Here is a 72,089-nt window from a genome sequence, read left to right on the forward strand (position 1 = left end):
ATCCTGAATTCCCAATCTGTTCGATCTAATCGATCTCCACCTCGTCTGAAATGTCGGAGGATCATGTCATCGATCATCTCATTGTTGGATCCCACATCCTTTTGTGTGGTTTTTTGATTCACCGTCAACATTGTCCTGCGATCAACACGATTGCGAATTCCAGCACCTAACGGAGGCAGATCATCGGCATGAATGTGGATATGTCCCACAGTTTTCATCAAACGGTTAATCGCTGCCTGCAGCCCTTTGCATGGCTTGCTGATTCTCTTGATGCATCGCATTGAAAGCCATCACTGTTAAAGGATAATTCCCTGGAGCACCGTATATAGGATTGTGCCCGACCCGTCGTTGTAAGCCATCAATCCGAGAAAAAAGCCTCGCTTTGATACCAACTGATGTCGGCGACAATGTGATAAGGTCGATCACCGTCTTACTTACATGATAAACACCTTGAATCCACAAGAGAAAAATCTCGAATCCACGATAAGATATAGAGTTTTCTAATAAATTAAATTGATAGATTTATTTTGAAAAAAATGAGTTTAACATCCTTAATTAACCCTAAACAAACTCTAAAACATAATCGAAAGAGTCCTAATCAAATAAGGAAATAAAATTTGGAAAACGTGCAATTTTCTGTTGCCGATCGACCAGTCGAAATGGCTCAAAAATGTATAAAGACAAAAACTAGAATTTTTGTGAATTTTGACTTGTCAACCCAATCCGTCAACCTATCGAACAATATTTCGACCTGTTGAAATCTATCGACTTGTTTAAACTAGCGGAAATTAGCCAGCAAGCAATTTGAAAATTTTTGGCAAAATTTCAACCTACCGACCAGACTTGTCAACCAGTTGAATTATGTTGAATTTTGTCAATTTCTCTTCGAGCTTCTTATGGTCCATGCGTGTTAGGAAGGTGTTTGATCCACGTCCTACATCAGTTTGTCAGGGGCTTCGAGTTGGATTATGGTTGCAATTGAGTTGGGTTTAAGTGTAGCAATTTTAAGTTGAATTGGGAATAATCTTATGTAAATGTGTCATGTTAGGATGGACCAGGTTGGGTTAAGTCGATTTAGGGTTGAGCATAGAGGACTTTGGACCGGGGACTTCAAGTTGGAATATAAGTCGGGTTGGGTCCTCTTGAGGTAGGGATCCAACCCATCAAGTTCCACTTCTAATGGCATGAGGGACACGTGGAAAGAGGAAGGGAGAGAGAGAGAGAGAGAGAGAGAGAGAGAGAGAGAGAGAGAGAGATTGTGAAGGAATCACTTGTAAGGAAAGGGTGATGGCTACAAGCGTGAATGCATGATTAGAGTTATAAGAAGAGAGGGAGGTCGCGGCTACTTGTAAAGAGAGGTGAAGCACTACACCCTCAATAAATTTTGAACCATATGCTGCTAAGCAACCATTGAATGAAAGTTTTCACACTTAGTGAAAATGGGATCCCATGCGTTCGATGCCACCTGTGCTAGTTAACATTATCTCCATATTCTCTATGGTAGAAGACGACTGTGAAAGTTCGTTGAAAAGGAAAGAATGTCTCCATGGCTGAAACCATATTTTTATGACATCAATATACATCTCTACAACAAAAGCAGAATATCCTTTGTGGCAGAGACTTCCCCGACAAGTGTAGAGGTTCCCATGTAGTCACCGTTGAGAAAACCAAGGCCCATAGCATATAAATACCTTGACACTTATTTCGAGAAAAACGAGAAGATGAATATAGTCAAAGGTGTTATGCAGACAAGCCTTAGCGACGGGGAATTCAAGCCCAAACACTCACCAAGGTGATCCGTACTTGAAATTTTCACACTCCTTATTGGGAAGACCTTGCACTATGCACGTGATTTTTCTAGGGCGGTCACAGTGCTATGCGCTAGGCCTCTAAAGGGAGAATTTAGTGCTATGGTACAGATTTGTCATAGCATTGACAATATATCATGGGATTTATCTCTAACCCCCTCATCCAATGACCAAAGGTACACCATCCATCCTCTCTCATAACTTGTTCTTTGCGCCAATGTGTAAATCCACTGTAACATTTTGAAATTGGCGCAGAGGGACTTATTATTATTAACAAATGGGAGATGGTAATTCTCCTTTTATTTATGGCATTTTGGGCCCATTATAATACCATTGGACTAGGCACTCATGTGTAGCAAGGCCACTACGAGCTCCTTGATCGAGGATCATGATAATACGAAGATGAAGAGTCATAAATTAAGATAGATGACACCATCTTATAAAAGGAATTGCTTCCTTTGGTTTTACCTTTTAATCAATGATTTTTTCCAGGGATGTAATTAAATGTATGTGTCAAACCATAACTTGGAATGTAATCCGCTCCTCAGCACTAGCGTAGGTCACTCAACATGGTTTATTTCATGAGTGCACAGCATGCATGCCCTACTTATATTCATGAATAGAGTTAAAACACTTTAATTCAACAACTCAAGATGCTCTATGGACATTGGCTAGCTAATGCCTAGCTGGTTACATGACTATTTGATGCCTTGTTGACTATATGGCTATGCCTTGTGTTGGGAACCACGGAAGCACACAAAGTGAAATCAAGCAAAGCACATGCAATCGCACAAACAAACCCAAACAAGAACAATTCAATTTTTACATGGAAAAACTCTTGTGAGAAAAAACCACGGCACAAAGTGACGAGTAATGCACAATGGAAAGCAGAATTACAAGAGATAGATGATCTTACCGATTTGAATAAGACTCAAATCTCCTTTAGACCCTAGCTATGCCCTTGAACCCTTAGAAACGTTTTAGAAAGCCCCAATCCACCTTAATCCCTCTCTAATCTCGATTACACCCGATATATATACTATCACAACTGGATTAGGAAATAAATGTCGTACTTACGTAACTCTGCGTGCGCTCGATGGGATCTTCGATGGCATCGATTAGTCATCGAAGCCCCGTCGATGACATCGAAGATCTATCGATGCCATCGAGTATCAACTTCAAAAACCGTTCAGCAAATAAATAAGATTTTTTTGAATTTTCTCGATGGAATCGAGCGGATTGTCGATGGCATCGACATCTGCTTGATGGAATTGAGTGGCCTGTCAATGACATCAATAGACCCTATTATAGACAGATTTTAGACAGCAACAACACCTTGTTGACTACAAGGCTATTTGACGCCATTGCCTCTTTAGACAAGTTCATGACGCCCTTGGACTATATATGAGATGCTTTACGCTTATCAATTATATGAGACATGATGCTTGAAGGGTATACGAAGTGCTATGATGCGCTTAGTCAACCCTAATTAACAAAGACACATTTTGTTACTGGTAACAATATACCTCTGAATTACCGGAGTACCCGTTTCTTCAAATGGTCCATGTAATTTCAATATCCAAGCCCTCTTAAAATTAAATCAGGGGTAAAATTGTCCCCCACTCGTCTACTCGCATTATATGGACAAACTTCATATCTTTTTAGTAAAAAATAAAAATAAATCCATAAGCAAAATATTAAACAGAAGGATATAAAATGATGGTGGACATTTAATCGACGGTTGTGAAAAAACAATAGCGAATGGTTCGAATTCAACAGGCTAACGTCCAATCCTCCATTAATCACATATTGAGATTGGTTCTTTTCAGAATCCAGTATCAAATAACAACCCAAGGCCGAATGAGATAATGCTCTGCCTTCCTTCGTCTCTCTTCCCCGCCATGGCCTCAGCTACCGTCCCCAATTCCAAGTTAAAGCTGCTGGCATCAACGGCCCTCATCAGCCACAGGACCATCTCTGGAAGAAGAAGCCCCCCAGCTGCAATCCTAGCCGTCCAACTCGCGATCCACCGCTACCCACGCCTTGTAGTTTCCCGTGCCACCGACGATGGCGCTGGTTCCATAGGTGCAGACCAAGTGAGTGTGCGTACCACACTTCTCGAAATCTCATTGCTTTCTTTCTTCTCTCGTCGAACTGAAAATCTATGGAGTTCGTTTTACCTCCGTCGCGACTGAGGATCCCAGCATGCGTTGCCCCACATGCTGAGATGGTCCGATTATCTGAGCCGTCTGTGTTGCTGTGGTGAACTATGTAAATAAGCTATTGTCCAATAATCACACGTCGTTGATGATCTGGGCCTTTGATTCTTGAAGTTGAATGTAGGCCGTTGAAAATTTTCTTTTCGATGTTCTAAATCCATCTACAGACAATGATGGTCTAAATAAGGAGAGCTAATCACCAACAGGCAAGGATTACAAATCAGTCTTGCTATACCATGTCATCTATCACCGAAACTGGGCTTTACCGACACGTTTGGGCCGGCATCGCTCTGATACAGATGTACTATTGACGGCTGAAACCAGTTTGTATCGGGTGATACATTCCAGTTTCAGACAATACTTTAAACATGGAGCTTGTGGCGTTCCATCTTTCCCAGTAAGTTGCTACTTGTGCAGGACATTGGTGCCATGAAAATGGTAGGACCCACCGAAAAGCCTTCACTTCTTGAATTCATTAGGTCGGCCAAACCTGTACGTCGGGCCAGACCACCTGTTTTCCATTGATGCTGACAATGTGGACCTTCTGATTTTCATGCCAGGTAATGTACATGGTGAGGCCTACTGTTTTCATGGCGCTGATGTCCAGTACTGTCCTTGATCTCTTTAAGCTAATTCCCAACTATTGAATTTGGCATCGTTGGCGGGAAAGAAATGGAGCTGCGGCTTGGATTGCTGAATTTGGTGTCAGTGCGTGATTTTCTTTATGCTAATGACATTGGCCTTTTGGATTCTTGATGTATCTTGGGCTAATTTTATGTATTTGGTTTTTTTTTTTTTTTGGAGAGGTATGTATTTGGCTTGATTATCTACCGGAAAGGAAAAAGGGGGTCTTTAAAAAAGGCTTGTGTTACCTGATAAGCAGGCTTTTTTTAAAAATTAAATCCTATTGTTTGATTTTGTAACTATGTTCTTCTTCTTTTTTCCAAATGAGAATCCTCTTCTTGGAAGCTATCCTTTCTGGTTAGGGCCTGTTTGGATTGGTGGAATCCAAAGGATAGATTTGGAATGGAAAATGTCAAATCTAAGGAAAATCGGGGATTAGGAAATCCGAGGAAAAGAATCCTTAAAGGGTTTGTTTTAGTTTTCATCATATCCAGAGAATGCTCAAAAAATGAAATTTGTTTATGAAAAGGTGTGAAAATGAGGATTATTAAGTTTTTGGGAGGAAAGGGAAAAATGGTTTTTTTTTTTTTTGATATAGGAAAACCATGGAAAGGAAAACCATTTTCCGTAGGTTATTTTATTGTTCCAATCAGCGGAAAACGTTGCATTTGCAAAGTTTTTTTTTTTTCACATGGGTACCTTCTGGATTCCAACAATCCAAACAAGTCCTTTATAGTGAAACTTGGGAATTCTCCTTATTTACTAACTCAACCAATAGGTTAACAGCTGGAAGAACAAGTGGTAGTTCATCCTTCTTTTTGTGTGGGTTTTCTTGTCCATTGCCTTAATGGATGTTTTTATTCCTTGATTCTTATTTGCCTTTTCAATAAATTGTAGTTACTCATAAAGAAATGGAATACTCTCCATTTGCTAATTTGTTTATGATTCATGGCATCATCATCATCTTCTAAGCCTTATCCCAACTAATTGTGGTTGGCTACATGAATTCTTTTCCGCCATCCACTCTATCAAGGGCTATAACTTTAGTTAGATAGTTGATCATCAAGTCTTTCTTACTACCTTCATTGATGTCCTTTTGGGCCTTCCCATTGCCCTTTTAGAGCCAGTGTACTAGCTCACTACTTCTAACTGGTGTGATTCTTGGTCTCCATTACACATAACCATACCATCTAAATCCACTTTTCCTCATCTTGCTACGTATTGGTGTTACTCCTAAATTCCCTCGAGTGCATTCATTCCTAATTCTATCCTTCTTTGTCTTGCCACCCATCCATGTCAACACGCTCATTTTAGCTACACTCATCTTATGGACATGGTATTCCTTAACTACTCAACATTAAGCATGGCCGGTCTTATGGTGATCGTATAAATTTCCCTTTCAGTTTGAGTGGTACATAATGATCACATAAAACTCTAGAGGCACATCTCTATCTCTTCCACCCCCTTGAATTTTATGGGAAATACCCTTCTTAATCTCTCCACTCTCATGAATTATCGACCCAAGATTGAAAGTGGCCATTTTGGGAAACTTCTTTGTCAATAATCTTAACTAATTCCTTCGTTCCCACTCCTATTTTTACTAAAATTGCACTCCATATATTCTGTTTTAGCTTGAACAATTTTAAATCCTTTAGATTTTAAAGCACCTCTCTATGAATCTAGCTTTATGTTTACGCCCTCCTGCGTCTGGTCAATCAAAACTATGTCATTTACAGACAACATGCACTATGGGATATCTTCCTGCAAATGTCTCGTTAATTTATCCATAACTAATGTGAAAAGGTATGGGCTTAATGTGACCCCTAGTGCAAGCCTACTGTAATTGGGAACTCACTTGTTTCTCCACAAGTGGTCCTTGCATTTGTTATCCTCCCTCATACATATCCCCTTCTCTCGGGGGGTGTAGTCCTCCAGCCTAGTTAGATTTCAAACATCTTAGGTCATGCCTCGAGCCACTATTGATATGCTATTTTCGTGGCACGGAGGTGGCATCGATAAAGATCTCAAAGTTATCTAGCATGCAACTGTTATGCCAATTTTTTGGGCAATTTGGAAGGAAAGGAACAACGTTGCTTTCAAAATCTCTCCTCTTCAATTTCCAGTGTGGTGATCTCTCAACATGTTGTGGAGTGGTCGATCAATCTCCAAATCTCTTATCGTTGTATCATCACTTCTTTCTTCTGAAAGCACCGACCATTTTGAGACTTGCACATAAACCAAAAGATTGCCATCGCAACCATCCTCCAAATTGCTTTACGAGAATTACCCATGGCCACTCCTTGCCACACCACAAAAGATGGTCAACTGACTCCGGCATAACCCATGAGGTATGGAAAATAAGGAGGAAGTGGTCCCAAACTTTATGAGTGAAGGGGCAATGAATGAGATAAACTCGGCATTCCCCATACATATGAGACATATATTAGGAAGAATGAGAGATCTTCGTTGAAGACATACATTAGGATAAATTTTCAATCTTAAAAAGAAAAAGTCAATATATTCTCGTTAAACTCCTCTCCCTACACTCACCATATTCTCTCTAGGGACCCTGTTGTAAGCTTTCTCTAAGTCAATAAAGACCTTTCGGAGATCCTTCTCTCACTATATTTCTTTATCAATTGTCTATGTACTTAAATAACTTCAGCGGTAGACCTCTAAAGTATGAAACCAAATTGATTTTCAAATACATTCGCCTCATGCCTTAGTCTTTGCTAAATCACTCTTTACCAAAATTTCATAGTATGACTCATAAGTTTAGTCCCATGATAGTTAGTGCATCTCCGTATGTCTCCTTTATTCTTATAAATAGGTACCACAATACTTTTCCTCTATTCATTCGCATTTTTTTGATCTTACAATCTTGTTGAACAACTTTGTCAACCAAAATAACTCAGTATCTCTCATACATTTCCAAACTAGTTATGATTCATGGCAAAGGTACGAACATTCATGCCTAGCCAAACATGTTTTATTCATTAAATCACGTGGACAATTGTTAATTACTCCAACTTTTCCTCGAGCTGGAGCGTAATTCATTGGTATCTTGAATTACGTAGTCCTATCTTAGTGATTAGGGAAGTTGCTAAGACGAGATGCTTAAACTTACCATTGGGTGTTCGAACTCATGAGTCACAGCATGAAGCTTTGGGAGAGGTGTGGAATAAAGTCTTACAAAAGTGCCAGAAAACTAGTTCAGCTTCATCTTAGTAAAAGCAACAACCAAAGCGATCTTTCTACTTAAACAATTGATGGATAAATACAGAGACAAGAAAAAGACACATACTTTGTATAGATTAGCAAAAAGCATACGATAGAGTATCTAGGGATGTTATGAGGTTAGTGATGTGGAGGAAAGTGGTCCCAAGAGGACATATCAACATGATTAAAGACATGTTTGAGGGTTCCGTTACAAGAGCGAGAACGACTTATTGTGAGATTGATGAGCTACCAATAGCTGTGGGTCTTCATCAGGAGCTGGCATTAAGCCCATACATTTTTGCAATTGCTAAAATTGATTAATTGCTAGTCTAGGATGAGTTCCCTTGCTTTGTGTGTTTGCAACAAGGTTTAAAAAAACAGTTACATAATGGCTGTTACGTAACAGCAATGGTGGGAACTGTTACGTGTTGTGGGGCTGTAATGATTGTTAATGAAAAAATGGCCCTTAACAGCCTGTTACGGGGCCGGTGCAGTTTTATTTATTTATCTTTTAAGGCCATAACAGCCATTACGGCCTGTATCAAACAGTTATGGCCACTGTTGCTGTTATCGAATACCTTGGTTTGCAGATTGTATAGTGATGGTCAACCAGACTAGAGAGGGACAAATGTTAAAATAGAGGTTTGGAGGATATTTCTATAGTTTAGAGGTTTAAAAATTAGAACAACTAGGAGTATTTGGAATCAACTTCATTACAAATATTATAGTGGCAATGGATTGGTTAAGATTGGTGGACGAGAAATTCTACAAAGAGATTTTTCTTTGTTAGCTTTTCTTTGTGATTGAGAAGGATGGAGGGATTGATGAGGATGTTTCCAATAGAATCAGATGCGGGTGGATGAGGTGGAGATGTGGCTCTGGAATGTTATGTGATCTCTGCATGCCAATATAGCTTTCAGCGAAAATTTCATGTGGCAGCCATTTCACTGGCCATGCTGTATGGGGCCGAGTTTTGGGAAGTCAGAGGGCAACATGAGAAAGCTTGAGTGTTGCAAAGATGCGAATGTTGAGATTGATGTTTTGGAAGACTAGGAAGGATATAATCCAGAATGGGTCAACTGAGGCAGTCTATGAGAATGATGGAGAGCATATTGAGATGGTTTGATCAATGTGCACCAAAGACTAAAGTTGGCTTCCATGAAGTGGGGAGCATGTATTAAGGTTATGGTCCACATTTATATTTCTCTTCCATTCTTTTTAACTAACTGTCTTTTGTACCTCATATACCAATTATGTGTGCCCATCTTCCATTTAGATTCCCCATGTTTCTTTCACAACTTTTTGTGGGGCACATTGTGGATGGACTATCGCTTGACAACCACGCTGTGGAGTGGAGCAAGGCTGTCCCGGCATTGAGGAAATTACCCTGTGCTCTTTTCTCGATCCACTGGTTTGAGATGCTGTAGTGTAATCCAAGGTTGGATAAGCCTACTGAGGTTTAGTCCCTGCTGCCAGCTGTTTGAGGGCAAATTTTGATGGCTGTTCTTTCAGGCACCCAGGTTTTGCGGGTATGGGTGGTTGCATTCAGGGCCATAATGCGAACATCATCTTGGAATTGTCCCATCCAATTGGTATTCAAGATTCCAACTATGCTGTGGCAGTGGCCAATCTCCAGGTGACAAAGTTACTGCCGGAAAACAATTTGCTGTCTGCAAAGCTGGATTTCTGCAGGTTGAGGCCCTTAGAAAGTTGTGGAGATGATTGCAGAAGTCTTGGATCTATGTAGAGGCAAACCGATCCAGTTCAAGAAAATTAGCAGAGAAACTAACGAGGTTGCTGATTCACTTGCAAAAGCAGGAGTCTGGTCAAGGGATGAAGGTGTTTGACTACGAAATATGTAACGGCTCCTTTTTTGGGTTATGTTTGGGGTCAGATGCAACCTAGTTTTTATTCTGCAGCTTCTAAGGCTGCGTTGTTGTATTTCCATTCTGTTTTTCCTTTCCAAAAAAAAAAAAAAAAAAAACAAGAAGAAGAAGAAATGGAGACGGGTTCCAGCATTCTACTTTTTTCTCATATGATGGAATAAGGACTCCATCGAAGCCAGTATCGTTCCATGGTTTGTCAGTTCCCACACCCACCCCCTTATGAATGATGGGTCAGGTGTTCATGATCCATATAGGCTCTGGAATGTGTAGTAATGTATTATGTTTGAATAAATGTGCCCCAGCTAGTGTCTTTTCCAACGTCTGTTGTAAAGGACAGATGCCACTGCTTTGAGACCTGATCTCTCTCATTGAAATTCTTTAATGTTTCCTTAGTGTTCTCTCCAATTCTTGTGCATTATATTGATTGCGTAGAATCAAATGGTTTTAATAAAGCATCACTAACTTCAAAAAAATAAAAAAATAAAAAAAATAAATCAAATGGTTGGTCTTCTTTTTTTATCATGTTCTATTGAGAGTCTATGCTTTGTACTGGTCGCAAGAATTTTCTTTTTCTTGAGTTTCTTTTGATTACTTTTCAATTTTTGTTCCAGGATGCTGTCAAGCTTTTCATTGGTAGCCGACAAGTGCTAGTGTGTTTTTATTTCAGGGTATTGAAGCCTTCAAGAGCAGTGCTCCTGGAGCTGGTTATGTGGGGTTGTTTGTTCGCATGCTTGGGATAGATAATGACCCCCTTGACAGGGAACAAGCAATAATCGCACTCTGGAAATATTCACAAGGAGGAAAGACTTGTATTGATGAGATTATGCAATTTCGTGGTTGCATTACTCTAACCATTAACCTTCTAAAATCAGAATCCCTTTCTACCTGCGAAGCGGCTGCAGGCCTTTTACGAACAATATCCTCGGTCAACCCCTACAGAGACTCCATAGCCGGAAGCGGGGCAATAGAAGAAATAACGGGACTGCTGAGTAGATCCTTTCTGGCTGCAGAGGTATGAATGAGACCTATTATTCTGTTAGGGGGTGCGCTCCAGTGGTACATGTACCACCGTAAGCTTTTGGTGGTACAGGGAAGATGTAGGGCCCACATGATGCATTCACACTATCCAGATCGTTTATCAGCTGCATCACCTCAGATAACCTATGGAGCCAAAAATCACACCAATTCAAAACTCAGATAGGCCACGACACAGGAAACAATTGAGAAGGAACTGTCACCATTGATTAGAATGGAGGCTTAATGTGTTGTGTATATGTAATCAAGGCCATTCAGATCATTAATCCAATCCAAATGAAGGGTTTGGCCAAGATTCAGGCTGTTTTACAACTCGTGTGGGCCCCTGTGAAATTCAAGGGCGTGCATTTCCTCCCAACTTGTTCCCCTTGCTGTGGCCCACCTTAGTTTTGGGTGGTCCAGCTGAGTTTTGGGTTCTAGTGGTTGTCTGAGGTGACACATCTGATGGACAGTTTGGCTGTATGAATACATCATGTGGGCCCCACGTCTGCTGGTACCACAATAAGCTTACGGTGGTTACCAGTGCCAATGAAGGCAATCCTGTTAGAAATATCTGCATACCAAGCCATGACTGATTCTTAACTTATTTCCGCAGGTAAAGGAGCAAACCCTATGTACCTTGTGGAACTTATCTGTTGACGAGAAGCTTAGAGAGAAGATTGCAAGCACAGAGCTTCTTCCAGCGCTAATTAAGTTCCTTGATGATGAGGAAGTAAAAGTACAGGAGGCAGCAGGAGGGGTATTGGCAAATCTGGCTTTAAGCCACTCTAATCACAGCATCATGGTCGAAGCTGGTGTAATTCAAAAGCTGGTGAGGCCTGCTGTTCATTTCTTTTATTTGTAACAAGGATTTAAGAACTTGGTATTGAATGCTGAGGGGGCCAAGCCAAACACCTTGTCGAGTCATCGAGTCCAATGCGACTTTGATTAGTGAAATGTGATTGAGAAAGAAAAGAAAACAACAGAGAATTATGGACTATGGTGGAATCATGCAAGTTTAAAAGATTTGTTAAGCTCTTTTTTTTAGTAGAGCTTTGCTAAGCTCACACGCATGTGCAATAAAGCTCGTGTACGCGCCACCCATGCTAGAATGGCACATAGTTGTGAGATCTAGTCCATCCATCCGGCCAGTCAGATCTTGTAAATGTTTCCTAAAGATAATATCTAGTCCAATCAGCATGAGGGCCCCGATATTAGAAACCAGTGGCTGGGTCATAAAACTTCAGCCAAGCTTTTCAGAGCTGTGCATTTGTTTTGCAAACTGTGGCCGACCTGACCAGTGGATCAACCTGATTCTTGTTCTAGGGCATCAATATGGTGGTGCCATTTTGATGGACGATTGGATCTTGGACCTATTGTGCCATGCTGGCACATGTGTGGCATGTACCTGTGCTTTATTTCACACATGTGGGCTTAGCGAAGCTCATTTTAGTACATTAATGCCCAATGGTGCTTTGCGATTGTGGAATGTAGAATTGTAGATTACAAGTTCCTCACTATTTGATGGGAGAAAAGATAGTAAACAGCTAATGAACAATCATCAATCAACATTATCTAGAGTCTAGACCACTGTGTCACTTCATTAGTGATTTTTGAGTTGTGGAGACTTGAAGAACATAATTCAAAATGACTGCATTATACAATAGACTGATCAATCCATATTGCAGAATAGCTATAATTAGTTCATTACAAAGTAAAATGGTCTATAGGCATCTAAATGTCTGATGATGCCAATTAAAATGATACATGCCTTTAAGCTAAATAGAGGGATGGTGCAACTTGATTTTGTTATCATCTATACTGTATCAATATTTCAATCGGAGAAAAGTATAGGTCCCAAGATATTACTCATATCATATTCTAGAGGTGTCAGCTCCATGTTTAAAGTCTCTAAAGATATGATTATTTGATTCTCACTTCTCAGCCTCCTAGAGCCAAGTTGAACATTATAAGCTCTTTATAGTTGCTCTCATAATGTTTTCTTTTTTCTTTGTTTTTTTTAATAATAATTGAAATTTTGCTTTAAAGTGAAATAGAATATCAAGCACAAACATTCTTTTATGATACAAAAGCTGTTGTGTGACACCTCCTTCAGCTAAGGGAGTTGTACATGTCATTAGCTTTTCTCCTTGCAAAAGCAAATGAAATGCTTAGTATGTTGATCAAGGTGTTCCGTATCCGTTATGATACGGCCATAAAGGCTGATATGTATTGGTAACGGCTGTGACCGTTACACGATACGAGGTTGAAACATGGCAATTGGTTTTTTTGGGACCGTATTGATCGTTACGGCAGTCTTAATGGCCGTTATAGGGCATAACGAACGTTACCCCCATATCGGTCGAAAAAACGGCTACTTTTTTTAAATCCATTTTCTCATTTTTCCACTTTTCTTATTCTAAAAACTTTCCTGGATTATTCTACAACAAATTTCGACCATTCTTACTATAGCTTTTATGATTAAAACCGTAGATTGAAGTAATTTGGACGAATAAAAGCTTCGAGGGCAAGTTTTAAAAAAATCGAAAAAAGTGGTATTTATGCCTTTCTTTTCCTATTTCTAGGTCTAATGCGTGATTGTGATTTGTAAATATTAGAAACACATAGTCATGTTCATAAATTCACCAAATACAATACTCTCACCATAGACCTGACCGTTACACTACCACAAACATGGTCAAAACAAAAAATGAATACATATTTAGAATGTTTACATCATTCTGGATTTTCTAAATATTTTTTCAGGATTTTTCGGACAATTTTTTTTTCAACCATTATGGGGGTCGTAATGGTCATTACACCCCTGTATTGGCCGTAATGATCGTTGCAACAGATACCCGTATCGGTAACAGTGGTGACCATTATGGCCACTATTATTGATACGGAATACCTTGATGTTGATTCACTAATAAATTTCTCCAATGACACAGGAGAATTTCCAAGTTACATAGTACCTCATCAAAGCCCAAAAGATGACATTACTTAAATCTTCTTTGGTTAGTTTGCTTTCATCATCACACTATCTCTAAACACGACTTCAATGAGCACGACAATGATTTAGATGACTATCACCGCCGCCACCAACATCACCACCCTTTGAAACAGGTTAGGAATGCATGCATAATTGTTACCTTGATGTTGATGAATTTACTGTCTGTTAACCAATGTTGTGAAGACTAATTATGAGGGGAAAATGCCCAGAGCTATTGGTGTTATATTATGTAGAGATAGCGAGAAAATGAGAAGAGGGAGAGTCTGGGAAGTGCTTTCTTGTATAGGAAGTATTTTATATACTATGCATATTAGAATTTTGCTAAGTGCTTTGGTGAAGATTGATACATGAACAAAATGTTGTATTTAGGTAAATTGGGGTAAGAGCCATCAGATATTCAGATTGGGAGAATGATTGTTTACAGGCATACTGAGATGTTGGTTTGATGTAGAGTTTAGCTTATTTGAAGTTATAATCTTTGTATCTTCTCCTTGAACTGGAGCTCATCAGAGCATTGCAAAGTCATAATTTGTCATTTAAGTTGAGTTTACTAAAGTTGAGCTCATTAAAGTGTGTGTAGAAGTTGAGCTCATCAAAAATTTGCTCATTGAAGTGTTGAGTTTTGTACATTGAAACCTCTGGAGGTCATTGAAGTTTCAGTTGATTGGATTAATGCTTATTGATGTCTTGAGTTGAACTTATTGAAGATGCTGGTTTTCTTATGCATAAGCATTGGTTATAAGATTGTTTGTGTGTAAGGTGCTTGCATTTGACATTTTTTGGTTAATGAAATGACTGGCTAGTAAGACCAACAGCATTTGTCTTTCCTAGAATGTTACATGTCTTCGGGGGTTTTATGGAGACTTCTCATAAGGTTACAAAGACAGTGCATGGAAAGCACTCGCACTGTGAGGATTCAGTCCAGAAATACTACTATGTAGAATCAACTCAGTTAGTCTGCAATGCAATGGCATGGGTTATTGAAACTGACTCTGACTGCTATCTTGATCAATCATGGCCTCTTTCATAATCTACACCTACAATTTGATATGAATGACATTCATTAAAAAAGAAGAAGAAGAAAGGTGATAAATGACATCAAAGAGTGAAAAAGAACAAGAAGAGAGGAGAAGACCCGTCGTTTGGGGAAAGGAGACTTTCTTCAATACTTCAACAAATACATAATATGGAAACCCAACTTCTTCCAAAAGTTCCCATAAATCCTAAACCCACACTCATAATTGATGCAACAAAACTGCAGGAACTGTATAGAGAATGCTAGTGTATTGTATTTATTGTGTGTCCTTTTAGTGTAAGTGCATGTGTACACTTCCCTATTCTCCTGCAGTGTACTATATGCTTTTTCATAATAAAATATTATGTGTTAGGGCATGCAAGCCTAACACATCATCTCTCCCAAACTTTCCTCCTCCTTCTCTCTCAATATTCTCATCTCTTCTTCACATTATCCTCATCAAGTCTTTTTCTACTTGGTATCAGAGCAAGTTGAAGGCATTCCGCATCCAACAGGTTGACGTCAGCAGCCGTACGGCTGACGTCAGCGTTGTACGGACGCATGGGCTCTGTTTGAGCTAAAAGTTTAGAGGTTTGATAGATCTTGATTTTAGAAGATTTGTCATGATTTTTTCAGAATTTATTGGACCTCATTTCATGGTATTTTGGGTGAAATAGAGAAATTCGAAAATCGGTTACAGATTCCGTTTTTCTTCGATCTACCTCAAATCGGTAAGCTTTTCTTCGGTTTCTTTGCTCAAGATGGACCGAAATCTTCCTCCCAAGCTATCCATGGTGGATTTTTTTACTTAAGATCAATGTTTGAGAGGTTTTTAACCTCAAATGGGCGTGCGGCTGGGCCGTTTTTCACTCGGTCAGGCCCTATTTGACTGCGTTTCATGGTATTTTGGATGATTGATATTTGTTTGAGGTTTATCTCTTGTTATGTTGAAGGATTGAGTGAGATAGAGTTGTTTGAATCAATCTTTCTTGGCATAGGGGGTCTCTTGGCATAGGTTTATTTCTCTTGGACTCTATTATGGCTGACAAAGGGCCCTCATCTCTTGGCATAGGGTCTCTTGAATCTAACCCCTTGCAGATAACCTCCATTAAGTTGAATGGTGACAACTATCTTCAATGGGCACAATCTGTAAAAGTATTTTTAGGAGCCCGTGACAAGTTGTCGTATATTTTGGATGATTCCCCAAGCTCTACAGATGTTACCTACAAGTCTTGGACAAAGGAGAATTATTAGGCCGGACCTGATTTTCCTGACCCCCCGTGGGAGAATAATATATTAGTGAGGCATATTTGCTGCTCTCGAGATTCGAACAGAGGACCTTCCGCTCTGATACCATGTTAAACAACCATTTACTCCAAAAGCTTAAGCTGTCAGAGTGTGGTGTATCAATGTATATCAAGGGACTTTATTACTCTAACCAACTGTACTTATCAGATTTGGTATGTTCACCTATCTTTGGTGCTTCCCATGGATGATCTGGACCATCCATCCTCGCAAATTCGGGCGATTTCATGGGTGGGCCAAGGTATGGATGTTATCATCACTGGACCAAATTGACTTAAGTAGGAGTGGATTTTGTTCACTTGAGACCCATCACCCCTGGCTGATCCATGATGGCTCCCACATGGCTGCATGGTCAAATGATCATGACTGCCCTTCTTGTGGGCTCTATCCTGGAAAGGGTGATTGTACTAAAATCACACTGATGAGATGGTTCTTGGCGCTTTATTTTATGATTGGACCTTGACTATTTTATCTTTTAATTGCCATTTTGAAGGTGCTAATCATTGGACTGACGTGATGGGCACTGTTTGGATGCATGGTGGATGATCTGGACCTTGTGGGCCCCAATGTGGTGTGCTATTGTACAAAAATCATAGAGCTGTATGAAAGGGGAAAACGTGTCTTTTCTCTTGGGAAATTAAGGATATCTTGAACTTGTACAAAGACCAACTGAAACTTTTAATGGCACCATTCCTATTCTGATTTTGATGAACCTACTGTCCTTATGCACTCTGGAGCATACGTAAGTAGATTTTTGTTATACTTGAGAGCAGTACGATATTGAGATTTCTTCTCTTGCTTATATTTCATCACAAGACAAGATTGTGCGCTCCTGCTTCCGTTTCATAGCTGATTAGCAGTTTAAATTTGCTAGCATTCTGAGAGTTGCCGCTTCCCTTCACTGTTTGCGCAACTATATTATAGACTTGTTGGTAAGGATACTACAGAAAACCATCACAAATTCTTTAGTGCTGAACTGTTGCAGTTGACTATGCATCACCTTTCTGAGGGGAGAGTCAGATCAAGTATTTCATGTAGCCTTGTGCTGCTTTCTTGTTATCTGTAGAGTGGAGGGCTAGTTACATAGCTAATTTTGTTTGTTTTATGGTTGGACTAGTTGCTTGTAGAAAGCCCTTTCACATTCATTTAACTTCAAAATTCCCTAATGGGATATGTGACTAAGACTATTTTGCATTTTCAGATTTCCTTATGTCAGATGTTGACTAGATGTAGCTAACTAGTTGGACTAGTTAGTTGTAGGAAGAGTTATCTCATGCATTTAACCTCAAAACGAATCTTGCTAAGCCCACATGTGTGCAATAAAGCTCATGTATGCGCCACATATGTGCCAGATGGCACTATAGGTCCAAGATCTAATCCATCCTTCAGAATTGCACCACTTTGTTGATGCCCTAGATGAAGAATAAAGTTGATCGATCCACTGATCAGGTGTGCTACAGTTTGAAAATAAATGTACGGCACTGAAAAACTTGGCAGAAAATTTTCTAACACGTCCACCGGCTTTCAATGGTGGGGTCCGCATGCTGAGTGGACCAGATTTAATTTTGGGAAAACAGAAAAGGTTGGATGATTGGATCTCTCTGTGTGCCATGCTAGTACATGTCTGGCGTGTACATGAGCTTTATTGCACTCACGTGTGCACCTATCAAAGCTCCCTCAAAATTGCCTTTTTGGCATATGTTGAGTAGATGGGTTATTTTGCATTTTCAGTTTTCATTCTGTCAGATGTCATAAGGGCTTTAATCACTTTGGTGCATTGATAGTTGAATGCTAGATTCTATATACTCTATTCTTTTCGTCTTTTTTCTTAATCAATGAATAATGGCTGCAGGCAGAGATCTTAAAAAGCAGAGAAGGATCTAATGTCACTAGGAAAGAAGCGAAAAGTGTGCTGTTGGAAATGGCCAAAGACGAATACCATAGAATTCTTATCCTCGAAGAGGGTCTGCTCCTAGTCCCTATAATTGGTGCAGCTGCTTATAAATCCTTCAGGCCCGTTTCTCACTCATGGCCTTCTTTACCTGATGGAACCGAATTGGAGCGGAGTTCATCAAGCCCTTCAAGATTTGGTGCATCCGAACTACTACTTGGATTAAATATTAAAGATGAGGGCTTAAACATGGAAGAAGCTAAAATGAATGCTATAGTTGGACGTACGCAGCAGCAATTTCTTGCACGTATTGGAGCTATAGAATTGGAAAATGGAAGGAAACCTCAATTAGAATTGCCTCCCGACAATCAGCATACTCTTTTGCCATGGATGGATGGTGTTGCTCGGTTAGTTTTGATTCTTGGACTTGATGATCAATCAGCCATTGCAAGGGCTGCACAGTCTATCGCTGATGCAGCTATTAATGAACATATGCGGATCTCATTCAAGGAAGCTGGCGCTGTCCAGCATCTTGTTCAGCTACTAGGCCATGATAGTGATGCTGTTAGGGTTTCTGTTGCGCATGCTTTGGAGAGGCTAGCTTTCAGGTGATTTATTGATATTCTAAAATAGTTTCAGATCCTATGTATGTGCATCTTCAATAGGCGCACATTTGTGCTGATGAATTTCGCGGAGATGTATTCATAGGGGTGGCAATGGGCTAGGCCAAGCTAGGCCTAGGCCTAGCCTAACACTAAAGACCCAAGGCCCGAGCCTGGCCCAAGCTTGGCATGGCCTTGGCATAGCAGGCCCAAACCCGAGCCCAAAAAAATTGGTTGTGCCAGGGCCCAAACCAGCCCTAGAATTGATAAAATCCTTATTTTCTACTTGAATATCGCTAATCTATCCATCGATAAAGTGGGCCACATGCACAAAGAAATAGGGGAATGAAACCCGCACTATTTTCATGATGGATGAGGGTTTGAATGACATATTTGTATGATATAACACGTGTACATACAAAAACAGTCGGGCTGGGTCAGGCTAAAATGATGAGCGCAAATTGATGCGGGCCATGCATGCAAGGCCCAAGCTTGGCCCACAGACCAAGCTAGTAGGTCCAAGCCTAGCCCAAGGCTTGGTTGGGCTCATTGAGTCGGGTGGGCGGTCTGGCCCATTGTTGCCCTTGTATATTTGTAGATTTTTTTTGAAAGGTAACAATAATTTATTAAAAAGAGCTGAAATACCAGCTAAAGACATAAATTACAACCTACTAAGAACTCAATACAAGAAGCCCACCCCAACAAATCCGACCTAGCTTTCCCAAACACTTCCAAAACCAAACCACTCTGATTGTGAAAGCATTGGTTATTCCTCTCACCATGCAGAGCCCAAATACCCTCAAGGAGGGCAAACCTCCATATCATCTTACCTTCTTTTCCTACCTCCCCCCTTGCCACTCTAGAAAGAGGCCTTCGATGGATCTTGGCATGACCCACTCCATCCTGAAGCTTCTAAGGAAACCCATCCACAAACCTCTAGAAAAAGGGTAATGAATAAAAAGGTGGTCAACTGATTTTGCATTCCGCATACACATGACATGGATATTGGGGATATCCATCCTTTTCTTCTGAAGGTTGTCGACTATTAACACTCTATTCCTTCCCACCAATCGCGTAAGGGCTGCCATCTACAATGGCAGACAAAGAAAGTATGCCCACCATGCATCCTGTGAGAGGCCCCATGCAGCAACCTGTAAAATGACCAGAAAGAAAACCGCCCGGTCTGTCCTTGTTCCACACCATACAATCTCGCTTGTCTGCCAACAGATGAAGGCTGTGGAGATGCTTCGTCAGCCAAATAGTTTTCCACTTCCTCAACTGACAAGCTCCTTCTACAAGGGAGGTCCAAACCACCACCCTCACTTATTAAGGAAAAACACCTAGCCAAGGAATATTCACACCAGAGGAAAGCTTGGCTAGCCTTGGATATTCCTCTTTATGAGATTTCTCCTCTTCACACATGTTTTCCCATAAATGGATCCTGCTTTCATGCCCCAACAAAAACCCAATACCCTCCTTAAACTTAGGGCCTAGTGTTAGGGTGTTGCCCTTGAAAACTAATGTTTATGTTGTTATGTGACCTTTTATATATGATCATTTGTTGATTGTCCAAGTTAATTGTGTGTGGAACATGTTTGTGATTAAGGATTTGTTGTCCTTGGGCACTTTGAGATTGGATATGTCGGTATATGACTAGAGAGATGTGATCCATGGATCTCAGTGCCTTAGCCTTGACCACGTAAGTGTTTGGATGCCCTTATGCTATTAGATTGGTCATCTTATGTAAGGGGACTAACTTTGTATTAGGATGGACAGTTTTCACCATTGGGTTGCACTTGGTGTCAGAATACCTTTGCCTGGTATCGATCCCTAGTAGGGGTGGCTAACAGTGAAGTGTCAAGTGCTAGTGGGATGTACTAACAAGCTAACCAAAAAAAAAAACCTTTGCCTTGCCTCAAATGAATGTGTGAATGTGTCATGGATGATACCTTGGCTTGGGACTTCTGATCAGTCACATTGGTAGGATCGCTTGCAAGTACTAGTCATAGAGACCCATCATGCCCAGACTATAGTATACTTGTGGTTGTACTAGCTCCATCAAATCCTTAGACTTGAGGATGTGTGGATGGAGAGATCTCAATCTTTGGCTTACTTTACGAGGCTACCTTGAAGAGTGTGGCTGGGAGGTTACATCAGGGTTGTCAAAGTTCATACGATTTGACAAGGGATCCACTTGGTTAACCCGAGACATTAGTATGTGGCTTGATCTTTGGGGTTTGGACCGTCCATCAAGTGTTTTAAAGGTTGGCCAATACCTCTATGGTTTTTTATTGGTTAATTATGAGTTTTCAACCATTAGCTTTGAGTTTTAATTGTTGCTTTGTTTTAAACCATGTTAATGGCTAAGATCTGATGAACCAGACCTTGGGACTACATGGGATGGCCCTGGGTTAGCGACCGTGACTAGTGGAAGGATTTGGACTGTTGGGGTACATGGATTAGGAACATAAATAGATTCCCTTCACAATAGGGTACACATGAATTTGTAAGTGTTCTAAAGGCTGGCTCACACTTCTATGGTTTCCGATTGGTTAATTGTGAGTTTTCAATCATTAGAGTTTTAACTGTTGATTTCTTTTAAACCTTGCTTGTTGTATATCCAATGGTTAATACCTAATGAACTAGACCTTGGGGCTACATGGGATGGCCCGGCTTGGTGACCGTGGCTAATGGAAGGATTTGGATGATTAGGGTATATGGATTAGGAAGGTAAATAGATTCCCTTCACAATGGGTTAGTCGGAATTTCTAGGGTGGTGGAGTATCAGATCTTTTCTCCACTTGAAACGCTAACTTTCCTCCTATATAAAATCCTATGCAGGAGGGAGAGAATTGGAGAAACTTTAGAACGTCCAAGCCCCCTTGGACGTCCCGTCGTAGAGCGAGAGAGAGGGTGGGTGTTTTCACCTCTCCCATCTCCCATCAAACATGCATCCCCTCCCTTGGGCATGGGGGTCCTCTCCTTAGACGGCTCGAGTAAGATCTTAGCCCCTATCGAAGATCGTGATGAGTTTTCTCATCCTTCTAAATCTTGCATAGATCTGGGAGAGACTCCCTCGACTGGGAGATTGGCAACAACAACCAGATCAATTTATCCGTCAAGTATGGACATGTGATGATTGGTTGTTTTTGTTTATGGAAATATGGTTTGATCATGATGGGGATTCGTAGGTCAATTAACTAAAATTAACATTTTAAAAAATTATTATTTCACTGTGTTTCATGTCATCAAAATCCAACACCTAGCCTAGCAACCATTTTTTCAAAGTTTAATGGCCCTATATAATTAGGAATCTTTGGTCCACCACCCCCCTTCCTGGACCCCAGACTTGCACATAACCACCTGCTTCCACAGACTATCATCTTTCGACCCAAATCGCCATAGCCAAATTCATAATCTACGGCTTCCTAATCCCTGCCCCCGCTCCCCCATAAGACAGACAAACCTCCTTCCAATTCAAAAAATGAACATTTTTCTTCTCTACTCCCTACCACAACAAATCCCTCAACCTCTCCAATCTTTCCACTACCACCTTAGGACATCTAAATAGAGATATACAATATAGAAGCAAGTTTGCCATTGCAGATTTGATTAAGGTTAATCTCCTTCCCAAGGAGAGATGTTGGCTCTTCCACCCTAAGTGCTTCCTTTTTAACTTTCTCAATCACCATGTCCTAGGGATGAACTACGGGTTTGTTGATACACAAAGGAAGGCCTAGATACGAAGAAGTAAAAGAGCCTGACATATAGCCGAACAGTTCTTCAAGCTTTGACACCTTGGACACCCACACCCTCAACATTTCACTCTTTTGGATATTTACCTTCAAGCCTGTCACTACTTCAAAGCACCTAATTATTTTCCTCCTATTATCCACTTTCTCCTCTTCTACATCGCAACATTAGAGGGTATCACTTGCAAACTGAAGATGTGGCATCTCGTAAAACATAGTTTTTACCGGTTTTTTATTTTTTTTATTTATTTTTTATTTTTTTATTTTAATATTTTTAAATCTAGAAAAATCCTAAATGTCTTTAGTTTTGACCATGTTTATGATAGCATAATGGTTCACTCTTTGGTGAGAATGCTGTCTCAGCCTATTTGATGATTTTATGCATTGAATTAATTGCAAAACTCATATATTTAATTTCTTAAATATCTAATATCATTGATAAATATATTAGCATGATTGTAATATCAAATATCTCATGTCTAGGGTATTACTATTACCTACCTCATGTACATCAGTTGAATTGGCCCAGACTTTCGTCTTGTCCTGTCATCCTAAGGGAAAAAATAGTATTATTTGATTAACTCCCCTGCGTGAGTTTCATAATTTAATTGCACCTTCCTTGATGGTTGGTTAGAGGAATTATTTTAAGCACAAGTTCGAATAGTGTGTGCTTGGGAGCGGTGTATTGTGGATATAGAGGACTTGTGTGTAGAGAAGTACTTACCTAACAAAGAGGGATTCTTAAGTAAAAACTCTCTACCAATCAATCACCACCAAAGTGAAAATGTTGCTGCCCATGGTTGCTTAACCTCCATGCCTTTGTAATCATCATCTTGCGGTTGTGGCTTGTGATATCCATGATGGCTAAAACCATGGGGTAACACCAAGTTATCGAAACTTGAGGATGATTGATCACGATCCTCATTAGGCATTTGTTGTGTCGACCCCATCCCCGAGTAAGAATATACACCGGTGTCAATGCCATAATCATTAGCCATTAGGTCCCCACCATTGCCCCCTACTTGTACTATAGTTGCCTCTAGTACCACTGCTCATACTCATTTTGTTGAGACTGTGACAGCAAATAACTCAGATTTGGATTTAAATGTGTATCCATATGGAATATATTGACCATGACTGGCCCAACGTGAAAGCGGCTCGACGAGCTCCCTAGTCCCTATATTACCCATGGCCATATCCATATTGTCTTTAAGCCGTTTAATGTCATGGACCTTTTGGTGCTCCTCTCCTTAAATGCTACTAATGCTCCCCCCCGCCCCGGCTGGTTATATCACGATTCCTATACACTCATAAGTTCGACCTCTTCTACCCCATCGATCCTAATCGGCCTTGCAATATGTAGCCTATTGTACCCCCGTGTGCTGCACTACATAAGAAGCTAGTGCATCATCATCATCATCACTGCCATGATCATTCATATCGGTCTTGTAGTTGCTGGTTTTACTCTTCTTCTTGGTAGCTTAGGTTAAGTCTACCATCTCTGGGTCTAAGACAACTGCATGACTCTCTTAATGCCCCGTGCGTATCACTGGGTTGTGCATCTCGACTTCTTCACTGTCCACTTTTACTTGTTTCTCCCTTTATTCCAACCAAGGTAGAAGCGGGTCCTCATCACAAATGTTGTTCAAGCTTATTGGACAGCAGTCACCTTTGTCAACCAAATTCACCACATGCCTTGCATTTTGTAGTCGTAGCTTCATGTTGTAATGCATGTAGATGAGCTGATCTAATGTTCTAACCGACAATCTATTCCTATGTTTTGAATGGGTAAGTGTAAAACAACTCCAGTTCCTCTCGCAGTAAGAGGAAGAAGTTGTCTAGCTTAAAACTTTAGTCATAATTGTCTTAAGAACCTTTGCATTTTCTCCAAAATCCATCTTACAAATCAGCGGTACAATTTTTATTTATTTATTTAATAAGACAACTAATAAGATAATTTATGCGATAATAACATTAATAACTAATAAGACTTGAGTTTCTTACTCAGATGTCTTAGAGATTGCCCTTTGTGTAAGCACACCTCCGAAGCTGACCTAGTGAAGTGTATGTACTTCCAACTATGGACAATACAATACATTAAAACATTTATAGTATTTTAAGCATTGAATTAACAAAAGTAAAGACTATTAATTTAAGACTTGAACTCACTTTGTTCAACGCTCTTATCTACATACCTAGGTCAGGCTCTAATCTCTTTGTAACGTTCTTCAGGTTGTTACAAACCTTATCATCCTTGACAAATGAAGAAGCATATTTGTATCTTGATTTAGTTAGTGTCCTACACTACAATAATTAAAAAACAAAGACTTAAGTAATCATAGAATAAAAATAATTGAGTAATAACTAACAACAATAAGTGCATAATAGCAAAGAGTTTCACTACCACATGAAGATCACTTATCAATTATCTTCTAGTAATTTGTGTAATATTTACAACCATGATGCATAGCTAGCTTCGCTTCAAAAAAGACATTGTAGAGGAAGCCCATGGTAGGTATCTCGTTGGATTGTACAAGACGTAGGACTCGTATTAGGGTTCCAGCACCTTGAAACTGTTTGCGAGCTTTTTTCAATATTTATTATCCTTGATGGTCGCCATAATCTTAATCAATGTCCTTGATGCTTTCTGCCCATATTTTGTGTTCGACCATTCCTGGGAAGCAAGCATCTTGCTCAATGCCCTCCAGTGTTAGTTTAAACTCTCAAGGTTTATAAAGTTTGCCTCAAATCTAGTCGCTGCATGCCTAAGTAGCTCTGTCCCGTCCGTGAACCTTATTCTAATGACTAGTTGGTTATGGTTGTGGATGAACGCCGTCACTTGTCTACCCTTTTAAACCATTGTTGTGACACTCATTTTGTTTTCAATGTCGTTTAATATGAGATCGATGCAATGTGCAACATATTGTGACTAGAATAAATGTTCTCTTGCCATCAACATTCTTCCTATAGACTTGTATGTTGCTTTGTTGTTAGTCACAATCTGCACCAGATTCTCCTATCCAATCTTATCTACCATCTTATCCATTTAGGCAAAAATATACTCAATATTTTTTATTGTTTATGATGTGTCGATTGATTTATGGAACATCATTTCCCTAGTAGCACTATACTATGAAGCTGATCGTGCTATGCTTGGTTGGGCCAGTCCAACCATCGTGCATAATTGTGTATCCTTCGGTTTGCCATATGGGTCTAAATGTTGCTAGGCATACCTTCACATCTTGATACTTTGTTTCTGTCCATTTCTCCCTAATCTCTTTAGTTGTGGGTGCCTTTAATCATTTGCCTGCTTCTGCAATTGCATTGATCACCACTTGGCAGTATGAGGAGTTGGTAACATTCAAGTTGTGTTGCCATGTATGAATAGCTTGGCTACTGCCCTACCGGACTTCTCAACGATAGTTAGAGCCCATATTTGTTTGATCTTCTTCTATGTTGTCGTCTTCTTTCTAAATCGAATCGGATCACACGAGGGTCTCCCGGGCTCCACCACATCCATATCATCATCCATAGGGGGAACACGTGAAGAATTCTCATTTCGACTGAAGGTATGTTGTTATCCATTAAACATACCCCCACTCCCAGCCTTACTCCCAGTACCACTCTCACTATCCTCCCCCTAATCATGTACAGACCCCCTCCCACCAAACATGCACCAGTGCTCTTCATTTTCAGTAGTGGTGTGCACACTCTCTCCTAACCATTGTGACCTCCCAATTTGAATCCTCATCGGACTCAACATTATTGTGCTCTCTAGCTTCCATATAATTAGGACCAAACACCTCTTGTTTGGGTCAGATCAAGAACATCATTCTTCTTTGTCTACAAGATAACATTTTTTCCCATCGACTCTCCTCAAATTCGTTGCATCATGTGGATTATCTCTCTTGGCACACTGTTGCACCCCGCAACTTGCTTCTTTTGATATGCCAAATGTTGTTTGAGTCGCATGATTTTATCAATTATCATTCTACCAAAATAGTTGCACTTCATTGAGTGCCGAGTACCACCCACCCTCTCACAATGTTGCGATCCAATATCCTCATTGCCAGTTCTAGTTCTAGTTCCATCTCCTAATTGGTCGGTCATTTTCTCACTACCCCCTACGAGTTTAATCCAAACTAACGTGTAAAGTGTAAACTTTAAAGTAGTAAAGTTTAATTTATTTAACTATAAAGCCTCTAAACGAAGACAAATCAAACTTCTCACTTGTCAAAAAGTATAAACAGATAAATATAATTATTGTACTTATGTATCATCAAGATAAAGTTAAAAAAAGCAATAAATTTTCACATGTTTATTCATACGAAATTAAACAAATTATAAAAAAATATATATAAAATGAGCTTAACATCCTTATACTAAGGCATGGTGTTGTACATCTTTTTTTGAAAATTTCCCTCATAGCCATTGTTCATTAGAAAATCAGAAGAAAAAATAAAATAAAATAATAAAACGAGGTTAACGTCCCTAGTCTAATGCATGGTATGGTAAACCTAATAATCTTACATCTATTGGAGGCATCCAAATTCAATATTAAATACATAAAAAAAAAAAACTCTTTTTAGGGGTTTTTTTTCTCTTCTAGTCACTATTCATCCAAAATTCAGAAAAATTATAAAATTATAAAAAGAGCTTAACACCCGTAATCTAAGGCACGGTGTTGTATATCTAATCATCCTACATCTATTGGAGGCATCAAAATTCAATATTGAAGAGTTTTTTTTTTTTTTTTTTTTTAAATGTTTGTTTCCCTTTTATTCATTGTTCATCTGAAAATTAGCAAATAATAATAATAATAATAATAATTATTATTATTATTATTTTTATAAAATAAGGTTAAGATCCCTAGTCTAAGGTATGGTACATCTAATCATCTTATATTTGAAGGAAGCATCCACATTCAATATTAAACACGAGAAAAATACTTCTTTTGGGGTCTTCCCCTCATAGTTCACTATTCATCCAGAAATTATTCGTGACAAATCTAAGGTATGCTATTATATATGCAATCATCCTACATCTGTGGGGGGCAACACTCAAATGTACCAAATCGACCACCTCTAGTAAGATGTGGTCGATTTGATCTTCCACTCTAAATATAAACTATTTTCAGCAACAATTTTTTTTTTTTTTTAATAAAAATGAGCACATGAGCACTTACCTCTTTTTGGAGTTTCTCCCAGAATGGCTTACGAAACTTTGATTTGTTGAAAACGTTTTAATCAAAAGTTTTAATCCCTCTCTTGTCCACAAGATAGGTTTGAATTGCCTTAAGATCACTTTAAGGAGGAGAAATGAACAGATTTGAAAGAAAAATGAAAAAAATGGTGTTGGGCCCTATTTTTATTAAAAATAATATGATTGTTTTTGGACATTTTTGACCCTGGAATTAGTTGGAGAGGTAGTTTTCAACAGGTGTGCCTGAATAATTTTATTTTTTATTTTTTATTTTTTTTTTTGGGTGAAAAAATGAGCATCACCTCCATTTCAAATTTCCCTCAAAATGGCCCACGGAGCTTTGATTTGTCAAGAACGTTTTAATCAATAGTTTTTAATCCCTCTTTTGTGCACAAGATAGGTCAGAATTGTCTTAAGATCACCATTATGGAGGAGGAGAACACACACACACTTCTTTAATGATCGCGAGAGAAGTGGTTCTTACAGAGGTAACAATTCCAGCCAATAATGGCTGTTACATAACTGTTTTGACATATAACCCCTCCTACCTCGGTCCAAAGCCCTTTGGAACTGTAGATCCAACCAATACTCTAGAAAAGGCCTCCACATACAACGTTAGAAATTCTAAGAGAGACACTGCCCTTCTCCTCTTCTTGGAGGCCTCACTCGATCTTCATCGCTGACCGGCTGACACCCAACCACCAGTCCCACATGCCCGACGTCTTCCATAGCATCATTTTTCCTTGCATCCTTCCCAAATGTTGCCTCCCCCTCTATTTCCCTATCCTCATCCCCATTTTGGCCTTCTCTTCTCATGTACCCCCCTTCACGACATTCAAATAGATTCTCCTAGACTTCTCTTCTCCCTTCTTGAGACACTTTCCTAATGCCTTGGCCCAGACAAATAGCTCGAAGGTCATCTCCTTGAACATCTCTCCTCTTGGCTCCACCTCGAGAGCCACCCAGTTGCTTGCTCGACTGGTCGCCTTTAATTGCAGGCTCCAGATATCACTTCTCACGGACCTCTCTCCTTGTCTCGCTAGTTTGTCCTCCTAATCGACCTTTTGTCCCACCTCTCGATTGACCTTGCTATCTCCCTCAGGAGCTCAACATTGGATAAGACTGGCCTTTTGTCCCACCTCACGATGCCCAACCTCTCTCGGGTATTCCTAATCGCAGATCCTCCTCTATGGAGAGTTTTTAGATTATGGTGGACACTGTTAAAACAAGAGATGAGTTAAGGGGGCTCTTTGCCATGTTGGCAGATTATTTAGTGTAGTTTTTGGTAACAGGAATGTTTATTGTATCGTTGTTTTCCAAATGATGGAATAGAGGTATTCAACTAGCTAACATTGTTGGTCACTATCCCTTCCCCAGATCCTCCAAAGGATGCAAGGAGCTTCTTAACTTGGGTGTCAACCTGGTGTGATAAGGCCGTCTTAGTTATGAGAAATAGTAGAAAAGGGCGTGGGGCTAGACTTGTCTCCCATTGAAGATGCGTTGATGGAATGTTAGGGGGTTTGGGATGCCCCAAGAAGAGAGTCCTAGTTAAAGATTTGCGTGTTAGATTTAAAGCTAGTATCATTGTGCTCCAAGAATCTAAACTTCAATCGGTTAACATAGGCACTGTCAAATCTGTTTGGAGTTGGTAGGGGGTTGATTGGGTTTCCTTGGATTTTGTAGGGGGCCTCCAGAGGTATTCTTCTTATGCGGCCTTTGGTGCAAAGAAGATATTTAGGTGGGGTGTTTTTCGTTTAATGTGTTTTCCTCTGGTTTTAGGCGGATATTTTTGGGAGTCTATGGTCTGAATGACCCCTCTCTGCGTCCTTCTTTCTGGGACAAGCTTTCTTCAGTTGGGATACATGGCAACTCCCCTAGTGCATAGGGGGAGACTTCAACGACATCCACTTTTCCCATGGAAAGCTTCATGGTGGTAAGATAACTCATAGCCTGCGTAGTTTCAATGAATGGATCCCCTCAAGCACGATCTTTTCGATCTCTTGATGGGCAACATTTAGTTCTCTTGTTAGAATGGGCAATCCCCTCGGCCATGCCCTTTTTGGACAGATTTATTGTTGTGGATCTAGAAGTATCCCCTGGCCCATCAGAGGGGATTGTCTAAACCTATTTCCAACCATAACCTCATTCTTTTGGAAGTGGATGAGGTAAGTTGTGGACCCAAACCCTTCTCTTTTGAGATAGCTTGGCTTGAGATAAAAGGGTTTAGCTCCCTAGTCTTTGATTGGTGGTCGTCTTTTCATGTTGTGGGTGATGCGGGGTTCGTTTTATTTAAGAAAATGAAGCTGCTTAAATCCAAGTTAGCCTCTTGGAAGCATGAAGTCTTTGACTTTTGGGAACAAGAGATGGATGCGATTCTTGGGGAAATCTAGGCCTTGGACTTAAAGTAAGAAGCTGCCGTCCTCTTAGAAGAAGATTGCCTTTTCAGAGCTAAGTTATCTGATGACGTCTTGTTAGAAGAAGATTGCCTTTCCAAAGCTAAGTTATTTGATGACCATTCTTCTAGAGTTAGAGAGCCAAAGATCAAATTGCGCCAACGCTCGAGAACACTCAAGAGCATTTTGGGTTAAGGAAGGTTATAAGAATACTAAATATTTCCATGGTATAGTGAGTGCTCGAGCTATGTCCAATTGCATCTCTTCCCTACTTATCAATGACAAGAGAGTCTCTAATAAAAATCGATGGCAAAGGCTATTGTTGATTATTATGTTAATCTGCCATCTGATGAAAGATAGGGTCAGCCCCTCAGAAGAGAATCAAGATTTTGATTCGTTATCCCCTCAGGAGGCTTTTAGCCTTGAAATCCCTTTTAGGCTTGAGAAAGCAAGAGGTTGTTTGGAAATTAGGGGCGTGATAGAGCCCTGGGTCTGGACGAATTTTTGTCGATGTTCTTTTAATCTTTTTGGGATTTGATTACCTTTTTGATTTCATGTTTGATTTTTTTATTTTTTTTATTTTTATTTTTTTATTTTTGGTTCTAACTATTTGTGGTGTTAGGCTGCACCTTCCTTGCCTTAATTCCTAAATGCTCTGGTGTGAATTCTCTAAAAAATTTTAGGCCTATTAGCCTGATCGGGGGTCCTTATAGGATTGTGTCTAAAATTTTGAGTAAGAGGATAAGTTTAGTATTACCTAAGGTGATTTCAGCCTTTTAGTGTGCCTTTATCTCAGGTCAATAGATACTGGATAGTGCCTTAATTTCTTATGAGTGTCTTGATTCTTGCTATAAATTAGGAACTAAGGGCATAATTTGGAAATTAGATATGAAAAAGGCTTATGACCATGTTCGTTGGGATTTTGTTGACTACATGTTGAGTAGGATGGGTTTTGGAACCAAGTGGAGGCAATGGATCCACCGTTGTGTTTCTTTAGCCTCCTTCTCAATGCTCATCAATGGGTCTCCCTTTAGATTCTTCAAATCCTCCCGTGGTTTGCACCAAGTGGATCCTCGTTCCCCTTTTCTATTCATTATTGCCTCTGAAGCTCTTGGTAGGCTACTTTTTAAAGGGCAATCAATTGGTCTTTTCAGAGGAGTCTCTGTTGCTAATTTCCCTACCCATATCTCTCATTTGCAATTTGCGGATGATGCAATTTTGTTTCGTGAAGTTGATTCCTCTAGGTGGCTAACTTGAGAGTATTGGTCTGTTGGTTTGAGTTGGTATCTAGGTTGAAAATCAACTTATCTAAGTCTAAGATTCTCGGTGTTCACATTTCTTAGGAAGATTTATCTTCTCTGGCTGACATCGTTGGTTGTTCAACTGGGGCCTTTCCTTCTTCATACATGGGTCTTCCTTTGTGCCCGGCCAAACCCGCTTGTCATCTTTGGGAAAAAGTTGTGGAGAGAATGGAGCATAAGCTTAACCCCTGGAAGAACAAGCTGCTTTCTGTAGGGGGTAGGCTCACCCTCATAAAGTCTTGCCTTTCTAGCATGCCTCTCTACTTCATGTTGTTTTTTATACGCCCCAAGGCTATGTTCGAGCGCATTGATAGTCTCAGAAGAGATTTTCTTTGGCAAGGTGGAGCCTCCGACAACAAATTCCACCTGCTGAATTGGAAAGATGTTTGTTGTTCGTTTAAAGGAGGGGCTGATATTAGAAGGTTTGACCTTGTTAACTCATCCCTTTTGGGCAAGTGGGTTTGGAGATTTGGTATTGAGTAAACTAGTCTGTGACGCTCTATTGTCGCCGCCAAATATGAGCTTTCTCCTATGGGTTGGTGGACTAAAGATTCTTTCTCCTATTGCGCCTCTTTTGTTTGGAAAGCCAATTATTGGATTGCCCCCAAGCTGTCTAGTGGGATAAGGTTTGATGTTGGGGATGGTTCTTAAGTTAGATTATGGGAGGACATTTGGTGTGGGGATTCCCCGCTCCGCGTCGACTTCCTAGATCTGGCGGCCCTCTCTCCCTCTGCTAACATTACTGTTGACCAATGTTTTTCTTTCGTTAATGGCTTGGGCTCCCCCATGTCAAGGAATCTCCTTGCCTCTGAATACGATAGCTTGCTTATCATTCTCTCTCGTTTGTGGGGTTTCTCTATTTGGTCAGATGTCAAGGATTCAATGATTTGGTTTTTTGGGAAGTCAAGAAGGTTCTCTATTCGATCCTTCTATCTCTGTCTTCCTGTGGCGCTAACAATGATAGATTATGTTCATCCCTCGTCTGGTCCCTTGGTGCTCCATCACAAGTTGCAGCCTTTGCTTGGTTAGTAGGGAGGAAGAGGATTCTTACGATAGACAATCTCCAGAAGAGGAGATGGTGCTCCCCAATGCTTACATTCTGTCTTAACTCTTAAGGAGGTGGAGGTAGTGGATCGTCTTTTTATCCATTGTTGCTTTTCTAGGATTGTTTGGTTTGGCATTCTTCGATCTGCAGGAGTCTCTTGGGTTATGTTGGATTCGATTGACTCCCTCTTTTGGTCTTGGCTCGACAATTCAGGTGAGTGCTTCTCTTCTTGCAAGTGGAGGTTGTTGTTCTCGTTGCTGGCCTTTCTCTGGTCTACTTGGTGGGAGAGGAACAACCACGTGTTCAGGAACATTCAAAGCTCTTCCGGGGGGGTGTCATCTCTTGGGTCTTTCGGTCCTTATATGAGTGGGCCTCTTGAGTGTGGAGCGTTTGGGTTTGGGGCTTGTATCCTTTCCTTTTTGTAGTGTTTGTAGTTTCTTTTCCTTTTGTATGGTTTCTCTTTTTGTTTTGTTTTGTTGTTGTATTTTTCCTTTATTTCTTTGTTTTCTTTTTCTGGCCTTTGGCCCTAATAAAATGCATAATCTTTAAAAAAGAAGAAGAAGAAGATTGTTATTGAATTTTGTTGTATTTACCAACTTGTAATAAATCCTTAGTTGTGTTTTCCATGCTGCAGCAATGAAGTATGCAAAGTAATTGAATCTAACGGGGTGGTGGACCGTATTGTTGATATACTCAAGAATATGAACACGTCAAAATGCCTTGTGGAAAAGGTTACTTCCCATCAAATCATGTTGATTTTGTTCGGAACTCTTAGAGAAACTGGATCATAGTTTAGTTTGTTCTCACTAACAGCAAATTCATGGAAATGCAGACTGTGAATATACTTGCTCGGATTTTTGACCCCAGCAAAGAGATGAAAACAGATGTGAGTCATTCCCCCCCCCCACACACACACACACAAAAATCATAGTGACTAATTCTTCCTATTTACTTAATGCAATTGTGTTTGTGCCAGCTCCATTATGGGTCAGTTAATGGATCAGAAGCGGTATTGGATGTTGGGAGCAGAAGTTCTGAAGGCGTTACAAGGTTAGCCAATGCCCTAAATTACATCAGTGTTAAAACTCATGTCCTGGTTTGTCATGATCTGCTTGTATTTTCCATGAGTTGGTCTTGGCTTTTATTCTGTTGATTGCTGTAAGTAAGCAATGGTACATGTTAATTTTTCCAATAATTAACAACATATTGTCCTATAACAATTAGTGCAATGATTTTTATTTTTATTTTCCTTTTTTCTTTTTATATAAAAAACATGCTGATTTTCAGTCTCCATCTTGCATAAAAGAATTGGCCTGATCTCTAGAAATGTAGCCAATTTCCAGATATACTTTAATCATGAAAACCTTCTTGCATAGCTTGGGCATTACTTTAAAAATTTCTTTAGTACTTGATGTGGAGGAGGGTGGGTTAGAAACGAATACTCGAAGGGTTAATTGTGGAGGCTAAGAGAATGGAGATGAGCTTATGGCAGTCTAATTGGTTTTTATGAGGAGATGATTTACATTGTTAGTGCATATGCACCTCACATAAGACATGAGTAAAGTATTAAAGGGAAGTTGTAGGAGTTGATGGATGATCTAATGTGAGAAGTGCCAGATGGAGAACGGGTATTTATAAGTGTGGCTTAGATGATCATGTGGGAAGGCTGGTAGAGGGCATTAGAGGTGGGGAATATGGATTTAGGGAAATAAATGAATCTGGGGAGATAATTCTTGAATTCCCGATGACATATAACTTGGCATAGTAATTACTTCGAAAAGGGGATGAACATTTGGTGATTTTCAAGAGTAAACTGTACTCATAAGTCATACCAGAGTGACCTTTCCTTGATGGAAGGACAGAATGATCAACATGCAAGGACTAGAGTTTTATTGGGTTAACCTCTAATCATGCAACATAGGCTACTGGTCTTGGAAATGTGCACTAAAGCTAAGGGAAGAGGTGCGGTTAGAAACAACCCAATAATAAGGTGGTTGAATATGAAAGGGGAAATATTAAAGTCACCTGGAGAGAAAATAGAAGGTAAGTGGAATTCAGAAGCAAAGATTCAGTAGATGTGCACGGAGATGGCTGGTTTCTAAAGAAATTGGCAAAATAAGTCGTTGGGGTATATTATGGCAAATGTTGCACACAAAGAAATGCAGTGGGGGTGGAGGTGGGCTCAAGGGACCATTAGCAAGAGAAGGTCACACAAACGATTGCCAAAGAACCAAAAATGATGAAAACATGCTTAAAAGACAACAAAAAGGCAGTCAGGGCAGTATAACAAATAGGATGAGTCGTGCCATTGGTTATGTATATGTATGTATTTATGGATGTATGTACGTACGGGTGGACGGATGTATGTATGGATGTATGGATGGATGTTTATATGTATTAATGTATGTATGAACTAGATAAGCCAAGGGAGAAGAAAAAAGTGGAGATCTAAACAACGTTAGCCACATTAATAGTGAGGACAGGAGGGTCCTTATTGTGAAAATGTGTGAAGAGTGAGAAGGTACTAGACATAGGGAATAAGGAAAGAGAAAAGAAGAGAAGAGAGAAGGGTGGGATGACTACACTCACAATGCCTCCCCCCACCAGTTTTATTAAGGTTATCAGTAGTGTTTTAGTATTGGTACCATTACATGTATCGCTTGCTAGGGATATGGAAACACATATTGATATTCATATCGCTGATATTATCGCTTATACCTAGAAATGTATCATTGCATATTTAAGAATCAAATAATAGCGAAAAGATGCGTATATTTAACATATTTAGGAATCAAATAATAAGTTTTCCTTTAATGGGGCCTACAAGCATGTATAGTTGACTAAGGGAAACATTAGGAAAACATGGGGAAAATGGTATGCGTGCATACATTTTTTCTTACACATACCCACACTACACACACCCACGCTACATGGGCACTCAATCCGATGATCTAAATGTTGAAATGGAGTCTGTCTACTACTAAGCCATGGAGTCAGACCCACCATGCATGCACACACACACACACACAAACATGCATTTCATCATACAACAACGCACTTATTAAAGAAATTTGAAATGGAAAATTTTTAATAAACAAATTTTTAGCGATATCAATACATTGGCGATATTTTCAAAATATCGCCGATACACCGGTGATTCAAGTGACACTTGGAATTTACAAAATTGAAAATATTGGCGATATTGATACATTGGCGATGCAAGCAACACCTGAATTTTCACAGCCGAAAATATTGGTGATATAGATATGTCAGCAATATGTAGCGATATATCACAGATACTTGGAATTTCTGATACTACCAGTGTTATTGGTATCGCTAACAATGTTATCACTATTGCTGAGCTGGAGATGCGGATATTATCATTATATTGAGGATACTCCAAACAATAGTTATCACTAAGATATCAGAAAAATTACAAAAATATGTAAGCAAAGACTAATCCTTTGGGCCTAAACGCTATCAAACATGTACAATAAAGCTCAATAGCCTAAACAGTCTGGCCATATGACCATTTAACACTCCCCCTCAAGCCGGAGCCAATGTTTTAAATAGCGGTAGCATGTTGCTTAGCGTTCAACCCTTTTTAGTGTGTAGTGTAAGTAGCATAGCATGTAGCGTAAGCGACACGATACTTTTACTTCTTAATTTAAAAATAGAAAAAAAATATGATAAATAGTAAGATATATATATATATATATATATATATATATATATAAATTCCTAAAAGATTATTAATTTTTTCAAGTATAAGCATGATCAAACAAGTTATTAATCACCATTTATCAAAAGCCAATTCACATAAACCAAATCAAATTATTATCACATCAACAACTTTTTAAACAAACTATAAATAATAATGTCTAATTGGAAAGAAATTAAAATACCACAGGTTGAGAGTCTTAAGTACAAAATACAAAATATAATTAATAACCTTTCAAAAAAAATATACAAAATATAATTACCATTTATTAAAAAAAAAAGAAAAGGCGTAGCATATGCTACATATGCTACGTGCACGCTACATACACTATGTAAGCTACAAGGCTACATACACTACATGTACGCTATTTGCTAATGCTATGTGGCGTCGTAGCTACGGTACGGGTGCTATTCAAAACGCTGGTTGGAGCATAGATATCATACATGTCTAGCTTGGATATAAGCCTTTTGAATTAAGACTTCTCTAGTGCTTTGGTGAATAAATCTACAACCTGATTATGGGATGGAATTTATGGAGTGCAGATTTCCTTTCGAGAGATCTTATCTCGAATGAAGTGGTAGTCAACCTCTATATATACTTTGTTCTCTCACGGAACACTGGATTGTTGATAATATGTATATTAGCTTGATTGTCACAATGTAAAGGCATTGGACCTTGAACCATGAATCCCAATTCTTCAAGAAGTGATTTAAGCCAAACAAGTTCACAAGTTGTGTGTGCCATTGATCTATATTCCGCCATATCACTTGACCTAGCAACCACATTTTGCTTCTTACTTTTCTAGATGACCACATTGCCACTAAGGTGCAGTAACCCATAGTCGATTGTTTGTCATATCTTGACCTTGCATAATATGTATCTGAATAACTGATTATCTAAAGATGACCATGAGATCTATATAGAATAACTTTTCTAGGTGAACACTTCAAGTACTCGAGGCTTCTCATAATTGCATCTAAATGTGGAGCTCTTGGACTTTACATAAACTGACTAACCACGCTGACAGAAAACGCAATGTCTGGTCTGGTGACGGTCAAAATAGATGAGCTTGCTGACGAGTCTTCTATATATGTCAGGATATATCAATAACTCTCCTTCTTCAAGCTCAAGTTTGAGATGGGGATCCATAAGTGTATCCACAGGCTTGTATCCTAGCATTCCCGCCTCTTCTAACTAGTCACAAACATATTTCCTTTGACATAGATTTATTCTAGCTTTAGATCTCGCCACTTTGATAACTAGAGTATTAAAGAAGACTGTGATTTTTTTATTTGAAACTAAGATTGAAGATATAACTTCATCTTTTCAATACCCTCCAAGTCATCACCATTATCATAATGTCATCGATATACGCAACAAGTACGATATAGCCAAATGTAGTATGCTTTGAGAAAACAGAGTGATCAACTTTACACCTCTTTAATCCATATGATACCACGACGCTATAGAACTACTCAAATTGAGCTCTTGGCGACTGCTTCAATCCATATATGGACTTATTTAGTTTGCACACTTTAAAGGACTCCCCATACCTATGAGGTTGCTCCATATCAGTGTTCGAAGTATCGGTATCGCTACAAGTTTCGCTGGCTAGGGATACGGAAACAATATCGATATCGTCGATAATATCGCTGATGACTGGAAATGCGGGCAACCATGGGAAAAACGGTGGAATTGTTAGCGAAACTTCAGGAGATGTTAAAAAGCACATATTTGCATATTTAGAAATTAAAAAATTACAAAAAGAATACATATATAACAAGTTTCCATTTAATGGGGCCTTAAAAGCATGTGCTGTTGTAAGAAATCAGTCCAACCATCCCATCCGACCTATTTAACCATCCAACCTTCCATCTAAACATCCATCGATATTGCAAAATATCAACAACACATGATATTTCATCAAGAAATCATCAAAAATTGGAAAGGAAATGAAAAATTGTGGTCTCAATATTGTGCATGCTGCGATATCGATAATATCGAATTTGAGATATTATCGATATTATGAATGACAAATTGAACACTACATACAACCATGTGCCCTTTTCTAATAAACAAAATTTTGATTATATCAATACGTTGGCGATATTATTGAAATATTGTCGAGACACTTATAATACAAGCATTTCCTAATATTTACATAGTCGAAAATACTGACGATACATTGGCGATATTGATGCATTGGCAATACAAGCGACGCCTAGAATTTACGTAGTTGAAAATATTGGTGATTAAATTAGCAATATTAATACGTTGGCAATACTTAGCGATGCATTGCTAATACTTGAAATTTCCTATACTACCAACGTTATCGATATCACTACCAGTGTTATCAGTCTCATTGAGTTGGAGATAAAGATAATATCGGAGATAATTCAAACACTGCTCCATATAAACCTCTTCTTGTAATTCTCCGTGTAGAAATGCATTCTTTACATCTAGCTGAAAAAGGGACCAATCACAATTTATAGTTGCTGATATAACAACCCAAACTAAATTAAGCTTAGCCACTAGTGAAAATGTATTTAGATATTCTACTCTATAAACCTAAGTACACCCCTCAACAACCAACCTAGCTTTGTGACAATCAATTTATCCATAAGGTAAAATTACCTTGCAAACCCATCTACACTTAATTGGTGTCTTACCTGATGCTAGATCAGTTAGTACCCATGTATCATTGAAATGCCTGGCATGCATCTCCTCATTTATATGGTACTTTTCAAATTTCCATCCAACAATGTATCTTGAGAGAACTTAGGGACAAAACGTCAGACAAGGCCAGAGCAAACTTTTGATAATTTGTGAACAAGTGGTTAAAGGTAACAATGTTGGAGATTGGATGAGAAACACAGGAGTGTTTACCTTTATGAATCGCAACAGGTGAATCATTGATCCTTTAAAAAAAGGTGAATAATTGACAACTTTGTAGACTCATAAAAATTGAGAACTTCATTAGGCACAATATCTGATGGTGTGGATTAAGAGTTAATGGTATGTGATATTTAGTCTTTTCTCCTTGTTCTATAATATGTCTGCATGAAATCCTTTTGAGATGGTGGTTCCTCAACAATAGAATTTAGATTAAAAATATTAGGTAAAGGAATTTCCACGGGTCCGTCTTTTGTAACACGTTTGGTTTTACAATAGAACGGGACATGTTCAAAGAATGTAATATCAGTTGTCACAAAGTGTTTTTTAAGTAAAGAACGATAACATTAATAACCTTTTTTAGTGCAAGAATATTTTAGAAAGATGCATTTAAAAAAACAAGGCATAAGTTTATTTTAACAAGATCCAAGCAGACAGACAAAGCAAGTACAATCAAACACTGTGGGAAGAACAAAAATACTGGTTGATTAGGAAATAACAATGAGAATGGTGTTTTTCGATCTAAAACTGACGATGGTATCCTATTTATCAAATGACATGCAATATGAACTGCATCACACTAGTAAGATTGTGGAACATTCATTTCTATTGATAAAGTATGAGTAACCCTAATCGGATGTCTGTTTTTGCGCTCAACTAAGAGGGCCATTTTACGTCTCTATCCTATGCAGAACTTGCGGTTCTGTAAAGAGTATGAAAAGGAAGAATATGTAGATGAAGAAAAGGAGCAGGATGATGCACCCAATAATGTGGAAGGATACAAATTGGATGGTCTCAAATGGACTTTGCTTTTGTTGTTTATACAACGAATCCTAATTACTCCTAGCGTCATCGAGAATGAAGAGTGGTTATGAATAAACATTTTCCTCATAGGCAATTTGGTGGCAAGAATGTCAAGATCATTAATAAATGGATGAAGATAAAGGTTGAAAACACACCCAAAGCCATATCATACTGTCTAAGTAAATGATGAATACGTTCCGGTGTATGTAGGGTGGTCAATGGGTTAGGTCCTACTATGCTTGTACTCAGACCCATCTATGGGAATCAGGTCTTGTGGGATTTGCCTTGGTGGAAGTTGGTGATGAGTCTCTCTCCCCCGTGAGTACTAGTTTAGACTAGTACGGTGTTGGATTTATCCTAGAATCCATGTTTTGGGCCTAGATCTCAAATTTGGACGTGGTTGGAGGGTTTGATAATCAAAGTAGAGCATGCATTTAATTCCTACAATTGTGCCACACTAGTTGCTCCAGTACATGATTATGTATTTTCTCAGGAGTATCTTGACTATCTTCTCTCTTACTAGATCAATCTTTTCTGTATCGTTATCGCGTAATGTATCACACCCTTGGGATATGGATTCATATTGGTTATTGCATGGGATATATAGGTCGTATCATGTAATGTTTTGTTGTTGTTGGGAAACATGGGTAAAAATTAGGAAATTAGTCAAAATTTTCAACAAAACTTCAGGTAATGTTTGAAAAAGACATTAATGCGCACTTACAAATCAAAACATCACAAAAAACAACTGTACATAATAGGCTTCCTTTATATAGGGTCCTATTCTATGCATTGTCTAACTGAACTGCTGCAAGTATATTCAATGTCAATTCATATAATTTAAAAAGGTAAGACATGTATGGAAACACAAGCGATATGTTCAAAAGCAAAACAAAGAGTAGAAAACTAGAAATATACTTGTGAATGATGCGTGCGGTTGTAGCCTAGTGTTGATCCACAAACTGACAATACTATGCTCAGGTCATAGTAGAATGGTACCAGTGAAGATACTCTCTGACATAGCGTTGGCACTCATCATCTCCGATCTAAACTAGTACGCACATTCATGGGTACTGTGTAATCAATACAGTTTGTGGCTAATATGGATCTAGGGTGGGTACATATGAAGCTCTTGAATGTCTATACTACTACCCATATTCATACTGTGGATATCCTTGCCCGTATGCAAAAATAAACTCATGACCATAGTCCAAAAACGATGTGCCGTAATTATTGGAGTTGCTCGAAATATATCCCCGAAGTCCGTATCCATATCCATATTGTGGCACAAAACTAGAGCTACCCTCATGCATCTATGATCTATATCCATACTATGACTTTGGCCCAAAACTAGAGCTACCCTGCCATGTCCGTGTCTTAGAACTAGAGCCACCCCACTTATCACAAACAATGTTTTAAATATTGACGATATCTGCCGATATATCCCACGATATATCTTGTATCCTACCTGTGCGATACGAAACACACAGGTAGTGCTGATATATCCTACATGTTCAATCCGGTGAGTATTTTCAATTTTTGGTCCCTTTTTTATTGAAATTATGTTAAATCGGTGTTAAATGGTTACAAATCCATTGGTTCTTCATATTTTGCATGAAAAATCATAAAATTGGAGCTTTGATTTCGATATCCATTGGTTCTTCATATTTTCCATGTTTTGTTTCAAAATTTTCCTTTAACCGTCAATTGAGACTAATTTCAAAGTATTTAGGAGTATTTGATAAAATGATCATCACATGCACTCTAATTTTGAAAATTGAGTATAGGTGGTCTGATTTGGGGAAAATTGGGGAAAATTCAAAATTTCCCCAATTTCTCCCAAAGTACTTGCAATGTTTCACTCCAAACATGAAATCAAGCATGTATGAGGATTGAGGGTTGATCTACTAATTTGTCAAGTCCTTGCCAATTTTCAGAAAATAAAAATCATTTTTTAATTAAAAAATATTAAATTATTATTATTTTTTCTAAATTTCCCTTTAACCAGCTATCAATTGAGACTAATTTCGAAGTATTTAGGAGTGTTTGTTAAAATGATCACACATACACTTTAAATGTTATGCATTCAATTTGAATATAGTTGTATTAGTTCAGTTAGACAACGCAGAGCTTAGGACCCTATACAAAGGAAGCCTGTTATGTGAATTTCTTTTTCGAGAAATTATTTAAAAGTGTATACTAAGGTCTTTTTAAATTTTTTTTTTTTTTTTAATTTATTTATAATCCCTAAAGTTTCATTGAAAAATTAAACCATTTTCCCAATGTTTCCGAAAAAGTGCGATAAATTACCTGATACAAATGATATATCACATGCGATAACTGATATGTAGCTATATCCCAAGGATGCGATATGTAAAGCAATACCGACATTTCGAACACTGATCATGAATACTTGTGTCCCTCATGCACCATGCAAATAGCTCCTCAAAATCAGTCAGTTCTGGATTTAATTCTTTTGTAGACTTCGACACTCGTATGCCTTACTATAGACAAGACGGAGTGGTGGTTCTCTTGGACGAGAACCATGGTCACTGTCTTGGGTGGTGTGATCAAAATTCCTCTCCCTAGTGAACGGGTTAAGAGGCCTCCAACTTAGAGGTTGAGTCTCGTTGTCGGCGCCGCCACCATCCTCGGCTCCATCATCACTTTCCTCTCTATCGTCATCATCATCGTAATCACCACCACCATCATCATCACTAGTCTCGTCACTCTCCTTGCTCTCCATATTGTCCGAGCGTCGAATAAGGTCTAGCCACTTGTCCCACGTGACAGTGACTCCCGGGAGCTGCCCTTCGGATTCCTCGTCATAGGTCAAAAGCTTTGGGAGGAGATCTAGCATCTTGTACATGAGCGTTAACGTTGATGCCCTATGACGCTGCCTATGCTACATGCGGCTTTGGTTGCCCATTTGATGTGTCCGAGTTATCTGACATAATCCACTCGTAAAGTGAGTCCTTTCTATCATCATCAGCATATGCATGCTAATCAATTGTCATCAAGTCCAGTGGGTCCTCCAATTTCTTTCACAGGGAGAGGAGGACACCGTCTATGCGAGCACATGGACAACGAGTCGTTGTAAAGTCTTGCAGTTGCTCCCATATGTGGCCCACCATTCGCCTGTGAAGTTTATCATTTTTTTTTCTTGGTTCTATGTGCAGTATTAAAATATGAAAACTAATTTTTACTTTTAAGAGCTAAGTAATTCAACAACTCATATGACATCATTTTTCGACCTTGACGATCGCACGGCCTCTCAGCAAACATTCCAGCTGCATTGTGGAATCAAATAATCTGTTGATGGCATTTAGCATTAATTGCTAGTATAAGATTTTTGATGAATTTAGAAAGAGCTAAGTGTGGAACATGTTTTACCTCATTGCCAAAGTTGACTTTCCTCGGACAGCTGGGGAAAAGCTTCTTATAAACCTCATGCACAACCTTCTTTAAGCTATTGTCTTCAAAGAGTCTATGGTTGCAGTGATACTCAGGATTCAGGAAGTATGTTAAGACCCAACACGATGCTGATATTCACATATCATTACAAGAAAAGAGCCATATATGCTATGCAAAGAACTAATAAAGTATTGAAGCACTTAGAAAATTAAATATAAATCATGTAAGTGGTTACCAACTTAATGAAGTGGGTCTGTAAGAGTCATTCTCAACAATCATCAATTATTGCATACACTCATTTATATGCATTGGGGGCTTTAGCCTTAATGGCTTCTTTCATTAACCACATGAACTTAGACAAGGATCCCATCGACGGATGTCTCATTATCCACCGTCCTTAGCACTACATATATTGGCTCCAGAATACCCACCGCACCACGCACACGGTCTTAAAAGCCGTTTCTCAATACAAGCTTCTCAATCCTCTAAGCTACTCTCTTTCTACTCTTATTTCAATCTTCATACTCCCTGGAGCTGCAAAGCTCTCGCAACCCCTGCTTGTATTTTAGGGGGCTATTTAGGGTGATGTAATTTGTGGCAAATCACATCGCCCCGGGCCGCACTATATCTTTACCACACCTCTTGCGTATCTTGGCTTGTAACTAAGTGTGGTTGTAGATGAAATTTGTAATTAAGCTGGCATCGATAATCACAGTCTTCACTAAAGGCTTATCGCTTATCGCCTCCAACATGAGATCTATATAATGGGCTGCACATGGGGTCCAGTACAAGTGGTACTTATTCATTAACTCCTTCCCCGCCTTCACAAATGTGCTCCCATTGTCCGTAATGAATTGCACAATGATTCTTCCTCCCAACGTCTCACATAACATCATACATCAACCCATAGATGTAATCCGAGTTATTTATTTATTTTTAAAATTTTTAAATCTTATTATAGCATGCATGGACTTTAAGAACACCATCAGCCTCCTACGGTAGACTATAAAACTTATGACCAACATTCTTGTTGGTACAGTCCACTTGTCACACCTCATAGTGCAACCATCCATCTCCCATGATGGACAAAACTCCTCGACATAATGCTACATGTCAATGTATTATTCATTTAAATAATTGTCCATTATCTCACATGGTGTGGTTGGCACCACATCCTCACCCCCACGCTGCACTTCAGGGATCATATTCTTGAAGTGTGGGCTCACCATTGCATTCACTAGGATGAGATCATAAATGAAAAAAAAAAAATTCAATGAACTTCCCACCTTACCTTATTTCTTACATCTCATCTACTAAACATTTTCTTCAATTTCTTGTGTTTCCCTGCCTCTTTGTACATCCTCGGATCTGAAGGTAGATCCATTACCCATATGCTACTGTTGCAACTCAACCCCCATAACCCTCCCATCCTACTACCCTCCATCTAGTACCACTACTCCACCCTCCTATTTCTACCCCCTGCTCCACTCCCCCTACCAACCTCTCGCATAGACCCCTAAAACATGGACCTAGTTGCCTCCCACCCCCTCTCCTGATCCCTCTCCCACTCGTCTTGTAATGACTCCTCAACGACATGTCTACAATTAGGACCCTTCTCATCTAAGTCCACTACATCCTCTAGACCGCCCACTGACCGCCCTAACTCGTCCCTAATCTCCCTCTTCTATGCAACATGTTCGTCTCTAATCTTCACACATTTTCAACACTTCTTTCATTTGTGCTCTCACATCCTTTGGACATTTTGTGTAGTCTATAACATTCTAATACCCTTTCGCTAAGTGTTCCTTCAAGCAGGTCACCCCTCCACTTTTTGTTATGTGGCTACACAAATTGCACCAGGACCTGAATCGATTATCGGGAAGAGGAGTCACGTACTGCCATCCGAAATTTATCCACCAATGAAATTGAATTTACACACACACACACACGACTTTTTAATTAAAATATTAATTATATTTTTTTAAAAAAATCACCAAACACTCCTAAATCCTCTAGAATTGGGGCCAATTGGCTGCTGATAGGAGTGAAACTTCGAAAAAAGAATTATTTCCTCGATGATTTTTAATTAAACAATTAATTTCTTTTCCATAAAATTCCTAAATTACCAAGAATCCCTAGATCATACTTGTTTGGTTTCGTGTTTGGACACTAAGATTGCAACCAATTTGGGATTTTTTTTTTTTCCAATTTCCTCCAAATCAACCAACCTACCCCCAAGTCCCAAAATTAGAGTTTATGTGAATTATAAGGATAATTTCATCAAATACTCCTAAGTACTCTAAAGTTGGAGCCAATTGACTTCTGATAGAAGTTGAATTTCGAAAAAAAAAATAAAATTAAAAAATCCCCAAATTACCAAGAATCATTCTGTTAGGTTTGATGCATGTCTAATTTCGTTTTTGGACACTAAGATTGCAACCAATTTGGGAGGAATTGGGAAATTTTCGATTTTTACTCAATTTCCCCCAAATTGACTCACCTACACCTAAATCTCGAAATCATAGCTTCAAATCCATGATTTTTCATGCAAAACATAAAGAATCATGGATTTCAACCATTTCCCACTGATTACAACCTAACAACAGGAAAAAAAAAAGAAAGAAAGAAAAAAGAATTAAAAGTAAAAAATACTCACTGTATTGAAACCAACCCCATGAAGCCTCTGATCGCGAGTTCTCCCAAATGTCGACGTTTTCCTTCCAACAATCCACCAAGCACTGGTCGACATCAATATAGAATGAAGTGGAAAAAGGAATTTTGCAGAAAAAAGAAAAAGAAAAAGAAAAAAAAGAAATCAATTGTTTGGTTTTTTTGGAGCAGGGGGTGCACTGCTAGGATACCTGTGTGATATCGATAATATATCGATACTGACTATGATACATTGAAAAAATATAAAGAAGCACGTGAGATATTCATTGATATATCGCAACATCACATGATATGTACTGCGACACCATTAATTTCATATACTACAGCCAATTATCTAGCGATATATCGTGATATCGCACAATATTTACCACGACGCCATTAATTGCATATACTACAGCTGAGTATCATATCGCCAACGTGTGATAATCGATATATTGGCCAATATATCGCACGATATTGGCAATACTGAAAACACTGCGCTGTGGAAGTAGGATATTGCTTTGGGTTCCAACGTTGGGATTTAGTACAATTTTTTGTGCCCACATTTTCAGGGGTTGTTTGGCCCCATTAACTGATATTTAGGGTTCCTTATTTTCGGGGGTGGTTTGGCCCCATTAACTGATATTTAGGGTTCCTTTGTTTACTCTCTCTCTCTCTCTCTCTCTCTCTCTCTCATTTTTATTGCCATAACCAGAGTAGCTCATATTCGGTTTTTTAAGATCAGACCCAACATGTTGAGATTAGCATGGGGCAGTCTCCACCACGTAATTTGTCCGTGCTCCAGCTTTCAGCTTCAGGAAGTTTGTAACCAATAACATTGCTTGATACCAGTTTCTCCTTAGCAAATTCTCCATGATCTCGATTGACCCGTCATGAATTCAAGGGTTGGGTTCAACTGGTGTATGCATATTGCTTAATTATTTACATGTAAATCTAGGGCACTTTTGTCAGTATGCCTTTCGGATGTTTAGAGTTTAAATTTAGACTTGAATTGAACTGTATGCCCTCTAGTAATGGTGTCTAAACAGTCCAAGATAAATTTCATTTCACATGAAACCACCTGTTAGTATCATCATCCATGTATTAAGAGCATTTTGTTTTTGACACCTATATACCCATTTCTAGGTGAAATAGCAATGGTGCTTTCTTATCTACAACTGGTTTGGTTACTCTGCACTAAAACTAGAGATTTGTAGTGCTCCAATTGATCTACCTCACTACCTTGCTTTGTCTCCTGTAGTCCTGTTACTTTTGACATACTAATCCATCCATATTTTTGCTTTTGAACCCATCTACAATTGTTATATATAATTGCTTAAAAGGAACCTGCTAAGTAACTAGGGTCAACTACCTTGACATCTCCTGATATATTTAGTCAAATTTGTTGCTTCTATCTGTCAATGTCTTCTAATATTTGTTGTCATACCCAGAGTTGTCAAAGGTGTTCCAGGTGCATGCCTAGGCATTTTGGGGTAGATGTGCCTCACTTGGACCCTGGGCAAGGCAGTCACACCATGCATGGGCCTTGCATGCGCCTAGGCTCGCCTGTGGCATGGATGGGTTTTTACATGAGGTACCCTTGTGGATATCCATAAAGGTGAGAAGATGTATGAAGGGCCTCTAAGCTCTCTTTCATTGATTTTTTTCAATTCTCTTTAGATCGAAGTTGAGATCTTTCCGTAAACTTACGAGGAGCTTTGTTAAGCCCACATGCATCTTCAAGTCAGTATATGTACACACCACCACATATGTGAGTGTGGCAGACAGTGGCAATATCCAAGCCATCCATCAGAGGACTACCACCATGTTGATTCCCAATCCCAAGAATCAGGTCGGTCCACAAGTTAGATGGGCTGCAATTAACTGAGCAAATTTACTGTTGTTAAGAAATAGGCCAAAGTTTTCTAAACCATCCACTTATTTCTAATCTCATCGTACTCTTGAGTCGCCTTTTGTCTTTTGGTAGCAACATCTGCGTGGTGAGATCCACATGATTGATGGCTTGGATATTTTGCCTTTCTACCATGCTGGCATATGCGGCGGCATGTGCATTAGCTGACTTGTACAAGCATGTATGCTTAGCAAAGCTCAACATATGAGATCTTCTTCTTCATGATTTCTTTCTTCTATGTATGTGTTAAGGTCATCGCATGGGACTTCATGAAAGCAATTTCAGCTTCCTTTGGCGTTGTACAAGACATTAAAGATGAATTAGTGATTTTGGAGGAGGAAAATTTGTATAAGAGGATTTGGGGACTTTGAAAATTTATTTAGGGTTTGAAAATTTTAGGGATTTAGGGAAAATTGTGATTTTGGATTGGTGAATTTGGGAGAGTTGGGGCAAATGGGAAATTTTGGGGAAATTGTAAAATTAGGATTTAGAATTGGGGGAATTTAAAGTAATTGGGGATATGGGGTTTTAGGTAAGAGGGATTTGATGGTATTGACTTCGATTGATTTTAAAAAAGAAAAAAAGAAGAAGAAGAAGAAGAAGAAGAAGAAAGAATAACTATACCTCTAAATAACTACTATAATCATTTTTATATAAAATTTATAAATTGTGCTTGGAATCTCCTAGTGTGCGCTTAGGCATGCCTAGGACTTTCGGCAACTATAGTGGCAGATGTGCCCTTCACCTCTAACTACACCAGTCGTATCTTCTTGCTATGTCTCGAATATGCAGGTACTCCAAGCTTCAGCATGTAAGACTATAATTGCAAGTGCATTGAAATATTGTTAGGAAAAAAAAAAAAAGAAAGAAAGAAAAGAAAAGAAAAGTAAATGCCTTTGTCGTGTTGTGTTTAAACATAAATAGCACAAAAATGGTTATTTCATACGTGGTAACTTTCACTTGGATTTAGTTTTCATTGAGATTCAAAATTTACTGTCTTTGTGCCAGGGGTATGCAATGTATGGTTTTGCACCTATGATTTGTCAGTGAACTCGTAATCAAGTATTCATGTATTTTTTATTTTTTCTTTGTCTATTTTGTGTCTTACACTTGTGATTGCACACCTTCCACAGGGACAAGGTACTAGACTCAAGTGTTTGGTCACGCCTTATAGAAATCTTGAAGACACCAAATCCGAATTTGCAAAAAAAGGCTGCCTCTATCCTTGAGTATCTCGCCATTACAGAACCACACATGCTGACAACCACCGCGGCCAATATTGAGTTAGGCCTTGTTGCTGTTTTCCAACAAGGGTTTTTCGATGGTATGCATAGTCGTTTTCTCTAAGCGCCTATTGGATAAGGAGGAAGAGAAAGGAAAAGAAAGGAAAATAGTGATGATGATTTTTGCCTCGATGGTAAAAGAGTGGATTCGAAAAGTTGGGTTGTGTTTGATTTGCAAGGAGAACTCATATGAGATCCCAGTTTTATAAGACAATGGTCACCTCGGATCTTATGCCAGAGAAAAGCAAGCGTGGATAAAGCTAATGATGACTTTGTGGAATTCACAATTTCCCTTGCAAATCAAATAGGAGAAAATGTCAAATCAAGAGCAAAACACTTTCTTTTCCCATGGAATCGATGTAACCAAACAGGCCCCAAAGGGATTCATAGTGGTTTAAATGTATTTGCAATTGTTCTTTTTTTCTAAATTTAGAACATCCTATTTTTAAACTTATTCCGGAGAAAACTTTAAAATACAACTTTTGGGGACTGATAGAAAAGTGAAAAAATGTCATCTTTTGCGTTCTCTTTAAATATTCATTTTAGTTTTGTGTGTGGAACTCTTTCATCGATTAGCAAAAATCTGACATGTCAATCTTCTCATTCTCTTATTTTATTTTATTATTATTTTGAAGCAATAATCAATTTATTGATTAAACAGGCCGAATACAAAAAGAAAAGATTAAAAATACAAACAGAAGACCCATTACAGCTCTGCCCACAAATCTGTAAACTGGTCCACAATTAACACATTAGCTGCTTGCGTCCATTTCATTACATTCAATTTGGCTCTATTAAACACTCCGGAGAGCTGATCCCTATGATTTCGGAAGCAACGATTGTTTCTTTCCAACCAAATGCTCCACAACCCAGCTAGCAAACACAAATGCCAAACCTGCTTTCCAACTTTGCCTTTGCCCCCTCCATCTTGGGCTATTAAGAATTGATTTATCAAATTTGGAACAACCCATGAGATCCTAAACAGATTGAAGAATCCAGCCCACAAATTTGAAGCAAAAGAACAATGAATAAAAAGATGATCGACCAATTTATCATCTTGATAACATAATAAACACACATTTAGAATAATCATATGGTGCTTTCGCAAATTAACATGCAAATGCTGCCACCTTAAAGGAGCACCATAATGCAAAATATATACCTTATGACTCTCACATTGCTCCCTTCAATCCCCATCAAGCGTAATATAAAAGGACTTTCCCAGAGAATTTGCCGGACTTCTCCCTGAGCCACACCATTGAATCTGGCTCCGAAATAGATGGGAAGCAATTAGAAAGCATATCCAGCAACCTGACCAACTCTTCCACCTCATCATCATTCAAACTTCTTCTACGGGGGGCACCCAAATGATTCCATTCCCTTGAAGAGAAAAACAACTTTCAACCATCATATTTGGATTTATAGGAATGCTTGCTAAACGAGGAAACACGACCTTTAACTTTTGATCCCCTAACCACAAATCCTCCTAGAAATGGATCTTTTTCCTATCATCTAAAGAAAAGCCCACCCCCTTCCACAACCTAATTTTTAACGAGCTCACTACTTTCCACACCAAAGAGGCTCTATACAAAGAAGAAGATTTAGTCCATCTTTGCCCTTCCTCTACCTCATACTTTCTACCCAACGCTTCTTTCCAAAAGCTACCCTCTTCCTCCCCAAATGTCTAAATTCTTTTTCCCAACAATGCCATATTCATAACCTCCAAACTCCTCCAACCTGCACCCCCATGAGCCAATGATCTACACACTTCTTCCTACTTTAGTAAATGAAATTTATGATTTTATTCCACCCCCTACCATAGAACGCTTAATCTTCTCTAACTTAACTGCAATTGATTTTGGACATTTAAAGGTGGACATAAAATAAATCGAAAGATTGGACATTACCGACTTAATTAATGCTAACCAATCTCCCAGAGAAAGATGCCTACTCTTCCAAGATGATAATTTTCTTCCGAATATTTCTATCACTTTATCTCACAAATGCTTGGCCGGTCTTCCTATACATAACGGAAGATTGAGATAATATGGAAAAGAACCCACCCTGCATCCAAATCAAATTGCAAAACCTTCCACCTCAACCCCCTAACAATTCACTTTTACCAATATTGACCTTCAATCTCGAGATCGCCTCAAAACATGTTATAATTGACCGAAGATTATCTACTTTTGATTCATTCACCATACATAATAATAGAGTGTCATCCATGTACTGAAGATGGGAAATTTGAAAGCTAGAATTATCCACTAGAGAGCCTTCTACCAAACCAGCCACGACCCCTTGATCCAACATCCTTCCAAATGCCTCCATCACCACCACAAATAGATATGGGGATAGTGGATCACTTTCCTCAAGCTTCTAGAAGCTGAGAAGAATCCTTTGGAGTACCATTTACCAACATCGAATACTTTGCCTATCAAACAACAAAGTTAAATCCAAGCCCTCCATTTTTTTCCCACAACTCATGTGGCCCAACATATAATTGAGGAAGTCCCAAACTCCCAATCCATTGCTTATATGCCTTCTCAATATCTAACTTACAAATAATACCCTTCTTTCCTTTCTTATCACAAAAATCAATTCATTCAATTTGCGCACTATCTGCAATTTGTCTACCTCTCACAAAAGCCCCTTGAGACTTTGGTATCACATCACTAAGGACTGCACTGAATCTAGATGCCAATAATTTTGCCAAAATTTTATACCCCCCATATAAACCAATCAACCGAAAATCCCTTTAAACCTTCTGCTCCTTTTTTTAGGAATTATAATTCTGACACTAAACACTTTGTTTCGAAAAACTCATTAATAAACTTGATAAATTTTGGTGGAGTTAGTGTATTGTGTGTGAGTGATCCAGGGTTCAATCCCAGTGGTGTAACCTTTAAAAAAATCAAAAAAATCAAAAAAATCAAAAAATCAAAATCAAAGATTAACCGTCTCCCAAAAATTTAGAAAAGGGCTATTGGAAAACCATTCAGCCTTGGTGCCTTCTCTCTTCCCAATTCCGAAACCGCCTTTTTAACTCTCTCTTCTGAAAATGGCTTTTCTAACAAATCCACCACTGAAGAAGATAAGGATGCAAAAGAAAGATTGTCAAGCCTAGGTCTTACCCACTTCCCTCTTTAGAAGGTCCTTGTAAAACTTAACTATCTGTTCACATGCGTTGTTCTTCCCTTCAACTCTATGCCCTTCCACTGTTAAACTTTTAATTTTGTTTACTCTAGCCCGCGCACTTGCCATGGCATGAAAAAATTTCATATCTTATCCCCCCTCTTTCAACCATGTTGCCCGAGGACACTATTTCCATTTTATTTCCTCCTCTCAATCTAGCATTATATTGCTCTATAAATTTCCCTCTGTGCTCTTTCTTCCGATAGCTTGTCTCTTCTTTGATATCAAGAGACTGAATATCTTGTAGAAATTTCAATGATTCCTCTTCACGAAGCCTCCGCACCTCTTTTTTCCAAACAGAAATCTTTCCTTTTAATAATTTTAATTTCTGAAATAAGGAAAAACCCACATATCCGACAACCAAGAATGAGGACCAACACTCTTTAACTTTCTCGACAAAACCTTCCACTTCCAACCAAACAAGCTCAAACCTGAAAGGACGCAGACCTCAATCCTCCTCTTACACCTCTAGAATAATAAGACAATCATCAGAGACATGTCTTAGTAAACCTCTTTTGTGGACAAGCGGAAATTTGTCTAACCAGTCTGAAGAAATTAAAAATTTATCCAGTTTAGATATAATACCATTAATCTACCAATTTGACCACATAAACGTCACCTCTCCCATCGGTAAATCCACCATTCTGTTTTTTACCATCCTGTCTGAAAAATTCCCCATGCTATGAGTTAATCGGTCCCCATTAGATTTTTCACATGAATATCTCACTACATTAAAATCTCTTCCCGCACACCACGGCATGCTCCATTTGTTGCGACGTACATCCAGCTCGTCCCAAAATAAGGACCTACAACTAGCATTTGTCGGGCCATATACAGATGTGAAAACCCAACCATAACGTGAGGGTAAATCTTGCAATTGCACTGATATTGAATAGTTGCCAATCCAGCTGTCCTCTTTCACCCATATATCAGTATCCCAAATTACTAAAATACCCCCCGCTGAACCAATTGCCACAACTGCCACCCATTCTTTAGATCTCCCACCCCACAAAGAATTCACTAACCACTGATCAACTGCCTACATCTTTGTCTCCTGAATTGCTATCATTTGAGCTTTGTATTTTTTGCATAAATCCCTTATTGTCCTCTCTTTTGTGGATAGTGCAATCCTTGAACATTCCAACTGACTATCTTCACTTGGAAACTGTTGTACCCTTATTGGTTCTTGCTGCAATTCTTGTAGAAGATCGGGACACTGTATTTGCACCTGGAGCTGACGTCTCTGTCTATTCCTTCTTTCCTTTCCAGAGTTCTGAATACACGAAACTTTCTGATTTAACTGTCTTCCTCTCTCCTCCACAAATTCAAACAAATTCGATATAATCTTCCTATCTATCCCCAAAAGAGAATCCCACCAATCGCGCAATCTGAAAGGTTCCCTCTTTTATTCGCTTCATCACCTGCATCTCAATTTTTCTTGAGGTATTGAAATTTGGCCCCATTTCCTCTGAATTCTGGCTCACTTGCAGAACTTCCTCATTCACTACCATTAAAGTTGGAATTAGGATGCAACTCACCCATATATGCTTCTGCCTATTGAGATGACTCTGAGACTGACTGATTGAGTTCTGTCTGAACCTCTGTATCCGGAATCTTCGCAGTATCTGATTGCAAATCAAGTCTGGAATCTTCACCTTGGTCCCCTGTTTCCGAATATTTTAGCTGCTAACATAGAATCTCCTGTGTCCATAACCAATGCTTAAGTATAAATTCCCTCTGCTCCAGCACCAACCACTGGCTCCTGCATGAACCATATTCATTTCCTTCATCCCATTTTCCTCAAAAAGACCATTCATATGATAAGAGTCATCCCCTGTTCTGTCCATCGGAAGCAGCAAACACCCTCTTCGTTCCTGCTAATTACCTGAAGCATTTCTTCCTTCTACGATTTCAGAACCTCCTTTTCCTTGTCTTCAATCTCAGTGTGTCACTGACGGACGACTGAAAATAATGTCTTCAGCTTTGAGCTCAGTCGTGTCGACCAGCAGACAAGAAAACGATAACCCATAATCATAAAAACCCATTCCCACACACGGGTGTCTTAAGTGAAGACCCCCCACGCATGGGGGAGTGAAAACGAAATTTTCACACGTATATACTGCCGCATGTGCTGGTGGAGAAATGTTGAAACGAGGATACGGGACAAAACTCAAGCCCAAAATTAATAAGCTGATGTCAGGTTGACGTGTGGCATCACAATGGTCTGTATCTATCCGGACCCTTGGTTTATCATTTCTACAACTGCCTAACTGTTGGCATTGATTGAACAGTTGAGATGTACCATTCTGGGATATCCACAATTGGACCAATCATATTAACGCTCTAGTATCACCAACTAATGGCCCCACTTGCATGAACTGCAGCATCAGGACCCTATAATTTATCTTTCTTGTTGTATGTGACTGCTCTATATGGTGACTTCTCTTCATGATGTTCCCTTCTCAAAAGTTGAAGAAATTCTTTAAACATCCATGTATGTGCATGTCAGATTGTCAAGCTTAGGGCCCATTTGGACACACTTCCTCAAAAGGGGGCTTCTGGAAAAGCGGATTTCAACTTTCAAGCTTTGCTTTTTTGGTCCAGTTGGGGATTGGTTTTTAGTGATTCGGCATTTTAGGCCTATTTTGTCGAGCAGGAGATGAGATGGTGGTTTGCAAAATGCATCAAATACATAACATCAATTGTTGTTTGGATCAAAATGGCCTTTAGGCCTCAAACACCCCTTCTGAGGGTGTATCCGAACAGGCCCTTAGATGATGATGACGATGACGATCCATGCATGTGCATTCACTAGACAACTATCGTTCTGCATGGCATGACCTTTACCATAACATCTCTATCTGATTTCTTGGCAGTGACTGAAGAGAATATAGATAATGAGCCGGAGCTAAGCGTTGTGCAAGCTGAGGAAGTGGGCTCCGCAATATCCGCAGCTTCCCAGTTGTTGACAAAGCTGCTTGACTCCGAACCCTTTCACAGCTCCATAAACTCCACCCGTCTCATACTCCTACTGCGCAAAGTACTGAAGTCGAGCATCCCCCTCCACGCAAAAGACTGGGTTGCTGCATGCCTTGTAAAACTCGAGTCCTCAGCTGGTTTCCCTGTCAATCTCGACAACCCCATTAACATGGAGGTGACTCTCTATGGAACGATCCCCAGGCTACTTGAGCAGATTAGGACATCGTTTTCTACCGAGATGCAAGAAGCTGCCGTTGTAGAACTGAATGCCGTAATTGCTAAAGGTGGGGTGGATTGCACTAGAGCAGTCGCTGCTCAGGGAGGGATATTTCCATTGGTGAAGATGATTGAAAATGCGAGCGGGGATGCCCTGGAAGCTAGCTTGGCCATCCTGTATAACTTAAGCATGGACAGTGAGAATCATGTAGCTATTGTCACTGCAGGAGCCATTCCTTTGCTGCGGCGGTTAGTTCTCTCAGAAGGCCCGCAATGGAGGCATGCACTTCATCTTCTGAGGACATTACCTACATGATGAGGCTTGGGCAGTCTGCTTGTATCACAGCTGTGTCACATGCCAAAAAAAAATGCATACAAAACAGGTATTATTTCCTGTTCCTATTCCCTGTCCATTTGGAACCATATTGAAAAGTGCATGGTTTCTCTTGATCAATTTCCAGAACTTTTGATGCTCTGGCAAAGTGTGATGGTTGATACACAGGCACTGAGAAACTGTACAAATGACATACGAATTAACTCGAATTAAAACCGACCAAATGGTTAGCCCCACTTTAGATGACAGTTAAGTTGAAAAATAGCTTATAGTTTGAGTTTAGTGAAGTGTCCACAAATCAAAGGTTAAGATTGTTTGACTAGTCAGTTCGACCTATCTACCGAAATCGGATTGCATACTGAGTTACCGAAATCGGATTGCGTACTGATTTACTCAGTACGCTCTTATAGTACTAAGTAGACTCAGTTGGGCCCACCTTAAATTTATGTGGTCCATCCATGCCGTCTATCCGTTTTTCCATCTAATTTAAGAGGTTGAGCCCAAAATTGAAGAATATCCAAAGATCAAGTGGATCATACCACAGGAAACAGTGGGGATAATGATTTCCACCATTGAAACCTTGCTAGGCCCCACAATGATGTTTATTTGTCATCCAACCTGTTCATAAGATCATAAAGACATGGATGAACGGAAAACACAAATATAAGCTTGATCCAAAACTTCTGTGACCCCCAAGAAAATTTCAATGGTAGAAGTTCACGTCAACTGTTTTCTTTGGTGTGGTCCATTTGAACATTGTATATGCTTCATTTTTGGGCTCAAGCTCTAAAATTATCTGGAGAAATGGATGGACGGAGTGAATGAAATACATAAATCATGGTGGACCTCACAGAGTTTACTCAGTTTGCTAAGCGTAGTGAGTTATTCACTAAGCAATCCGCTTCCCTATCTACTGTGGGCTGTGCGATCGGGACAGTTCGATTTGAGTTAGTGTATGCTTTGTGTACAATTTTTCTGTAAGAAATGGGTCCCAGCTCATTTACATGTGGGCCACTCCTACAAACATGGCATTTGTGCGGATTGTCGGAGCCATCCATCAGGTGTGCCCCACCATGTTGGTGGCCCAAATCAGGCCGGTCGATCCAACAGGTAGGTTGCAGTGGATGGCTTGGTCAAGATTCCTTTAGATTTCCATTTGTTTTGTAATGTGATGATTGGACCCAGCTGATCTTTTGTGCAGGGGCATCACACAGTGGAGGCAATCTGATGGTGGATCGGATCAATCATACATGTTCTCCTGTTGGCATGTGCATCCACATGATGGATGGTCTAGATCAATGATCGGACTGTTTGTTTTATTATCAATATGGACTCTTCATTTCTCCTGGCATTGAATGGACGGTTAAGGGACAGGCAATCAAGGGCTGAATGTACATGATAGATGTAGTCAATAATCAGACCATTTGCAGTATGATCAATATGGACCATCCATTCAGCAACTATTGAATGGGCCGTTAGCATCATTCTTCTAGAAGTGTTTTTTCTTTTCTTTTCTTTTCTTTTATTATTATTATTATTATTATTATTATTATTATTTATAATGGTGATGGGCAATCAAGGTGGGATAAATGATGGATGGTGTAAATCATTGAATTAGACTGTAGTATGATCAATATGGGCCGTCCCATTTCCCAAATAATTGAATGGACAGTCAGGATCATCCCATCAAAGTGATTTTTACAGTGATGGGGCAATGAAGGGTGGGAACTACGTGATGGATGTGTAGATCAATAAGCAGGCTGTTTGTAGTATGATCAATATGGGCCATTCATTTTCATAGCCATCGAAGACCACCAGACAAAAGTGATTTCTTTTAAAGTAATGGGCAATGAAGGGTGGGACCCACATCATGGATGGTCTAGATCAATGATTGGACTTTTTTTAGAAGTGATGTAGGTTGCGCCAAACGAAAGGAGTGCATCATAAATTTACTTCCAACCAAGTGTGTGGCCCACCTAATGAGTGGATCATTTTAATATTTGGACCAATGTGAGTTCAACATGCTAGGCTCCCCTTAATGGCTCCAGTGCTAGAAGAATGATGGTTGATGTATTGGTTTTTAAAAAAATATAAATGTTTCTTTGAATTAAATCCAACTGAACCGTCCAAATTGTTGTTCTAAATATAGATCGCTTATCTCACACACACACACACACACACAAACACTGATTTGGTTACATAAGAATACAATTTCTGGACAGTTAATGGATGGTCAAATGAAAACTGTGTAATGGTCTTAATTCACCCAACCTGCTTAATGAATCATGGTATAGATTCGTTAAATCATCTAATTTTTGGGCTACCGTGCATATACATTAAACTTCACAAATGTGGACTGTTTTATTACCGTTACTTTGTGCAACATACAAACCATCCAATTGCATGCGTATCAACTACCACATTTTAATTTCAAATGCATTTCATTTATCTATCATTCAAATACATATGAGAAAGGCATTTACTCCCAAGTCATTTTGAGGACTCGATTGGGAGTTTTTAAATAGAAGTATATGGAAAATAGATTTAGAGGTAAATGAATTGAGAGTAAATGGATTACATAATTGTGTTTTCATGGGAGTAAATTAAATGCATTGGAAATCAAAATGTTATACTTGAATGGAAGTAAATGAGAGGAATTGGAATGCATTTAAAATTTTCAATATATTCATGCGAATATATGTGATATCTCAAATTAGCTTCAATATCCCAACCTAGTCTACATATGTGATATTTAATAAAATGATTGTAATAAGCCGTTGAAATATATACTTTAGTCAAAAATGAGAAAATTTTGAGACTCAAGTAGGCTACAAATATAAGGATCATAGGCAAGCAACTTGCCAATGTTTTTTAAGCATCTATTTAGGTGACCATCCTTTGGATGATATGGATCATTCTTTTGGTGTGTTTAGTAATGTAACTGATATTTGGATTGTTTTGGAGTATCATTAGTGTGACACGCATATGGTGGATATGTGCATAGCGGCACTTTTGTTTACACATGTGACTCCGCAAAGGAACTCCAAAAGGCATTTCACTCCCATTTACTTACAAATCGTCTCTAGTAAAAATGATTTCATTTACATGCACATTTATTCTCATTTCATTTCATTACATGCATTTAATTTCATCCATATACACCTCAAATACTATTTACCCCCAATTCCACCCATTTACTTCCATCCAAAAGCATGTTACCTCCAATTCCATTTTCTATTTACCTCGATTTACAAGCTCTCAAGAGAGCGCTATATCTTTTTAAGGTCTGGAAGTCCGAAAGGACATAGGTGAATATAGGTTATCAATGGGCCAGGCTTGGGCCTAACAAAATTAAAATTTTGAATATGGTTGACCCCTTAGGCCTAGCCCAAATAATTCAAAATTTGGGCCGAAGCCAACCTTAGGCCCAAGCCTGAAAGCCCAATGGATGGAAGTACAATCGAAAAACTTGATAATGTATGGTTTGTTCTTGATGTCTTAAACATGTGAATCAATAGGCCTGTCAATGCCATCAAGCAAAGTTCGATGCCATTGGAAAAAGTCAAAAAATACATGTTTTTTTGCTAGAACGTTATGGTGTTTTCTCGATGCCATCGAAGGGGTTCAATGCCATCGACATCCCATTGAAAGTGCCATCAAGCGTGCGTGTAGAATTGCGTAAGTGCGGGATTTGTTTCCGTTTTTTATTGTGATTCTTTTATATGCTATATATATGGGTGTAATCGGGATTTGGGGTATCTCTGAGCTTTCTAATTCATTTTAGGGTTTCAAGAGTATAGCTTGGGATGATTCGAGGCTTATTCGGATCGGGTAATCTCTATCTCTTGTAATTTTTTGCTTTCATAGTGCATTATTATCTCTTTGTACCATGGTTTTTTCCCGTAAAGGTTTTTCCACGTTAAATTCAAAGTGTTTGTGATTGGACTTGATTGTGCGATTGGAATACTTTGCTTGATTCATTTCTGTGTGCTTCCATGGTTCCCCAACAAGTGGTATCAAAGCTTAACGTTGGGATGCAGTTGAATCTAAAAGCATAATATCAATGGCTTCTAATCTTAAGTTTGATGTTGATAAATATTACAGAAAAAATAATTTTGAACTATGGAAGGTCAAGATTACATGTCTCCTACTTCAGTAAGGATTGGATGATGCACTCTTTGAAAAGCAACCGAAAACTATAACAGATGATGAATGGAATAAGATGGATAAGAAAGAAAAAACCTTTATCCAATTGTACCTAACAGATGAGGTTCTCTACAATGTCTTGAGAGAGAAAACTGCAGCAAGTACATTGAGGAAATTAGATGACATCTATGCAAAGAAATCTATTGAGAATCATCTGTACTTGAAGCTTCAGTTATTCAATCTGAAGATGACAGAAGAGGCTAATGTTGAGGCCCACATTAATAACTTTAATAAGATAATTTGTAAATTGCTAGATATGGAAGAAACGAAGAAAGATGAGGATCAGGCATATATCCTGTTGAATTCTCTCCCGGCTTTGTATGAGTCATTCAAGGACTCATTGTGCACAGGTAAATCAACCATTAGCGTCGATACCATTATCTTAGTCATTCAAGGAAAGGTGATGAGAAAGAAAAGAGGTGACGTGGGTGCATCTATGACACGGGGAAGGACGTGATGAGGTCGATCACCATCTTCCTCAAGGGGATAACTACTCCGAATCCACGAAGCTTCTTTGGACTCCTCACAGAGATACCTTGAATCCATGAGGAAAAAATAGAAATAAATTCTAATAAATTTGAAATTTCATTAATAAATAATAAAAATGAATTTACTACCCTTTAAATAGTGATACCAAACATTGGAAGAAGTTTCAAACTCCAACACAAGCTCCCTAAAATTCATAACTTACTATAAATAGTAAATTTACTATTTATAGTAAGTGTCATATTTGTCTTAACCACGTTATTTTCCTAATTTTTCTAAGCACTTTTCATGTTGGACACAACTCCTAAAGCTCAAAGGATGAAGAGTTATAATCAAACTAAAACTTATTATAAATAGTTAAAACGGAAGTAAAATGAATTTTTAACTGTCAATCTGATGGAATCTCACAAATTCAGTATGGGTAACCCGAAATAGCTGAGTTGGTTGGCTAAAGTAGCTTCTACTACCCCAGAATCATATATGGTACGTCGAGGAACTCATTCCGATTTATGAAATACGTCTGTTGTAAGGTTTTGATGGTCTGGATCACCTCCACCTTTGATCGGGCCTTTTCAGTTCTATCTTGGACATGAAAGTGTCCCCAACCCGCTCTACATCACTCTACTAATGCATTGGTTGTGAGGGAATGAAATTCTGAGCGGGACAATAGGTCTTCTCGATCGATGTCCAAATTCAAGGGCAATGGCAAAGTAAAGTTAAAGTGCTAGAACTATGGGATATCTGGGCACATGAAGAAGGATTGTAAAAATCCTAAGGCTAAAAAAGAGAACTCAGAGGCTTCTTCTAAGGAGGCCAACACTACAAAGTCTGATGAAGGTATGAGTAGAAGCGATGCATTGTCAGTATCCATGATTAAACACTTATATGATGATCGTAAGGATGAGTGAATTTTGGATACTGGGGCATCATATCACATGACTCCTCATCAGAATTCGTTCACCAGTTACAGAGAGTGTAATGGTGGCTAGGTATTTATGGGCAATGATAATGCATATAGTGTGGTAGGTGTTGGATCGATGCGCATCAAGATATTTGATGGCATGGAGCGTACCTTAAACGAGGTGATACATGTTCCTGATATAAGGAAGAGCTTTATATCTCTTAGAGCACTCAAGGTGCTTGGGTGCAAATTCACCGATTTTGATCGCGTCCTTAAAGTTTCAAAAGAAACACTCGTAATCATGAAGGCACAACGAAACCGAAATCTTTACATGTTGATAAGGAGCACTTCATCAAGTGGAGCTGTAATGTCTGTGGCAGATTTTGTCTTCATGTATGTGGCATGCATGCTTGGGCCACATAAGCGAGCAGGGCATGAAGGTATGTTTAATTCCAGTCTTTAAAAGTTTTGATTTTAATATATGCGAGTATTGTATATATGGTAAATATGTAAGGCTATCTTTTAATTTTGGTAAACATGTATGCAAGGGTATTCTTGATTATGTGCACTCTGATGTTTGGGGGTCATCACCAGTAGTTTCTAGTGGAGTGTCATCATGGTTCGTCACGTTCATTGATGATTATTCCTTAAAAGTATGGGTTTATTTCATGAATAATAAATCCAATGTTTTCACCAACTTCAAGTAGTGGAAGACGATGGTGGAAAAACAAACAGGGCAAAAAGTGAAAGTACTAAGGACATTAATGGTAGGAAATTCACTTTTGGAGATTTTAATATACATGAAATATTAACAGTTATAATCCTCAAATTATGCCTTTCAGTATCTTATTTTAGCCTAATTCCATCTGATTTTGTGATTTTGATGATACTTACAGATAATGGAAGATGATGTGAAAAACGAAACAGATACGGAAGAATGTACCTCTCCCAGATTTATGGTCCAGATGAGCCGTGAAGTTGTCCAACCCTCAAGAAATCATCCAAGGCAGATTATGGAATTTTATTGGGTGAAGAAAATGAATGGAGATATCGGATTGCAATTATTTGGAAATCTAGGGGGCCACATGTATGTTGAATATGAAATTTTGGGATGATACTGTGACTGTACGGTTAAAATAGTATCACGAGTATGCCAAATGGTTCAGATTGAATGACAACAATGTGTGTGGGACGGAGTACAGTGAGAGAGCATAAATGCTATGTACACCAACGTTAAAATATCGACTTTTTCCTAGAGCGAAATTTTGAACTGATTTTTTTACTAGTGTGAAGAGTGCGTCGAAAAATGCCAAGGTGTCAAGTTTCACTTCAATCTGATGACCGTGAAGGAAGTTATAAGAGAAAAATGAAAACTAGCAATTTTTGTAAAAAAGAATAACAATCCGATGAGCTCCTTACGTATGCTTATGTCATCCTAATTCCTTGAAATTTTGGATTGAAATTAGGGATCCAATTTGGCCCATCTGATTTGTTCACCTTAAAGAACACATGAAATTAGGGCTCAGGTCCAAATTTGGTTGGAATATGAGATGCCAATACGCCAGACGATTAGAATATAATTGATGGACATTTGAGTATTTTTTTTAAGAGTTATGGTCATCCATTGCTCGTGCCAATAGTCCATTTAAGCAAATAAAATGCCTGAAATACAGTAGATAGTTTAGATTGTGAATCACTATCATATATTTTAAAATAAAAGAAAAAATATATATACAGAAGGAAAGAAAAGGGCACGTCACGTGCGTTGGCTGCTGGAAAGAAAAAAAAAAAAGAATGAGGAGAGAGGAGTTGCTGTTTTGGGTTTTTAACCGGTGAAGAAATATAAAGGACTTTCCACTTTTCCTTCAAATAGAAGAAAGAGGAAGCTGCCGTTGAAAGTTTTGGGGCGGCTTAAACAACTATAAAGCTGTGTGAAATCATCTCCTCTAAAGGGGAGATTTCTTGAGAAGAGGTTACTCCAGAACAGATTGATTCAAAAGAGATTTGTTTTGACGGTGTTGGGGTTGACAAATTCATCTCGGATTGAAAGAAATCAGAGGGTCGTGTAAGGGATGAGCTTCTTATCAATTATATTTTTCTTCTTTTCATTTGAATCTATGTTACATCCCATGAATTTTTAATTTCTTAGCTAGGGATGAGATGAAGCCCATAATTTGAATGATTCTTGTTGTTTGTTAATTTCATCCGAAATTGATTGATTTATTTCTTTCTCTATTATGATTAAATGAAAACTCCATACTTCTCCAATCTATGAGCTTACCCAAAGTCTAGAAGTGGATAATGTTTGGAATCTTATTCTAGGTGTGCTTGTGTCTGATTATGAACGGGTTTTCATACAGAGAAAGAAATAGGAATTTATATCTATTCATGCCTAAACATGGATGGAAAGATGTGATCCTTGAGATTTTTTTCCAATTTCATCTTCTGTGATTCATAATCAAGATATTAGATGGTGGATGTGGATTTAAGTGGTTTGGTTGATTCTTAATGTATGTATATACATGACAATTGATATGCATGCATTATGGACAATTAATGTTAATTAAGGGAAAAATTACTTGTGCTTCAAGGGAATTATACATCCCGTGTTCCTGAACAAGGACACAGATTGTGCTTTATTTATTAAATTTATATTAATTTGAATTAGAGTGAATTAACAAGTAAAACAAGAGTTAGGGTAATTAAAGGTGGATTCAAAAGTCCTAGTGTTCTCCTTGAGTGAATTTTCCTTCTAGTTCTCAGTTATTTTTAATTGATTTTTGTTATTTTACTTAATAACTAGCTAAACTATTTGTTGTATTAGTTAAGAAGAATCATAAAATTCGAATTGTGACAACCAATCCTCGTGAGAACGATCTCGTAATACATACCGTGTCTACACCTGATTCGTATACTTGTGAGTTTAAAATCAATTTACATTAGGTTGGTTTAAATAAAATATTAGATTTCAATCAATATTATAAAGATAAATGGATCATGAGACACAACATAGTGCGCCACACGTCAGAGCAGAATAGTGTGGCTGAGCGAATAAATCGAACTCTCTTGGAGAGGGCCCGATGCATGATTAGTAATGTTGTGTTGGGCAAGGAATTATGTGCTGAGGTTGTTAACACGGCTTGTTACTTGGTAAATTGTTCCCCTTTTATGACCATTGAATGTAAAATTCTAAAGGAAGTGTGTAGTGGTTAGCAAGTAGACTACTCAGGACTTCGAGTATTTGGTTGCTATGCTTATTCACATGTACTGTCAGTTGAGAGAGATAAGCCAAAGTAAAGGACTAAAAAGTACATCTTTGTCGGCTATGGTGGTGGTGTGAAGGGGTACAGGCTCTATGATCGGGTCAAATGAAAATTATCCTTAGTTGTGATGTCGAATTCGACGAAGGATTCTTATTCCATAAGGATGAGCACAAGGAGCCAGAAAGTTGGTTGTGGATATTCAGTTAGACAGAGATGAGACTCAAGTTGAGACAGAGACGCTGACAGAAGTACAGGAGTAGGTAGAGAAGTCACCTGTGAGAAGGAATCCGCCAAGGAATCACATGTTACCAGTGAGATATAGGAATGACTCAAATATTGTATTTGCCCTCATTACAGATAGTGAGAACCGACAACTCTTCAGGAGGCTCTCGATGAGCCCAATGCCGAAAAGTAGAAAGCAGCAATGAATGATGAGATGGACTCCTTATATAAGAATAAGACATGAGAGCTGGTGAAGCTTCCCGTCGACTGTAAAGCTATCGGGTGAAAGTGGATCTTCAAGAAGAAATAGGATATGTATAAGGCAATGTTGGTAGCGAAGTGATATAATGTAACGCCCTGAAAATCAGGGGGTCGAGTAAGTACCCAACTCCTGAGTTCCAATGCATCACTTATGCAACATAGATAATGATGATTTAATATTGTCCATGTTAGAGCATAAAACATGAATGAGATTAAGCTAAATCAACAAATCATACTCCAGGGACAGTTGAATTTACGCAAGCAGAAGACTGTGATAAGTGTATAAAATGTATAAACCATTGTAGGTCCCCAAAGTATGAACGCATTGCCAGGTTAAATAGTTACAAGTATTGTTTCAAAATATAAAATATCAAAAAGTGATGGTCCACTACAACTATAAGCCCTAAAGCCCCGTCGATCATAACGGTTTATAGAAACCTGCTCGAATACTGCATATATGAGAATGCCTCATCATCCTCAAAGTCCGGCTCCGCCTTGCAGGCTGCGCTATCATTTGAAACTACAACATGATTTGGTTGGTGTTAAAACACCATCCCATAATGTGGGAGTGAGTGATCAACTTAGTGAAACAATAATGCAAATGTTAACATGTTATCAATTCAGTCAAGCAGTAATGATAACGCAATACAACGGTCAGGTCCTAAATACTCTTGTTAATGCAAAAATGATATGGAATAATGATGCATGCCCTCGCCTGCGCTCCCTCAGCGACTTCATCTCACGATCGCGGCATGAAACACTTACTCAGTGCTTGACCTGCTACGCCAAAGGCACACGTAATGCGGTGCATGCACGTAATTAGTCAGGTTGCTTACTTAGGTTTATTCATACAGCAGGATTGGGAAGTTAAGGTACCCCCCTTATATTATTTTCCAATCGATGATCCATTCTAGGGTCGTCCGTCCTAGTAAATCTCATACAATGTTGCGGTTACAGGTCGCTACAAAGGGCTCGTCACCTCGATACATGCCTGGTTTATACTCTTGTTTACTACGGCGGGGCTTGTCACCTCAGCGCAGTCTTAGAGTATGCTCGAGGTCACTACGAATGGCTCGTTATCTAGACATAGGCCGACAGCTAGAATACAGTGTCCCATACCACCGTATTTGGCTCACAAGATTTGGGTTGTTCACTGGTCACTACGGGGAGGCTCGTCACCCCAGCGTACGCCGACAGCTTGACCACGGTGTCCCATACCACCATACACGGCTCATGAGTCTTAGTGGATCGAGGTACCAAGGTTAAATGGGTTTCTATTGGTGAGTTTGGTACCTTAGATTTAAGCAATAACGTCCATACATGGTGAACATACATCGGGTTAAACGGGTTATTTGACGAGCTCGACTGACACAAACGCATGTTGACTTGATCGACATAGAGTGTGTAAGCATTCCGCATGGCCTAACCACTGTCGTCAGCCCATGTACGACTCGGATTCATCGAAGACGTCCGGTGTGGTGAAACAACCTCAGCCACCACCCCAAGACCTGTTACCGATTGCCTGGACTATACCATGGTCCCAAACACACTCCAAACAATTCATTTCACACGTGATAGTTAAGAACGGCATGTAATAATCAATCCACACAGAGATCTTATTTGAGCATTTTAACAAACACATAGTGTACATGTCAACATACATCGGCATTTCATCACAATTCATGTAATAGTAGATAGGTTACATAAGGAAACCATAAGTACAGATAAGGGGGTTGCGGATCCTGTCTCATCGCCCTATTGCATACCATAAACAAGCATTTACTTATTCAGTCATTTTTGTCAAATACCAACGAAGCGTACCTCAAAAAATCATCGCATGCACATCGGCTCATCGGCCAATATCAACGGAGCGTACCTTCCCAACTCCATGAATCTGTTCTCATACTCCGCCATCGTCACCCTTCCCTTTCGGAGGTGAAGGAACTCACTCTCCTTCTCATGGTGATAAGTGAGGGAATAATATTTCTCGTAGAAGCAGGTCTCAAAGTCTGCCCACGACCATACATATTTGACGGCAACAGTCCGAAGGACACTGTCCCACAAGAGGCTAGCCTCCTTCTCGAACATAAAGGTGACCAACTCCACCTGCTTTGCTTCAGTGCAGCACAGCGGCTTTAGCATCTTAGAGATGTGGTCAAGCCAATACTCGGCCTCCTCGGGTCGGTGAGTACCGGTAAAGGTAGGAGGCCGCAAGCGCTGGAATTGCTAGAACTAGCCGCTAACACCTACATTCCCAACAGGGTGCGCAAATGGGGCAGGCATAGCCACACCCATGCTCTAAGCAAAGAATCCCCCAAGGGTGGCCAAGAGCTGCTGCATCAAGAGCATCATCTGCTCCAATCTATCAGTAGGAGGAGCAGACTGGGGCATGCATGGCGTCGAAGTCAACGCACGGTTCTGCTTTGGAATCGATGGTGCAGCAGATGCAGGCCCATTAGTGGGACCAGTGGCCGGCTGAGAATCCAGCATAGTGTCAGAGGGAGACGGGCCCGAAGTAGGGTCCGTATGGCTGTCGCTTAGGGGAGGTGCGCCGTCAATCGACTTGCCAAGTGTATAACGTGTCGTACTCTGCGTGGCCTTAGGTGGCCTTCCCTATATAACATAGGGTGCAACCCGTGTCAGATGTAGCATAGTAATACCCAATTCTTTAAGCATTCAACACACCTTATAACAAAAGAAACGGTATGCATTTCATTTAACAAAATTTGTCACAATACATGGAATAAAGTTCTACATGAATTATGACAGGAATGCATGTGGCTATGTTATGCCCAAACTACCAAACACAAACACACTTTCCACCTACTACACTACTAGGCCCATCAACATTAAGACACAGACATCTTAAAACAACAACAAAAATAAGCTACAGGGTGACGGTATGGATGACTAGACATACGAGTCTGGCGACGGAGGAGGGGCACCCTTATCCTGCAGGCAGCGCAGGATAGCTTTCAAGGTGCGAGTCACCTTCTTAAACTTGTGTTTTACGAGGGCTCGGGTATTAATAATCTCCTGTTGTAGGGCAGCCTGGCCCTCCTCAAGTTAAACTAAGCGGGCTTCCCTAGCAGCCCGATCTGTGTCATGCTCCCATGTTATAGGAGGAGAGCTCTTATCCGTGTCCTGAGCCTCCTCCTCTTCTTCCTATTCCTCCTCTATCTCTTCTCTGCTTTCCTCCTCGCTTCTATACTCCTCAATAGCCATCTCGTCCTCACTCTCATCAAGTCGGGCTTGCCGCTATCGTGGCCCAATTTCCATCTGATTGAGAGTAGTTTCGTTGATGTAATGGATCGACACCGGTATTTCCCCCTCAAGTCTGTAACCAAACTCACGTGTAATCTTGCATATGAGTTAGCCGAATGGGAGTGAATTAGATACTCTAGTAGAGCGTGCGGAACTATCTGTCGCAGAACATACGTAGGCATGCACAACTTCTCTCCCTGTTCCACTTGGTACAGGAAATCTACCATCATGAGCGTGCACTCGCTGCGATTGCTCCACCTGGGGTAGACGTTGAACGTGAAAATATGGTAAAGCAGGCGGAAGTCGTCTGTCATATTAGACGTCAGGAGACTATTGTTTGGTTGCCAATGAACCAGTTGACTACAAAGGAAATGCGTGCGGCGATCCCTTTCACGTGCACTCTTCAGATTCTTCTCGCTTGCATGGACCTCGCCAAGTGGCATTTTCATAAGCCGAGCTATCAACCCAACATCGATTATGGCCTCCCGATCTCTACCCACTGGGATCTTGAACTGCAAGGGTTCCAGCGTAGGCTCTCGAATGTGGGCGTAGAATGCTTGGACAGTGCCCACATTTACGCGGTACTCGCCCTCAAATACGGGACCCCACCTGGCCTCAACTATGCAGTCCATCGGTAGATATTACGCCTCTCGTCCACATGGGCTTCAAAAAGGACCCTGCGACCATGAAATCTCCCATGAGACATATCCGTCAGAAGAATCCTTTCGAGGAGAGCCTGGGGATCAAGCTCCCACTTAGTCCTTATCTCCCGATCGACACTTGAACATGCGGCGGTGGCCCTTTGCCTCCTTGAACGAGTAGGGCGACTAGGCCCGACTTCATCCACAAGAGCCCTTTTCTTTCCCATGATAGAAAGAATGGTGGGAATTGAGAATATGACAGTAACAAGCTCGAATAAAGCCATGGAAAAGGGAAGGAAATAGAGAAATAGAATGGTTTATTGGGTTCTCCTGGATTTGAGACACAAAGTGGGGTTTGGATGCTCAAATGAAAGGAAATGAAGGAGGTGAACAACTATGAGAGAGAGGTTTGAAAGGGTGGTGTGAGTGGTGCACGAAAATGGAAGGAGAAGCACTTGGAGGGGCAATTTGAGTGAAGATTTTTGGGTTTTCTTGAGAAAAGGAGAGCTAGGAGGGGTGGGATATGAAGAGGGGCATGGGGTGTTTTAAAACATCCTAACTCAAAATAGTGGGCCACACAACGCCCTACGGGCGTCGGCCCGCACCAGCCAGGCCCGCCAGGCGGTGAGGCCTCGCAGAACCGGTGAGGTCTTCGCCGACCTCTGGACTTTTCGGCGAGGGGTCGTCGGTGGGGCGAGGTCCTCCTGCCCCCTGGGTACTAAAAACATGTGGTTCCCATTCTGGGTCCCCCTAGAGATGCCCCGTTTGGCCACCGACTCCCTTTTAAATCGTTTCGAGCCCTAACTCATGTGTATTCGCATTTTCCAGGTCGTTTGAGGTTGGAATGGGTTAAATATTCATCTAAACCCATTGATTGACGGTCTAGAAGTGATCCGGGGTCGCCTCAAGTGATCACGGGTGTGTACGGGCCCGATCTCGATGATCAATTTTGGTTAATTTCACCAATTGACGAAACTGGGGATCCTATGCCTGTGTCTATATTTTATCACACCCTCCTATGTCGAAATGCGTTAGCATACATCGTGCGACCATAACCCAGGTCCAGTTTAATCCAAATCATGCTTTGATACCAACTTGTAACGCCCTGAAAATCAGGGGGTCGAGCAGGTACCCAACTCTCGAGTTTTAATGCATCACTTATGCAACATAAATAATGATGATTTAATGTTGTCCATGTTAGAGCATAAAACATGAATGAGATTAAGTTAAATTAGCAAATCATACTCCAGGGACAGTTGAATTTACGCAAGTAAAAGACTGTGATAAGTGTATAAAATGTATAAACCATTGTTGGTCCCCAAAGTATGAACGCATTGTCAGGTCAAATAGTTACAAGTATTATTTCAAAATATAAAATATCAAAAAGTGATGGTCCACTGCAAGTATAAGCCCTGAAGCCCCGTCGATCAGAACGGTCTATAGAAACCCGCCCGAATACTGCATATATGAGAATGCCTCCTCATCATCCTCAAAGTCCGGCTCGCCTCGCAGGCTGTGCCATCATCTGAAACTATAACATGGTCTGGTTGGTGTTTAAAACACCGTCCCATAACATGGGAGTGAGTGATCAACTCATTGGAACAATAATGCAAAGGTTAACATGTTATCAATTAAGTCAAGCAGTAATGATAACGCAATACAGTAGTCAGGTCCTAAATACTCTTGTTAATGCAAAAATGATATGGAATAATGATGCATACCCTCTCCTGCGCTCCCTCAGCGACTTCATCTCACGATTGCGGCATGAAACACTTCCTCAGTGCTTGACCTGCTACGCCAAAGGCACACGTAATGCGGTGCATGCACGTGATTAGCCAGGTTGCTTACTTAGGTTTATTCATACAGCAGGATTGGGAAGCTAAGGTACCTCCCTTATATCATTTTCCAATCGATGATCTATTCTAGGGTCATCAGTCCTAGTAAATCTCATACGATGTTGTGGTTACAGGTCGCTACAAAGGGCTCGTTACCTCGATGCATGCCTGGTTTATACTCTGGTTTACTACGGCGAGGCTCGTCACCTCAGCGCAGTCTTAGAGTATGCTCGAGGTCACTACGAATGGCTCGTCACCTAGACGTAGGCCGACAACTCGAATACAGTGTCCCATACCACCGTACTTGGCTCACGAGTTTGGGTTGCTCACTGGTTACTACGGGGAGGCTCGTCACCCCAGCATAGGCCGACAGCTCGACCACGGTGTCTCATACCACCATGCCTGGCTCATGAGTCTTAGCGGATCGAGATACCAAGGTTAAAGGGGTTTCTACTGGTGAGTTTGGTACCTTCGATTCAAGTAGTAGCGTCCATACATGGTGAACATACATCGGGTCAATCGGGTTACTTGACGAGCTCAAATGGTACGAGCGCACGTTGAATTAATCGACATGGAGTGCATAAGCATTCCGCATGGCCTAACCACTATCGTCAACCCAAGTACGACTCGGATTCATCGAAGACGTCCAGTGTGGTGAAACAACCTCAGCCACCACCCCAAGACTTGCTACCGATTGCCTGGACTATACCATGGTCCCAAACATACTCCAAACAATTCATTTCACATGTGATAGTCAAGAATAGCATGTGATAATCAATCCACACAGAGATCTTATTTGAGCATTTTAACAAACACATAGTGTACATGTCAACATACATAGGCATTTCATCACAATTCACGTAATAGTAGATAGGTTACATAAGGAAACCATAAGTACAGATAAGGGGTTGAGGATCCTGTCTCATCGCCCTATTGCATACTATAAACAAGCATTTACTCATTTAGTCATTTTTGTCAAATACTTAGACTACACATATTACATACTTGTAATATCTTAGTTAAAACACATGTTATAGCAAATCCTTTCACAAGGAGATGCGACGTATACAACGATCATACATTTACCATCAATAATCATGGCAAGCACGAATCATAATTCCATATTCATTCCAGCATATCAACAAACACATGGATTTCACTATATTCAACATAGTTCATATATATGTGTAAAGTGCGGGAAACATCGTTTCTAAGCATGTGATAGCAATCAAGTCAGTCATAAATCATTAACTGACATTGAGTGCCTTGAAAATCATAACCTAAACATTTATAGTCCGTACCTTACGCCGGTAAACGTGTAA

The 72,089-nt window shown here is 39.5% G+C and overlaps 1 protein-coding gene across 5 annotated transcripts; it reads left to right on the forward strand.

Annotated features, from left to right (window-relative positions):
- Positions 1-3,563: 3,563 nt before the first annotated feature.
- On the forward strand, positions 3,564-57,172 carry LOC131253408 (uncharacterized). 5 transcript variants are annotated; one of them, XM_058254384.1, is made up of 10 exons: positions 3,564-3,910; positions 10,424-10,768; positions 11,387-11,602; positions 17,956-18,602; positions 32,924-33,020; positions 33,122-33,175; positions 33,266-33,339; positions 48,815-49,005; positions 55,036-55,737; positions 56,890-57,172. In XM_058254384.1, exons 1-9 carry the CDS (start codon positions 3,677-3,679, stop codon positions 55,668-55,670), a joined length of 2,493 nt encoding a protein of 830 aa, XP_058110367.1. In that variant the 5' UTR covers positions 3,564-3,676; the 3' UTR covers positions 55,671-55,737; positions 56,890-57,172. The 5 variants fall into 5 exon arrangements, with proteins under 5 accessions (XP_058110367.1, XP_058110369.1, XP_058110368.1 ...); XM_058254386.1 differs by having other exon boundaries at positions 3,564-3,904; XM_058254388.1 differs by having other exon boundaries at positions 3,565-3,910; positions 10,368-10,768.
- Positions 57,173-72,089: the final 14,917 nt, after the last annotated feature.

Source organism: Magnolia sinica, chromosome 8, assembly GCF_029962835.1.
Source record: "Magnolia sinica isolate HGM2019 chromosome 8, MsV1, whole genome shotgun sequence".
Classification (NCBI taxonomy): domain Eukaryota; kingdom Viridiplantae; phylum Streptophyta; class Magnoliopsida; order Magnoliales; family Magnoliaceae; genus Magnolia; species Magnolia sinica.

Bases quoted from the DNA above. Each gene is read 5' to 3' on its own strand.
- LOC131253408 (XM_058254384.1), top strand. From the start codon at position 3,677: ATGCTCTGCCTTCCTTCGTCTCTCTTCCCCGCCATGGCCTCAGCTACC. The intron at 3,911-10,423 runs GTGCGTACCACA...TTTTTATTTCAG, and splicing joins TAGGTGCAGACCAAGTGAGT to GGTATTGAAGCCTTCAAGAG. The intron at 49,006-55,035 runs GTATGCATAGTC...ATTTCTTGGCAG, and splicing joins CCAACAAGGGTTTTTCGATG to TGACTGAAGAGAATATAGAT.